Source organism: Prionailurus bengalensis, chromosome C2 (genome assembly GCF_016509475.1).
Source record: "Prionailurus bengalensis isolate Pbe53 chromosome C2, Fcat_Pben_1.1_paternal_pri, whole genome shotgun sequence".
In the NCBI taxonomy this organism is placed as follows: Eukaryota; Metazoa; Chordata; class Mammalia; order Carnivora; family Felidae; genus Prionailurus; species Prionailurus bengalensis.
Window position 1 is genome coordinate 149235024 of NC_057350.1, and position 66996 is coordinate 149302019.

The window sequence follows — 66996 nt, forward strand, 5'->3', positions numbered from 1 at the left end:
CTCATGTTATTTTAACACTTATATTCAACTATTAGGAGCCAAATACTATTTAAAAGTAAAGGTTTTAAACTCCTAATGAAAGGATTATGTTAGATAGTAGGGATATTGTCCTTAAACATTTTTGCTGAAAAAAAATCTTTGGAATATATATTTTAAAGTAATAATGAAGGCCAATATAAGGGCAGTAGCCATTTTTTCCCAGTTATCTGTAATGATTCAGTAAGTTAAATGTACGTATGTTCTTTAGGTGAACTTCAGTAAGAAGTCAAATTGTTCCTATGAAGGTTCTACGACAAGCATTTAAAAACAGTATTGAAAATTCAGGTGGAACTACTAACAACAGGTGTTCTCACCTGTAAGACAGGAGCTATGTGTTAGTGCATTCGCCAAGCTTTTAAACAGCTTCTGCCCAATAAATAATGATAAAAGGCTATATTTTTATCTACCAGAAATGCTGACATAAGATTCTGTAGTTCAAGACATGCTTGTGGGGAAGACGTGTTGATCCAGGTAAACTCCCAACTTAAGGAAACTTAAGGAATCTTACGTATTCACTGGTCTCTTACAAAGATCAGAATGCTTAATAACCCTATAAAGTCAAATACCTTAAAATACTAATGAATCTTATTCATGGTCTGATAAATACAAATTATATATAAGAGAATGCAACAAGTTATTTGAACCTGAATGCAGAGAATAAATACTTTATTAACTGATTACAGTTGAAAGTCACAAACAAAAAAGGGGTATATTAAGGCAGAGCCATATATATATCTATATCTATATATCAATACAGATATAGATAGACAAACCCAAAGACTGTTACCTCTTTACATTTTAATAACCTCTGCATTTTTCTTTTATGCATTTAGGCAGTGTGCTTTCTTTCTTCTCAGTTAAAGAATGAATCTTGGCCAATATTTTAAAATTCCATTTTGATGACAACTTACAGGATCATGGATTGAAACAATGACTAGTGTATAAAATGCTATCTGATAGTTTTCTCAGCATATTCCATGTATGGTGGTATATTTACGTTGGTGTGGAAAATCTGACAATTGATCATTTTCTCTTTTCCAGCAAAACTAACACATAATTTTTCAAATGATTTTAATAGTCTTAACTAAAATAAGTTTGGACTTCCAAGTCAGTCAAATGCCCAAAGCATATTATTTTCTGCCTTTTCCTAAACCCTCCCATGTTTTAAATAGCCTTTAGAGTATGATCACGTGGCTGTATTTCAGATCTATAAATTTTGAGTTTTTCAAAATCCAAAATTATTTCCTTATGCAAAGTGGCAATGCAAACAGCAATCCTACATAATGTAGAATAATTTTTCTTCTGTATAGCTTCCTTTTATAAAAAACGGGCAACCACAAATAAAAAAAAAAAAAAGAAATTTAGTCCATCTGAAAAAGCACTCCAGTTCCCTAATTCCACTTTTGAAGGAGAAGGCAGAGGCAAGTTTACATTATCCCAGAAAACTGAATAAATGGCTTTATTTGGTATCTTCAAGAAGCTTCTCCTTCCGTAGGAGATGTAGGTGTTGTAGGGGAAACTGTAACTGGTTTGCGTGCAATTCTGTCTAGTTCCGCATGAACATCTGATAGGACAGGCTTCTGGCCTACATTGAAGGACAAGAAACAAGATTTAGATAGAAGTCAAAGTACCTTTTACACCAATATTTCTTCATTTAAAAACTGCCAATGGTTTCATTAACTTTACCCAGCATGCTAAGTTATATAAATACCCTTAATTTAAAAATAAATCCCCTCAAAAAAAAAAAATCACCGCATTTTATTTATTAAAAAAATTTTTTTTAAGTTTATTTACTTATTTTGAGAGAGAGAGAGAGAGAGAGAGAAAGAGAGAGAGGCAGAGAGAGGATCCCAAGCAGGTATGTGGGTTTGAGCCTCATGTCAGGCTGTGTGCTGATCTGTAGGGCCTGCTTGAGATTCTCTCTCTCTGTCCCTCCCCTGCTCATGATCTCTCTCTATGTCTGTCTGGCTCTCTCTCAAAATAAACTAAAAAAAAAAAAAAAAAAAAAAAAAAAAGATGCTTAACTGACGGAGTCACCTAGGCACCCCTAAATCCCCTCATTTTAAATTATAGGGTCTGTTACCAAATGCAAATAAAACTAGTACCTATCATTTAATTTCATAAAAACGTCTTTTAAAAAGGCACAGGGCAATAAGAACAGTAAAACAGAAAACAGCAACAAAATTTTGGAATGTAGAAAGAAGATGAATGAGTGGTAACTAAATCAGCAGCCTTGAGAAAGCTTAATCTTTTCACATTGGCAGTGGGAAAAGCCAAGAAGAAATTCAGTTTATACCCAGAAACCTGTAAAAGGTTCCAAAAAATGGTAGCTGTACAATGGTATTTGTGGAAAGGATGGCAAGATGGGATTAAAAAGGAGAATGGGTTAAAAAGTCTGTTTTTTTTAAATTTTTTTTTTTCAACGTTTATTTATTTTTGGGACAGAGAGAGACAGAGCATGAACGGGGGAGGGGCAGAGAGAGAGGGAGACACAGAATCGGAAACAGGCTCCACTCTCTGAGCCATCAGCCCAGAGCCCGACGCGGGGCTCGAACTCACGGACCGCGAGATCGTGACCTGGCTGAAGTCGGACGCTTAACCGACTGCGCCACCCAGGCGCCCCTGTTTTTTTTAAAAAATGTTTCTTTTGAGAGAGAGAGAGAGAAAGAGCACACATGCAGGGGAGAGGCAGAGAGCAAGGGACAGAGAGAATCCCAAGCAGGCCCTGTGCCGTAAGCCAGGAGCTGGATGTGGGGGCTCCATCTCACAAACCACCAGATCATGACCTGAGCTGAAATCAAGAGTTGGTTGCTTAACTGACTAAGCCACCCAGGTGCCCCTAAAAGTGTTTAAAGAGCAGTTACACAAGCAACAAAAGAAAAATAAACTGGACTTCATCAAAATTAAAAACTTTTGTGCTTCAGAGGACACCACACCACTGAGAAGTGAAAGAACAACCAACACGATGGGAGAAAAATTTTGCAAACCCTATACCTGGTAAGGGTCTAGTAAACACAATATAAAAACAGCACTTAAAACTCAAATATAAAAAGACAAATAACCCAAGTTAAAAATGGGCAAAGGATTTGCATAGACATTTCTCCAAAGAAGAACTACAAATGGTCAATAAACACATGAAAGATTCTCAACATCATTCTCCATTAGGATACGCAAATCAAAACTACAATGAGATAGGACTTCATAGCCACTAGGATGGCTCTAATCAAAAAGATGGACAATAACAAATGTTGTAGAGGATGTGGAGAAATTAGGACCCTCATTTCCCACTGCTGGAAATATAAAATGGTGCAGCGTTTTGCAAAAACACTTTGGCAGTTCTTCAAAAACTTAAATGTAGAATTACCATATGACCCAATAATTCTACTTCCGGATATATTCCCAAGAGAGGTGAAAACATATGTCATTTGTCAAACATGTGCCCAAAACCCATGTTCACAGTATTACTAATTATAATGGCCAAAAATTGGGGCGCCTGGATGGCTCAGTCGGTTAAGCGTCCGACTTCAGCTCAGGTCATGATCTCGCGGACCGTGAGTTCGAGCCCCGTGTCAGGCTCGGTGCTGACAGCTTGGAGCCTGGAGCCTGTTTCTGATTCTGTGTCTCCCTCTCTCTCTGCCCCTCCCCCGTTCATGTTCTGTCTCTCTCTCTCTCTCTCAAAAATAAATAAACGTTAGAAAAAAAAATTTATAATGGCCAAAAATGGAAACAATCTAATGTCCATCAACTGACAAATGGACACATAAAATGTGGCATATCCATACAATGGAATTTTGTTCCGTAATAAAAAGAAACGCAATAATGATACCTGCTACAATATGGATGGACTTGGAACACGTTATTGAAAACATAAACAAGGCACGTACTGTATGATTCCATTTATATGAAATCTCCAGATAGGCAAACCCACAAATACAGAAAGCAGATCAGTGGTTGCCTAGGACTGGGGATGTTGAGAGAAAAAAGAAGTTACTGCAAAAAGGCAGGAGGTTTCTTTTTCGGGAGATTAAAATGTTTTAAAATTAGATTATGATGATGGTTTGCACAACTCTGTAAATATAACTATTGAATTGTACACTTCAAAGAAGTTACTCTCATGGTATATAGTTATATCTCAATAAAGCTATTAAAGAAAAATAAAAGGTCTAGGTAAGTATACCTGATTTTTTGGCGGATGGTGGTAAACCACTGCTTCCACCTCCAGCCCCACCTCCAGGGCTACCACTGCCAACACCAGGGCCTCCCGGAGAACCAGTCTTTTTACTCAGCAGACTATTGAAGAAATTTGCCAGGACACCTTCACTTGTAGCTCCAGCTATAAAAAACACAAACCAAAACATTTTCACTCAAAACATTAGATTCTTCTATAAATTTTTATTATAGTAATCACACACAGAAAGCACTGAATACTTAAATGTGTTCCAAATTCAAGTCTAGTTTGTTCTTTTGAGCCTGGATAACTTATCTCTAATCCATTTCCATAAAAACAAAATATGAGTAAATTTTAAGAGTAGAAGATAATGATGAAAAATTAGAACATTATTTAAAAAAGAAAACAACCAAAAACATTTAAAACAGATGTTAGATGCTACTCTACCTCCCTTTTGAAACCGGTTCTTCCAAAGTGTAACTGTTGAGAAATATTTGCCTCAAGTGTTACAAAAAGCTACTTAATCCTGTATGAAAACCAGCAGAAGTTCCAAGAGATAAGTGAGTACAGGATAACAAGAAATAATTCACAGGAGAGAAATACAAATAGAAAAGAAACACTAGGGAAAAAGCTCTTACTAGTATTTAAAGAATGCTGATTAGGTTGTGGCAAAACTGCAACACTCAATGTTGATGATATGTAAATAAGCCATTTGAAAAACATTACCAAAGGCGCAAAAATGTACAGACTCTGACCTGCTAATCCCACTTATGGCAATTATTTCTATTGAAATAACTTTCATGTATATTGTTTTTTCTTTATGTCGATTGCAAATAACCTATTAACTAACATACGGATTTCTTTGATGACCTACCATAGGAGAAGGATTAAATGTAACACAAAACTTTCATAGAGCTTACCTCATAGATTGGATATATTAAGGCTACACTATAAAATAAATGGTTTGCAGTCTGAATGACTATGAGATTATACAACAAAGATTAGAAGCTACTGCACAAAAATGAAAACAGTTATGGAAAAGGTAGGAATCTAGGTAGATTTTTTTTTTTAGTGTAAAATACACTGTGCTATTTTCTCCAAGAAAAGAGAGAAATGTACCTTTCATGTTCGGATCAATTTTTTTTGACCCAGCAGGGATGGGCGACACGCTGGCAACATTGGATGACACAGATCGATTTGGTGTCCGAGGGGAGCCTCCTGGGACTCTTGGTGAGGCATCCTATGTAAAAATTAGGAAAGCTGTAATTCTAAAAACCTGAAACTTCCAACTTCACAAAAGTTATTATTATAAAATGAAATTACTTTTTAACTGTCCCCCATCTGCACTACTGTACTTTTACATGGCAAGCCATTGCCAAAAATGTTTAGTAATTGTGTCCTCAGGATCAGAAAATACCAGAGACCTACCACATTTTAGAATACAAATTCCCCTTCCATGCAAAAAGAATGTATTCAATAATGGGGTGTGGTTATGAGTATAAGCTTGGGAGTCAGATCTGGATTCCAGTCTGGACTTGCATGCTACCAGCTGTAAAATCCCAGGTAAGCTGTAACATCCTCCAAAGCCTCCATTTCCCCACCTGCAAGATGGGGCTGGCAGTACCTGCCTCACAGGGCGGTGGTGACAATTTATAAAATAACACATAGAAATGGTTCCACACTAACTGGTGCATGACAAACACCGCAAAATACTTCTTTATGATTTAAATATTCTAAAAAGGAGTGCAGTTTATCCTTTAGAATTTCACAAATTCTAGGAGAATTCTTAACTCAAGTTTATATCAAAGCACACCCATATGAGACATGTATACGATTAAGAAAAAAAAAAAAAAAGCCAAACCAAGAATGTACTGCACTTTAGTAATTTTGTCCAAATCTGTAATACTGACCACAGGCCTTCCAGCTGCAGTTGGTGGTTGCTTCGCTAAAAGGGACTAAAAAACACAAAAGAGTTCTAGGTTAGGCATTCAGCATGTATTGCTGTATTTAAAAAAAAAAAAAAAATACATACACACACACACACACACACACACACACATATAATGAACAGTTTACCCATTAACCATACTAAATCTGCTTCTGATGTAATTTCATACCTACCTGTAGCTTCATAAGAAATACTTGGTCATCTTCTGCCACAATTTCCTTCTCATGTACAAACTGAAATGAGCAATGCATAAATGAGCAAGTCTAACATATTATGCTAAAATCATTAATCACATACTCTCTAGATTAGACTAATTAAAAAAAAAATTCAGTATAAACGTTACCTACATTTACACGAGTGAGCTGCCCTGCCCCAGCCCCTACAGTGCAGCTGGCCAGTAACTACCTGCAACAGTAAGAATGTTCCTGTCTCTGTGCTGTCCAATGTAGCCACCAGTTACCTGTAGCTACTGAGCACTTCAAGTGTGGCTGTGACGGAGGTACTGAAATTCTAATTTTATTTAGTTTCACCTAATATGTATTTAAAGGCCATACGTGACTAGTAGCTACTGTATCAGGACAGCACAACCTTACAGTCATAGGTATGTTAATCACGCTTATAAAATATGCTAACCAACAGTTTGGTGTTTTAAGAGGGTCACTAATATCCCAGTTGAGTGAAAAGCAACTTGCCCCTGGTTTCTCTGAAACAAAAACATAATGACTTTTCTACCTGCTGAATAATTACGCAAAAAGCAGCAGCAAGTATCTCCTGCCTCCTACTATTTCTATACAATGCATACCATGGTCTATTTTCCACCCAGCAGTCAGAGTGATCCTTTCAAAAGGTTAAGCAGATTACATCACTCCTCTGCTCAACCCCCACCTCCGATCGCATCCCACTCAGAATGAAATCCAAAGTCCTGACTCCAGCCAAATGAGAAGACCCTACAAGATCCTAACACTGCTTCCCACCTCCTACCACTCTGGCCCTCCTCTTCACTCTTTTCCAGCCTCTCTGCCCTCCTCACCTACTCCTGCCTTGAGGCACGTGCACTTTCGGCTTCCTTTGTACACAGCATTCTCCCCTCTTATCAGAGACATTCCCTAAACTTCCCACAACAGCTCGCTTCCCCACCCCACTGTTCTCACTCCCTCTCCCCTTACTTGGCTTTACTGCCACAGGACTTATCAGCACTTGAGAACTGACAGGTGCATGGATTTACTATCGCATGCCATTTGGCACCTCGTACCTCAACAGTGGCTCAGTAAATATTTGTGGGGTGAATAAAAACAACTTACAGCACAGTTCTGTTGGTCAAAGAGAGAATGGGAAAAACCGGTGCTTTTTTCCCCCACCTTGATGTGGGCATTTCTTTTAATAGACATTCAAACCAAATACCATGCCAATTGATTTTTCATTTATCATTACTTTTCTTATTTCTAATTACCCACAAAGAGAAGACAGATACTCAATATCAATACTTGGACTTTTAAGAAAGAATCTCATTATATATTAAATCAAAATTATTTTTCCTGAAGCATGTCCAAGTAAGTCACTGAGAAATACTGTAAGTAAATACTTGTTTTTATACAACTTTCCAGAAACACCTGTAATATCTAAGAATAGAACATCACATATTACTTCACACGAAATCAAAATATGTGAAAGAAAGTACTTTCTAGAAGCAGATTTAATAGTCATACAAATGACATGTAACAGTTAAGACTAAGCCAGAAACTCCTGGACAGTTGTGGGCTAGCGCAGGTAACTAATGGCTACAGAGAAGATCCCATGACTGCCTCAACAACTAGAAGCTAATAAAGTTATCCTACCAATGTCTGCTCGACTCCTGGCTGCGTTCTAGGTTGGAGGCTCACAGCATCAACCTATTCAAACTTTTCAAGATCCACATACTCACTACTCACACCAATCCATGATTTCCATTAGAATGTGGAATCTGCACTAGTATTTTTAATATGCCAAAGGCTCAGTAAGAATTCTGTAACTGAATAGCTGATTTATGTTTTGATAACACAGATCTTTATTTTGAACTGAACATTAGAAACACCCACATTATACTTAGAAACCCTCTTGACAGGAAAGGACCCCCTTACCTTTCTATCTATAATCTTAAAATTACGGACTCCCCCCTTTGGTTTAAAAGGCTAAATATTGAGACTTTATACTAAAACTGTTACCTTTCGGACAGGTGGTTTGGTTATAATGTCTTCAAAATTATCTTCTGCTTTCAATGTTTGAAAATTTTCATGTAATATTCCTATTTTCTTATCGTTATCCCACCCTGCTGGGCTGGAAAGAAATGCACATGACAAATCTCAAGCATGCACATATATATATACATACATAGTCATTCATTAAATCCACGATCATATTAAAGGGAACAAATCTGACCAATTATGAAAAATTAATCAGCTTTTTATTGTCGTGCTCAAGCTATAGTTTACTACTTTTTACCTAAAAAGGTTCTCCATCTTCCTGATTTTAAAAACGCAGTTTTGTTGCTGTTTTTTTTTTGGGGGGGGGGGTCTGCTTAATTATTATTCTCTTTCAATGTATTCACAGAACTTTTTAAAAGCATGTCTAGATTATATACTGGCTCCTTTATTTATCAAAACCAATCAAAGAGTAAGTAAGTATACTGACATACGCACTCAACAGTTTAGCTATATATAATAGCAAGGCCTTCGGAAAAGACTCAGGCCAGCAGTAATTCTCAAAGGCAAAGATAAATAGATCAAGATGGGTTATAAATAAAACAATCTAGGAACAAATTCTCATCTACTCATCATGGAAAGGTCTACTGGTTTCACTCAAAACTGAAAACGAGGATTCACCATCAAATTGCAGCAATAATACATGATAAAATAATATATTTAAAAGTATACTTACATAAATACTGCATCTTTTTCCACAACAACAGCAGGAATCTTATAGGGAAATCCATACAGTTTCTGAACGATATATTTATATACTAAATCTATATTTTTGTTTTCTTTTACTGAAGTGTAAATAAGTGCTGCACCATCTGAATAATTCCATTAAAGAAATTTTTGGACAAACTCCATGAACAGGTGCCATAAAATTCTGTGTTCTCAGCTGAACATTTGCATTTATATGCATATTAGTTTCAAAAATAACTCCCAGGGATACATTATACGGTAGTCAAGAATTTCAAAAGTATAAAAAAAAATTTCTAAAGTGTAAAATACATACAGACTAAAATGCAAATAAAACAATCTTTACACAATCGACTTGATTTAGGGGGGCAAAAATCTCCTTAAGCCAAGAAAGCACAGGTAAATTGATTAATATTGACATTACTACTATCTCTGCATTTAAAGCAAGAGAAGAGGTATTGGTTTTGTTTTTAACCTTCCTAAACTTCATGAAGGATGGATATTACTTATCAACGACTGTTTGGCTTGCATTTTTCGAAAAGATGGTTTGTGCTAGTGTGTCTTATGGTTTTCACTAGTCCCGGGAATTAGGACTTTAGGGACAAAGTTCAGGAGACCTACTAAGGAGAAAAGACGAACCAATAGGTACCACCAAGAAACTTTCAGGAATGACTCAAGGAAAACAGATTTCATAACCAAAATTTGAGGTAATACAACCTCACGAGGATGTATTAATCAAAGCAGACCCTAACTTCAACCTTTTATCCAAATGATACAGTAGATCCAAAGATCAAGAAAGGCCTGTGGAAAAGGGGGTAATGTGACTACTGACAGATGATATGGTTAGAGTGGCTATCAGAAATTCTATGGCCACAGCTAAGGACCATGCTCTAACACCGGCCACTGTGTCCCAAGAGAGATGATAACTTAGACCAAGAGGAGATGCTGGGAATAGTTGAACTTCTACTTCTGAACTGGAAGACTCGTATTTTCTAGTGCATGAACTGAAGGTTATGAATCTAATACTGCTAAAAATGACTTGTTACAAAACTTGGTAGAAACAAACATCCTAACCTTAAGTAAAAGCTTAACTGTGTGAACTTTTCATTAATGATCTCTCATGAGAACCGATTTATGAATGCAAAAATTTGCATTGCAATTAACATTTAAAAAAATTAAGATGATTTTGAACTGTTGCCTTCACGCGTGCATACACATGCACCTCACTATCTTGAAGTGATTTCTCACAGTTTGAATTTTTAAATTTTTATTATTTGTTTTTTTAATGTTTGTTTTTGAGAGACAGAGCATGAGCAGGGGAGGGGCAGAGAGAGAGAGAGAGAGAGAGAGAGAGAGAGAGAGAGAGACACACAGACAGACAGACAGACAGACACGGCATCCGAAGCAGGCTCCAGGCTCTAAGCTGTCAGCACAGAGCCCAATGCAGGGCTTGAACCCAGAAACTATGAGATCATGACCTGAGCCAAAGTCCGATGCTCAACTGACTGAGCCACCCAGTGCCTCTTTTTTTTTTTTTTTTTTTAAATCAATGGGCTCTACTAAAGGTCTGTGATTATTTTAGTGGACAGTCTCCTTCCTGATTACATACCTGCATGTATATTTTCAAGAACAGCATTAAATAAATGTTTAAAGAGACTACGACTTCTTAAATTTGCTAATCTTCAATAACAAAGTTTTTAAAACACTCTTTATGTAAACAAATGCCCTTTAATTCAACCCAAGTCAACCATTATGTGACAGGAGAAAAGAAAGGGCCGCGGAGAGACAAAGGACTGAGGGGAAAGTGCCAGTGTCAAGTGACCTCACAGCTCTCCTCAGTGCACGCAAGCCGTGACCACGGTTTCAACAGCAAATTCTCCTAAAAGCATTCATGTACAACCCTCATTTTATCCTTCTTTTGCTGGTGTCTGTTATTCAGTGGCTCCTCTAATCCTTGCAACCTAGACAAGATTCCTCACAGGTTTCCTAACACTGTGATTATCAAAATCTCCCAGAAAGCTTTTTAAAAGTACAGATTGTTCAGCCTCACCCTGAAATGTCCCAATTAGGCAAGCCTTAGCTGGCACAGCTAGATTTAGAAACCACTGCTTTAGACTATGTGTGGAGATGGTAACACATTGAACATATTAAAAATGAGAACACAAACCTGAATATTGATCTTGCCCCACCGCCACTCCCGATAAATGAACCCTGCTTTGTAATCAGAACGTTTTCAATGCCAGTTCATTAGAATTTTCCACAAAAGACTAATAGTTATTTTTCTTAAGCACAGTACTTTAAAACACAGCAAACCAAAGTTAATAGATTTCAACACTTGCTTTTATAGCTCAAAATACCCAGCTATAAATGATTTGGGAGCTAAAATGAAATTCCTAACCAGAGCAGGAGGAAAAAAGCTTATGGAATTTCTGAAGTCCATCAATTTAATTCCCTTAACTGAAATAAGCAAACAAACAGGAAAGGCACACTGCACCAATCAATGTAGTAAAAGGATACACTGTAAACAAAACTTCCGGATATGTGACTGAATAAAATCAAAATGTTCATCTCTGTAGTCATGTTCTTTCTCCAATACACTAATGGCATCACACTGTGGAGAAAATAATTAAAAGAAAAAAACCCCAATAATAACAGCATTAACTTTAAATAATCAAAGTTAAATATAATGATTTAGATAGTTCAGTTTTGGGTGGGGGAATATCACAAAACTATCACACTGATATGGTGACCATCAAAATATCAGAACATCAATTACTCCTGTCTAAGATTCTTTCAGGTGGAGATAAGACTAAGGAATCATTTTATTTCTTTAAAAAGTATTAATGTCCATGTTATATTGAATGTGGCAAAAATACCAAAGAGAAAGTTTTAGTACATAGAGAATGAAGACTCACAGGACAAACAAATGGATGCTCACACTTGCTGACTCAACTACTTATGACCTAAACCAAGTTTTTAAGATCGAAAATCTATTCTAGCTCTATAAAACACTCTTTATATCCAGGGAGTCTGTACATTTCCCTATTCCCCTCTTTGATTTATTCTGAAGTGTATAAAGTGACAGAACTAGTTAACAGAATTTTGATAATAGCAATCCTATCACAACCTCTTTAGTAAATAAAAAACTCTTGATAACTGCATATCAACTTTACATAATGAGTGGTGGCAGACATTGAAGTTGATTTTAAGTACATAATCTTCTGATATTAGGATATCAGTGTATCACAATGTAATGTGGAAAAATATTTTATAAAAATTAATAGTGAAGTTATCATCTTACCTGTATTATTTCTACTCAACTTACTGTACAACGAAGTCTAATTGAAATTAAGAATATGAAATTCAATCACAAGCAGAGTATGTGAAGTAACATTTTCTTTCAAAGGCACTATGATTAAGATCACAAAATCAACATGTGATTATCATTCCATATTTTAAACTATTATTTCTATTTGTTAAGAAAAATTATCTAGGAAAGCTAATGTGCCAACTCCAAAAGAAGGCTGGAAAACAAAATGATTGTTCATCCACGGTTAATACCAGTAGTAGAATCTCTAGGAAGGAAGCTAACCTTTGTGCAAACTACTAGTACTGGGATGCCCAAGTTATGTGTAAGTGTGTCCGCACCCAGAGGTAAAACCACACTGTCGTCTTTATCTTCCTGTGACCCGGTATTTCTTCTCTGAGGAGAGGCTGGAAAATCTTCTCCCGGCTCTACATATTCTTGGAAGTCTCTAATCACTGAAAATCAAAGTAAATAATTTAATACATGGTTTAGAAATTGCTTTATTTCAGCAGGTAGCTTTTTCTGCCATAATCTAAATACGTATTTTATGAGAGTTTGTATTTAGTGTTATGTAAGTGAAGAAACAAGAAGGGTTTGAGAAATCTGTTTCAAAGACAGAACAGAAACACCAGACTCATTAATTATGAGGAGGCAGAGTACAACAACTGAGTAGGCTCCAAAGAGTAGGGTTCAATGTAAGCTGGTTCTGTCTGGGCAAATTACTTTGGGCAAGTCACACTCTAGCTTTGCCTCTCTATATTCTCTAATTCACAGAGGTCACTGAAAGGATAAAAAAATGGGTGTGCATGTGTGTGTGGGGTGCTCCACAATTTAAAAGACCTAGATGACTTTATTTTATTTTTTTATTAAAAAAATTTTTTTTAATGTTTATTTATTACTGAGAGACAAAGACAGAGCGCAAGCAGGGGAGGGGCAGAGAGGGAGACAGAATCCAAAGCAGGGTCCAGGCTCTGAGCTGTCAGCACAGAGCCCGACGCGGGGCTTGAACCCACGGACCATGTGATCATGACCTGAGCCGAAGTCAGATGCTTAACTGACTGAGCCACCCAGGCGCCCCTAGATGACTTTCTAATATTACTTTCCTTTCTCTAAAGCTCTTTACTCAGGTCTTCTCCTTTTCACCTAGGTACAATCTTGGGCCATATTCATTCTGTAACCCTGGTAAAAATTAATGATATTACCAGCGCTGATAAATTTTTAGAACTCATTTGCAAGACTGTCACAACCTTCACTTAACAAAAATTCAATGTAAATGTATTAAGAACCTTAACAATGTATACTTTGACTCAGTGATTACTCTTTAAGGAATTCTCAAGGAAATAATCATTGATACAGGATTTCTATATAAGGCTGCTTTCCATGTTTAAAAGCAAAATAACAAATCTGGAAACGAATGATTCACAGCATAGGATTAAAACTATATGAGGGAATTCTTTTTAAATTTTTCTTAATTTTTATTTTTGAGAGAGAGAGAGAGAGAGAGAGAGAGAGAGAGAGAGACCGCACGAGCAGGGGAGAGGGGCAGAGGGAGAGAGAGAAAATCTCAAGCAGGCTCCATGCTTGTGCAAGCCCAACGCGAGGCTCGATCCCATGACCGTGGGATCATGATCTGAGCCCAAATCAAGAGTCTGATGCTCAACCGACTGAGCCCCCAAGCACCCCATGTATATGAGGGAATTCTATACAGAATCATAAAGAAGAAAATGGTCTTAAACTTACATGGGGTCAAGGAAGAGGGAACCTTGAATAGTTGAGTACAGTTCCTTCAAGAACACAGGGGCATGCATACAACCTTAGCAGACCTGGTAGCTATTACCCGTCAAATCAAAGGGTGAAATCTAACAGTGTTAGATTTTTTTAGCATATACCAGAGTAACTGATTCAGTAGTCCGGGGTGGGGCCCAAGAATGTGTATTTCTGACAAACTCCCAGCTGTACTGATACTGATGCTGCTGGTCCTGGGACCACAAACTGAGAATCACTACCATAGTATAAACTTAGCAGGGAAAAAAAAGACCTATAGGCAATGGCCAAACAGGGAAAGAGAGGTACAGATTAAAAGCAGTTAGACATCTTTTTCAGGAATTTAGGACACAGATTCTCCTAAGTCTCTACTATTTCCTTGCATATAAATTCCAGTAAGCTGTTAATCTTCTTCTAAAAATTATTATCAGTCAACAATAACAAAGAAAAGCAGATTCCATCTGCATATTTTCTTAAGCAAAGGCATTGGCAAATGAAGAACTCTCAATGAAATTAAGAACTGTGACAACTAACTTACAATTTGTGAGAGATAACCCTTGTTATCATAATTTATCTGAAAACTTCCAATTTACATGGGTATGTACAAAATATATACTTTGTAAATCATAAGACCAGTTTAACATTTTTATATTTACGTTGTTAACATTTTTGGGGCACATTTCATGTTGACAATGTTGATAAGAGTGCTTTATTTACCAAGAAATGAAACTGCTGAAAATAAACAGCTGATGAAAGATTCAAATCTTTTTAATCCTGAAAATCTACTTCCCAAACGAACATTTATGGCCCTTTGGCAAAGGAGAAAAGGCACCTCTACTAAGGAGTCTGCCATTATATATAGTACAGGTTTCCAATTTATTTTTTTTTTTAATTTTTTTTTCAACGTTTATTTATTTTTGGGACAGAGAGAGACAGAGCATGAACGGGGGAGGGGCAGAGAGAGAGGGAGACACAGAATCGGAAACAGGCTCCAGGCTCCGAGCCATCAGCCCAGAGCCCGATGGGGGCTCGAACTCACGGACCGCGAGATCGTGACCTGGCTGAAGTCGGACGCTTAACTGACTGCGCCACCCAGGCGCCCCACAGGTTTCCAATTTAAAACTACATTAAAACCTAGCACATCAAATTAAATTTCAAAAACAGTAGTCACATTATGTTTCCTTCATTGAATCTTACTCAAAGTCAAAAATTGCTAACAATTACAATAGCTAGGATATCAGGTGTTTGAAATCTATATTCGTTATTTCTAGACTACTCACACTTTTGTTCCATTTCTTTCATTTCTTCAGGAGGAATTTTCAACTTGTCAATATGTTCTCTAATAACACTTGCCCATTTCTGTAAAGAATCCAAAGCAGTCCAAGGCTTTGACATATCAACAACCAGCATAACTAGAGTGTCCTTCAGAGAAATGGCATCCAGTGAAAATTTCAGGAGGCCCTTGTGATACAGGTCTCCATCTAAGATCCATACATTACATCTTGTTTGATCTATAAGAGACAAAAAAAGTTACCAAGGCAACTGGATTAAGTTATGTCATTATCCAACTAACAATACTACTTGGTATTCTAGGGCATCTCCACAAAGGATGGCTCCTTTGACAAGGTTCAACTCCTTAGATCACATCTATCAATTTAATAAAGGCCTAACAAATTTTCAGGAAAATAATCTAACTGCCAACACAAAACACCAGCAGCCTCTACTTCTTGTTTCTCAGTCCCAAATCACAGGCTGAATAACATGTTTCTATTCTTACCATCAGCATAGAGAGCCATGCATGTACAAGATGTCATACACAAAAATGAGAAGGCATGTGATGTATACAAGAAAAGAACAGCTGATCAGATTGAAAAAAGCTGGGAGGCAGATGACATTTTTTGTGTCAAAAATGAGAAGGTGAAAAGGGATTGGCAAAACAACCATAGGATACTATTATTTCACTATTTGAGGGAAAATGAACTGAAAAATTGAGATTCTTGAAGGATGGCAAGGAAGCTACAGTCTGAACAACAAGAATATCTTAAGATGTTAAAAAAATACCACTAAAAGAATTCCAATCCCAAGCCAATAAAAGTTATGTCCACACATAAGTGTCATGACACAGCAGGACTCCTAGTAAAAGAGGACACACTAAGAAAAGTCAAAGACTAAAATGAGCAGGCAGTGCAACCTCAGAAAGGCCTCAGGAAACTTGGTTTACATACAAATGACACTCACCATCTCGGTCTTCATCGTGAACATTGAAGTACAAATATTCCAATCCTCTTCCTTTCTTATACTCTTCTATTCCCTGAATTTTTCTTATTAAGCTTGTTTTTCCAGCTCCATCTTCACCTGTAAAAAAGGACAATCCTTTTTAATTATAATACGGATTATTTAAGGATGCTTTTTAGTGTCAAGTGAAAAACCCAACTGGCACTAGCTTCAACCAAAAGGGTAATTTGATGAAAGATATCTAGGTAACTATAAAGTTGAAGATGCTGACTTCCCCTCCTGGATTCTTTGTCCTGGTGTCTCTGCCCTTCCTTTTAAGTCTAGTTCTATCCTATTATAAATGGTTTCCTCTGTGGGTATTTTTCACGAAGTTCAACTTTTATGTCATCCCAGTTTAATCTAAAAGGAACAAAAGACTCTCTCTATTGGCTTTCAGTCTGAAGAATCTCAGGTAAAGACTCTTAACTGGCCCAGTTTGGGTCATGTGCCCACCCATGGCCCACTCATGGAGGATGGAAGATGCATCAAAATTGACCAGGCGGGGAATTGTGGCTATAGCCTCACCAAAACCATGAAGTCGTAAGAAATATTAATAAGGGAGGGGTAGAGGTAGTAAACTGAATAAGAATAAGGGTACAGGGAACGTAGAACAGACAAAAATAAAATGAAGACTGAAAAAATATTAATAGCAAAAACACAAGAAACAGCAAGTATTGGTAAGGATGTAGAAAAAAAGTAACCCTCATGCACTGTGGGTGGGAATGCAAACTGGTACAGCCATTGTAGAAAACAGTATGGAGGTTCCTCAAAAGCTTAAGATGGAACTACCCTACCGTCCAGTAATCACACTATGGGGTATTTACCCCAAAATACAAAAACACTAATTCAAAGGGATACATGCACCCTTAGGTTTATTGCAGCATTATTTACAATAGCCAAATTATGGAGGTGGCTCAAGTGACCATCGATAGATGAATGGATAAAGATGTGATGTGTATGTATATAATTCAGCCATAAAAAGGAATGAAATCTTGCCATTTGCAACAACATGGATGGAGGCTGGAGTATAATGCTAAGTGAAAAAAGTCATAGACAAATACTGTATGATTTCATTCACACGTGGAATTTAAGAAAGAAAACAAACGAGCAAAGAGAAAAAACAGAGAGACAAACCAAGAAACAGACTCTTAACCACAGAGAACAAATGGTTCTGATGGTTACCAGAAGGGAGGAGGTGGGGGATGGGTGAAATAGGTGATGGAAATAAGAGTACATGCATCATAACAAGCACTGAGTAATGTATAAAACTGCTGAATCAGTATATGGTACACCCGAAACTAATATAACATTGTTATGTTAATGATAGTGGAATTAAAACAAACAACCTAAAGGGTGCCTGGGTGGCTCAGCGGATTAAGCATCTGACTCGATTTCGGCTCAGGTACATGATGATCTCATGGTTCGTGGGATTGAGTCCCATGTTGGGTTCTGCACTGACAGCACAGAGCCTGCTTGGGATTCTCTCTTTGCCCCTCCCCCGCTTGCACGCCCTCTCTCACTCTCTCTCAAAATAAATTAACATTTAAAAAAATAAAAAAATAATGGACTTAATAGAAATATTAGTAGCAAGAAATTATGTGACTTAAACTTGACAAAAGTTTAAAGACTTTAAAACTAGGCTGGCTACGATTTGATGTTTTGGTGAAGATTTTTTAATATCATAAATCTATTTAAATACTACATATTACCATCTCATGGACTTATTTTTTTTTAATTTTTTTTAACGCTTATTTACTTTTGAGAGATGGAGAGAGAAACAGAGTGTGAGCTGGAGAGGGGCAGGGAGAGAGAAGGAGACACAGACTCCAAAGCAGGCTCCAGGCTCAGCTGTCAGCACAGAGCACGACGCGGGGCTCAAACTCATGGACCGCAAAATCATGACCTGAGCCAAAGTCGGACGCTTAACTGACAGAGCCACCCAGGTGCCCCATGAACTTGTCTCGTTATTAGCAGTATCATGTTAATAGTACTCATAAATGTGAGTTTCTTACATCTAAGGACTTATTCCTGGAGAACATTCATGAGTTCTTTGAAAATTTAAAAATTGTTTTCATGTTAAACTTAAAAAAACTATATAAGTCTTGGACCTTCTGAATGACCATCTTTATATCTAAGTGTTGCCACAGACTGCAGTAGTCACTTCTGCATAGGTGTTTATAATCCTACTGGTGACAAGCTGAGGCCAAGTAATGCAGACAGAACAGAGACAAGACACACAGACCTGTCAAACTTAAAGTATCCTAGAGTAGATAATACTATATTCAACTGAACTGGCAAGACTGGTTCTTTTTATGAACTATTTTCCAACACTTCATAGCAAAAACTGTCACCTTAAAAAGGCAATGAAGAACTTGTCATTAAATGGGTACTTCTTTTTCAGCACTATTTTTGCAGTACTATTAAAATGGTCCGTCAAAATAACAGACTGGATTGAAAATAGTAATATCTATAATGCCAATGATTATACCCATGATGATCCATCATGCTTAAATGGAAATAATAAAGTTAACCAGTAAAAAAGAGAATATATAAATACTTCTACTATTAAACCCAACACTGGCACTTTAATTTCTGCAGAAAATTTGTTATATTGATTGCTAATTTGAATTTTATCAATTCATTTCACTGGACTAATCGTTCTCAAAAATGTACCAGACTCACCGGGGGCTTATTAAACACACATTGCTGGGCTTCCCCTCCTGGGTTTCTGATTCAGTAAGTTTGGGGTGGGGTCCAACAATCTGCATTTCTAACGAGCAACCAGTGCTGCTGATGCTGCTAGTGTGGGGACCACACTCTGAGGAACCACTCCATTAGACATTTACTACATTAAGCACCAGGAGTACAAAGATCCTTATGTCAAAGTCACTGTCCTCTAGGAGGCTGACAAACTGGAGAGGGAAAACAAATAGATGATTTCAAGATACTGTCATTAGGTCTATACTGGAGATACGCAACAACCAGGAGGCCAGCCCTAAGGGAATATCCTCGTCTTGCCTGGAAGTCAGAAAGGACTTTGTAGAGGTGGCAGGTAACACTATAGCCAAGTCTTGTAGTATTAATGAGCCATGGACAGCTAATCATCCCAGGAAGTAAGGAAAGCATATACAGAGGCCTGGAGGCAAAGAAGTGTTTGTCCTTCTACAAAGCACAGATAATTTGAAGAATGTTAGGATGTGAGGGGAACAGAAGCCAGAAAGTGAGAACAAGTACAGAATGCCAGATCATGAAGGGCATCTTATGCCAGGCTGAGAAGGTCACACTTTATCCTGAAGATAACAGGGAGCCACTGGCAGTAGTTAAGTATTTTAGAAAGACCTCTATGGCGACAGTATGGAAGACTGGTAAGTTTAGGAGTTTAGGAGACTAGGTAACTCGGTATTACTGGAGTCCTAGCAAGAAATGAGGTAGGCCTGAACTAAGGGTAATAGCGGTGGGGACAGCTGTATTCAAGGCAGACTTGGTTGGGAGCTGGCAGAGAGAGGAGGAGGAAGACACAGAAGTCAGAGAAGGCTCTCTCTCGTCACTGCTTCAGGAACATCGCCCTCTCCTACTCTACCACTCAACCTCTGAGGTGGCTGGTCCTGGGTCTTCCTTGCAGGCTGCTCTTCCATCCCTACCCAACGTTTGTACAATCCAGGGTTCCTTCCTCAGCCTTCTACTCCTCTCCCTCTGAATGTAATTCCAGGAGAAGCTCTGAAGACAACTTCAATACTCCCTATAATCTGGTGACCCATGGATTTCTTTCCAGCCTTAGCCTCTCCTGAACTGCTAACTGGTCATCAATACTTGGATGTCCCCTAATACCAGATATTTCATTTGTAAAGATCTTCTCCCATTTGATAGACTGCCTTTTAGTTTTGATGATTTCCTTCACTGTGTAGAAGCTTTTTATTTTGACATTTATTTTTGCTTTTACTTTCCTTGTCTCAGGAGACATATCTAGAAAAATGCTGCTACAGACGCTGTTAAAGAAATTACTGCCTGTGCTCTCTTCTAGGAATTTTATGGTTTCAGGTCTCACATTTAGGGCTCTAATCCACTTTGCATATGGTGTAAGAAGGTGGTCCAGTTTGCAGATAGCTGTCCAGTTTTCCCAATACCAGTTGTTGAAGAGACTGTCATTTTCCCCTTGTATATTTTTTCCTCCTTTCTTGAAGATTGACCAGATAATTGTGGGCTTATCTCTGGGTTTTCTATTCTATTCCCTTGATCTATGTGTCTATTTTGGTGCCAGTATCATATTGTTTTGATTACTACAGCCTTGTAATATAAGTTGAAGTCTGGAACTGTGGCACCTCCAGTTTTGGCTTTCTTTTTCATGACCACTTTGGCTATTTGAGGTCTTTTGTGGTTCCATATAAATTTTAGGACCGATGTTCTAGTTCTGTGAAAATGCTGTTGATATTACAAAGATGTAGTTTTGTGCTGTTATACACATCTTCTAATCACATTATTTGTTAGCGTTTTTTTCTTTTTCTCCCTTTTTAGATCTTTAAGCATTTAACCCCTGGCCTCTGCCTGGTTGTCTTCTCACTATATAAACATGCTACTCAAAAGTGAACATTCACTAAATTCTTAGCACACTCCAATCCATTCCCCATCCTGCGGCTTGAGTGATCTTCCTGAAACAATTTCCTCATGCCACTTCTGCCTCTTAGGACCCTTCAGGGTATTCTAGTTAATAACATACGAAAGCTCAAATATTTAGAGTGAAGTAAACTAATATCAGGAACTTACTTTGTAATGCATAAAAAAGGGTGGAGCAATGAAACATTTATGTGATAAAGCAAATACAGTTAAATGTTAACAGTAGAATCTAGGTTTGGGTATATGACTATTCACTTCAAAATTCCTCCAACACGCTTGGAATTTCCATAGGATGTCAGAAAAAACCCTCAGGGTCCTCCTGCTGCCCTTAAAAAAAATTTTTTTTTAACGTTTATTTATTTATTTTTTGGGACAGAGAGAGACAGAGCATGAACAGGGGAGGGGCAGAGAGAGAGGGAGACACAGAATCGGAAACAGGCTCCAGGCTCTGAGCCATGAGCCCAGAGCCTGACACGGGGCTCGAACTCACGGACCGCGAGATCGTGACCTGGCTGAAGTCGGACGCTTAACCAACTGCGCCACCCAGGCGCCCCCCCAAAAAATTTTTTTAATGTTTATTTTTAAGAGAGAGAGAGAGCACGCGACAGTGGGGGGAGGTGCAGAGAGAGGGGGAGAATCCAAAGCAGACTGCAGGCTCTGAGCTGTCAGCACAGAGCCCGATGCTGGGCTCGAACTCACAGACTGCGAAATCGTGACCTGAGCCGGTCAGACACTTAACCAACTGAGCCACCCTGGCGCCCCTTCCCGCTGCCCTTGCAATAAAGCCCAATATTCCTTACAAAAGCCACTTAATTCTTCTGCTCCTCGCTATATCCCATATCCCACAACCCATATCTCCATTTCCCACAACCCACATGCTAGGCTCCAGGTCTTGCAGAGCCAGACAGGGTGCAGTCTCCCAACTCTGAGTCTTCACGCGTGCTGTCATTTCTTTCTGGAATATTCTTCCCTTTCCCTCACATCTGGGAGAACCCCAGCTTATCCTTCTGGTCTCCATTTAGTTTCCTCTAGGAAGCTTTCTTTGCCTCCACGAGTCTGGTTAAGCACTCTTCCTCATAGTCGCAAAAACACACTGCACACTTAAAGACACTTCAATGTAATGTGTCAGCTCATTTATGGGTTTCCTTCAGGGGAATGTCAGTCTGCCAAGTCTGTCCCCTTCATTCAACAAATATTCTTTGAGCAAGTTTTCTTAACAGTAAGCAGGATATAAAGCCCTTGCATTTAAGATTTAATTATCCTATTCTTTTTTTTTTAAGTTTTTAAAAATAAATTTTGAGAGACAGAGAGCGAGGGCATGAGGAGGGTAGGGACAGAGAGAGAAAGAGAGAATCCCAAGCAGGCTCTGCGCTGACACAGGGCTTGATCTCATGAACTGAGCTGAAATCAAGAGTCCAACGCTTGCTTAACTGACTGAGCTACCCATGCACCCTGAAATTATCCCATTCTTAACAGGCACTGTCCCTGCTTGTTCAACAAAAACAGAAACCATGTTGTCTTAGTCTCTTTGGGCTGTTATAACAAAAATGCCATAGGCTAGGTACCTTTTAAACAACACAATTTATTTCTTACGGTTCTGGAGGGTAGGAAGTTCAAGATCAAGGCACTGGCAGATCTAGTGTCTAGTGAGGGCTTGTTTCCCGGTTCGTAAACAGCTGTCTTCTGTGTCCTCCCATGTCAGAAGAGGTAAGAGAGCATTATGGTGTCTCTTTTATGAGGGCTCCATTCATGAGGCCTCTGCCCTCATAACCTAATCATCTATAAAAGACCATACCTCCTAATGCCATCGCCCTGTGGGGTACAATTTCAACTTATTCATTTGAGAGGTACACATTCACTGTGTAGCACCCACCATATAGTCAGAAGATCCTTTACCAATATTCATTATCTCTTAATCATGGCTATAGTCTCTATTTTCATAACTATACCCCATCTATAATAGCTTGTCCTGGGCCTTTACCCACAATCTATTACAATAATTTATTCACTCGTATCTATAAAACTCAAGTGGTTACCTCTCAACAATAACACATCAATTAATTGTGTAAGCTCATAATACATATCTCCTTCACTAAACTTAGAAAAGCTTTCTAGTCATTGGAGCTGGCAGTATTCAGCTGCCTTGCTCCAGCCAAGATGAACGATGTTTGACACTACTAAAAAGTCCATCATGAACCCTTTCTCTTTATTCTATCATGCAATTAGAAGGATTAAAAAATATTAAAATTCAGGATACCTCTATTTGGCATTGACAGACACCTAAAAACCATCTTTACTGGCCAAACCATTCAAGAAACAAAAGTCACTGAATTCCAAGTTATTTTTGGAAAACAAAACAGTAACCTAATAGTTTGAAGAGTGAAATAAAAGAAAAATAACTATTTACATACTCAACTCCAAGCAATTAATATACCTTTAAAGTGGCAATTAGGGCAATGGGGACTATGTGGCTTTAAACCTAAAGCAATCTACAGATTCAATGCAATCCCTATCAAAATTCCAGTGGCATTTTTCACAAAAATAGAACAAACAATCCTAAAATTTGTCTGGAACCACAAAAGACCCTGGATAAGCCAGAGGAAATCTTGAGAAAGAAGAACAAAGCTGCAGGCATCATGCTCCCTGACTTTGAACTCTATTACAAGCTACAGTCATTAAAACAGTTAAGGTACTGGCGTAAAAACAGATATATCAATGGAACAGAATAGAGAAACCAGAAATAAACCCAAGTGTATATAGTCAATTAATACATGACAAAGGAGCCAAGAATATACAATAGGTAAAAGGTAGTCTCCTCAATAAATGATGTTGGGAAAAACTGGACAGCCGTATGCAGAAGAATGAAACTGGACCACTATCTTATACCAAATACAGACATTAACTCAAAATGGGTTAGACCTGAACATAAGACCTGAAACCATAAAGCTCCTAGAAGTTAACACAGGCAGTAAGCTCCTTGATATTGGTCTTGGCAATTATTTTTTTTTTAATTTTTTTCTCATGTTTTATATATGAGAGAGAGGCAGAGAGTGAGTAGGGGAGGGGTAGAGAGACAGAGACAGAATTAGAAGCAGGCTCCAGGCTCTAAGCTGTCAGCACAGAGCCCGACGTGGGGCTCGAACTCACAAACCGTGAGATTGTGACCTAAGCTGAAGTCAGACACTTAACCGACACTTAACAAGCCACCCAGGTGCTGCAGCAATTATTATTTTTTTTAATCTGACTCTAAAAGCAAAAGCAACAAAAGCAAAAATAAACAAGTGGGACTACATCAAACTAAAAGGTTTTTACACAACAAAGGAAACCATCAACAAAATAAAAAGGCAACTAAATGAATGGGAGAAAATACTTCCAACGCCTATATCTCATAAGGGGTTAACATGCAAAATGTATAAAGAATTCATACAATTCAATTAGCAAAAAACCAAACAATATAGTTAACAAAATGGGCAGAAAACATGAACAGACATTTCTCCAAAGAAGACCCAAAAGGCACATGTAAAGATGCTCAACATCACTAGTCATCAAAAAAAATGCAAACCAAAACCACAATGGGATATCACTTCACACCTGTTAGAATAGCTAGTATCAAAAAGATAAGAAAAAACAAATGTTGGCAAGGATGTGGAGAAAAGGGAACCCCTGTGCCCTGTTGGTGGGAGTATAAATTGGTACAGTCATTGTGGAAAATAGTATGAGGTTCCTCAAAAAATTAAAAATTTTGGTATTTTGACCATATGATCCAGCAACTCCACTCTCGGAAATTTATCCAAAGAAAATGAAAACACTAACTTGAAAAGATACATGTACCCTTATGTTCACTGCAGCATTATTTATAACAGCCAAGATAAGAGAACCTAAGTATCCATTGATGGATGAATGGATAAAAGAAGATCTGAGATACACACACACAATATTATTCAGCCACAAGAAAGAATGAAATTCTGCCATTTGTGACAACATAGATGGACCTTGAGGGCATTATGCTAAGTGAAATAATTCAGATAAAGAAAGACAAATCTCTCTTATACGTGGAATAAAAAAAAAAAAAAAAAAAACCCAAACTCCTCAAGCTCATAGATACAGAGAACAGACTGGTGGTTGTGGGACGGGGCGGGGTTGGGGGTGGGGCTATGGATGGAGGGCATCAAAAAGTGAATTTAAAAAAAAACAAGTATTCAGGGGTGCCTGGGTGGCTCAGTTGATTAAGCATCCAACTCTTGGTTTCAGCTCAGGTCATGATCTCATAGTTCCTGAGTTTGAGCCTCAGGTTCTGAGCTGACAGTGCAGAACCTGCTTGAGATCTCTCCCTCTCTGCTCCTGCCCCACTCTGTCTCTGTCTCTCTCAAAATAAATAAACTTAAAAAAAAAAAAAAGTATTCAATGCTAAATACATAAATAAAAAGAGCAAAGACAAAAAAAAAAAACTCCCCAGAAATATAGGAATTTTCGGGTGACTTTTTTGACACTAAAAGGGCATTACAGTACATAAATCAATGACACAAACTACTCAAATCACATAAACACTTCTGAGAATCACTCAGACTGAAAGCTTAAAATTCTAAGCCATGGAGAGCATGGAGAAAACTAAACAAATAAAATAAAAATTCTCTCTAATGACCAAACCATTGAGGAAACAAAAGTCACTAAATTCCAAGTTATTTTTGAAAAAACACAGAGTCTAATGGTTTGAGCAGTAAAATAAAAGAAAAATAACTACATATGTCCTTCATTCTATGCAATTAATATATCTTTAAGGTGGCAAGTAGGGCAATGGGGCCTGTGTAACTTCAAAAAATGTTGGAAGAATTCATCTACCTGTCATGAATAAACTGTTAAGAAAGCTTTATCTTCAGTTCCTCGGCCTTCAGCTGGCAGTGAAACAGACATACTAGCTTTAAGTGTGCCAGCCAAATAGTTAATGATCTGTAAACATACACTTACACAAGTACTGAGAGTTCCTGTTTAAATAGACTAAGATGAAAGTCCTTCTATAAAGAGCCCTTTAGTGATGATGTTAAAGTTATTCTCTAAATATTTAATTTAAGTTTGCAGTTTATATTAGATTTTCTTAAAGAGGACATATTTGAAAGATGTTTTTTATTTTTTTTTTATTTAAAAAAAAAAAATTTTTTTTTCAACATTTATTTATTTTTGGGACAGAGAGAGACAGAGCAAGAACGGGGGAGGGGCAGAGAGAGAGGGAGACACAGAATCAGAAACAGGCTCCAGGCTCTGAGCCATCAGCCCAGAGCCTGACGCGGGGCTCGAACTCCCGGACCGCAAGATCGTGACCTGGCTGAAGTCAGACGCTTAACCGACTGCGCCACCCAGGCGCCCCTGAAAGATGTTTTTTAAAGCAAACAACTATTTAATTAGATCTAATTATATTCTAATAGAGCTATTTTCATGTCCTCATTCAGGTGCTGGGAAACTTTTTATGTAAAGAACTAGATAGCAAATATTTTAATTTTTTTTTTAAGGTTTATTCATTTTTCAGAGAGAGCGTGAGCAGGGAAGGGGCAGAGAGAGAGGGAGACACAGAATCCGAAGCAGACTCCAGGCTCTGAGCGGTCAGCACAGAGCCTGACGCGGGGCTCAAACTCGATCATGACCTGAGCCGAAATCGGACAAACTGACTGAGCCACCCAGGCGACCCTAGATAGCAAATATTTTAGGCTTTGCAGTTCACATAAGGTCTCTATCACATATACATCTTTGTTTTTTCCCCCCTCCATCTCTTTAAAAATATAAACTATTCTTGGTTTGTGGCTATACAGAAATAGCCTATGGGCCAAACCCTGTCCTAGTGGATGAACCAAAAGAAGAAAGATCTGTTGATTTGATTACAGTGAAATTCCCCACAGCAAATAAGCCTGTATTGCACATTATCTGTCTGAGAACTGTTCAAAAAAGTCACTCTGTGAGCATTTGGATTTGTAAGATCCAAGCACTAAAAGAACCCAGTTTTACTTTTTAATTTTTTTAAGATTTTATTTTTAAGTTTATTTACTTTGAGAAAGAGTGCATGCAAGTGGGCGTGGAGCAGAGAGAGGGAGAAAATCCCAAACAGGCTCCTTGCCTGTGCAGAGCCTGACGCCCCATGCGGGGCTTGATCTCACAAACTGTGAGATCATGACCTGAGCCAAAAATCAAGAGTCAGATGCTTAAAAGACTGAGCCACCCAGGCACCCCTTAAAATTTTATTTTTAAGTAATCTCTACACACAACGTGGGGCTCAAACCTACAATCCCAAGATCAAGAGTAGCATGCTCTTTCAATTGAGCCAGCCAGGTGCCCCAAAAGAACTTCAGTTTTAGCATAAAGCAATAATGGCCATCAATTCTTACTTCTTTTCAGCTCAAATTAGAAAACCAAGTTGATTATAAAAGAAAATCTCCATAAACTCCACCAAAACATATAGGGGTAAAGGTGTGCTTGTAATACTGTTTTATCTCCCCAACAGATCTCTAATTCAACACCAGATGTACCATCCATAAATTTTATAATGACAATTTAATTAACAGAGTTAGAAATGGGATGAGTCAGAAGATGTGATTTCTAACTGTAACAATACCATAACTAGTTGTGTAAACCTGGACAAGTCAAGTATTTCCATTTGCTCCCATCTTCTAAATAGACGAGGGTAAAACCAGACAAAATTTATGGTGATGGATTTAAAGTTCTGTAACTATTATCCTTCATTACTTCTTGGTCAGTGATACACCAGAAATAAAGTTCTTTTATAAGACATCAACAGTGTATTAAAAGATACTATAAAAACATGAATCACACGAAAATGAGCTATCAAAGCTAAACACTTACGTACTCACAACACATTAATAATAGCCATCTTGAACACTTCCAGTGTATGCCACTGTTTGAAGTGTTTTTACAAACATCGTCTCATATAATCCACATGGTAATCCTAAAAGGTAAATAGTGTAATTTGAAAGATCAAGCAGTGTGTTAAAGAAGGGGCAGAATTAGAATCCAGCAATGCTCCTAAACACTACAGACATTGCTATTGTTCCTGGAGCGGCGTCTAGTCTTCTCCACTCAAGATAAGCAGGAATGCCCAAAGGCAAAATAAGCGCTACTCTGCCTCCCTTTCCTCCCAGGCTCCTCTCCTGCTGGCACGGAAGGCTGACACACTGTGCCTGCTCTTCTTGCTTTGAGCAAGTTTATGTGCCTGATGCCTGCTTTCTACATAGAGCTTTGCTGCACATCTCCACACCTATATTGGATCCACCATGATCTATAGCATCACGACAATCAGAACAGAAGGAAATCTAGCCTGCCGTGTTCCTTCTTTGTCCAGGTGAGGTATCAACATTGTGAAGTTCACCTTTTTTTTTTATTTGGCCTTGCATGATGTAAAATAAATCATCTTATTTTGTCTGAAAGCTCTGGTGGCAAGAGCCATAAGGGGTCTTCACCGAACTAGTCTTGGACTCATACCTTCTGCATGGCCTTCAGAGGTTACCTGGATGACCCTTGCCAGCTGAGGCAAGGGAGGAGATGCTGTTAATCAGCTGTAGCATCTGAACCAGTGGTTGTAAGTAAACATTTATGCATGGCTGTTCAAGACTACATCCCTCTAACATAATATCAAGGAGTACAAGCCCAAAGTCGAATCCTAGCTCAGCTATGTAACCTGGGGCTTAAAACCCTCTTCTGTAAAAAAGTAAGCATGATACATAATAAAGCAAAACACCCAAGTAACAGGCATAACACACGATGTTCCCATCCCATCTGTTGGCCAAAGTCCTACTTTTGAATATCAGCATTCAGTAATTCACATTAAAAAATAGAATTTGGGGTGCCTGGGTAGCTCAGTCGGTTAAGCATCCGACTCTTGATTTCAGCTCAGGTTCTCATGATCTCACAGTTTGTGAGTTTGAGCCCCACATTGGGCTTTGTGCTGACAGTGTAAAGCCTGGAGCCTACTTGGAGTTCTGTCTCCCTCTCTGTCTGCTCCTCCCCTGCCCCTGCTTGCTCGTGCGTGCTCTCTCTCTCTCTCACAAATAAACATTAAAAAAACTTTTGTAGATAGACTTTATCCTTTATTATTTCTCTCACTTTCACACTGACTAGACATGAACTGAAAACCACTGAGCTTAATTCAATAAACATTTACAACAGCCAATAAATGCTAATACCAATGGTTATTAACAGTTCCTATGCTCCAGGTCAAAGTCACACTGAAGTAATAGTTTTTAATCAACAAATATGCTATACATTCTATAGTTAAACTGCTGTTAAATTAAGATGCCAATTTTTAACCTATCTACCAAATAAGATTAAAATGAATAATCCTTAGTGTTAGCAATGGTGCTAGACAAATAAGAACTCTCTTATACTGATGGTAAGAATGTCAAATGGTACAACTTTCCTAAAAGAGGCGTTAAAAAAAAAAATAGAAAAAGACTGTTTGGCAATATAAAGAAAGACTCAAAAGAAATACTTTTGACCTAGCCCTTCCACTTACAGGAATTTATCCCAAAGATAATATTGGGCAAGCAGAAAATTAGATGTAACAATAATAATCTCTCATAAATTATAATTATGGCATAGCTAAATATATTATTCAGTCACTAAAAGGGAGAAACCAAGTCTATTGTCATAAAATACATAAATTAAAAAATCTGATTTTTCAAAACAGTATGTAGGATATGAGCCTATTTGTTTAAAAAACAAATATAAAGGGGCGCCTGGGTGGCTCAGTTGGTTAAGTGTCTGACTCTTGGTCTTAGGTCAGGTCCTGATCTCAGGGTTGTGAGTTCAAGCCCTGCGATGGGTTCTATGCTGGGCGGGGAGCGTACTTAAAAAAACAAAAAACCCCACAAATACACACACATATAGAAAAAATGAACACGGTATCTTCAGGTGGTAGGATCATGTGTTATTTTCTTACCTTCATAATTTTTTTCTCTCACTGGGACAAGAAACATGTATTATTTTATAATTTAAAGTAGTGACTTCCAGGGGTGCCTGGGTGGCTTGGTCAGTTGAGCATCCAACTCTTGATTTCGGTGCAGGTCATGATCCCAGGGTCATGAGATTGAGACCCAAGATTCTCTGTCTCTGTCTCTCTTTCTCCCCCTCTCTCAGTTCCTCTCCCTGCTAGTGCTCTCTCAAATAAATAAAATAGTGACTTCCAATTTTGAGAAGAAAATGCTTTAAGACATAATTTCTTTTAGTTCTTTTTATTTATTTTTAAATGTTTATTTATTTGGGAGAGAGTGAGTGCACAGGAGGGACAAAAAGAGAGAATCTCAAGCAGGCTCCACACTCAGCAAAGAGCCCAATGTGGGGCTTGATCCCATAAACCTGAGATCACCTGAGCGGAAATCAAGAATCAGACACAGGCTCCTGGGTGGCTCAGTTGGTTAAGCGTCTGACTCTTGATATTGGCTCAGGTCATGATCTCACGGTTCCTGAGTTCGAGCTCCACACTGGGTTCCTCATTGACAGTGCAGAGCCTGCTTAGGATTCTCTCTCTCCCTCTCTCGCCCCCCTCTCCTGGTGCGCTCTCTCTCAAAAATGAATAAACATTAAAAAAAAAAAAAAAAAGCCAGACACTTAACTGAGTGGGCCACCCAGGCACCCCTCTTTTAGTTCTTTTAATCCAAGTATAAAAAAAACCCTCAGTTAACAGATCAGAAGGTTGTAATTTATCCACAATCCCACAGCTTCAAATGGTAGAAGGGGCTGCTCTACCTGGTGCCTCTAGGTGAGGTTCCATCAACTTGAGCTGTCTTGGCCTATTCCACTAGGTTTTGGCTACTGTAACATCCTTCCTTAGTCTGTAGCCCCCAGTGTTCTTCTCCCCCCCCCCCCCCCCGTTTCTTAGCAAAATTTTATTCAGATATCAGCTTTCCTGCAAAATCTTAAGCAACCTATTCAGTAATTATTTCATACTGACATATTTTATTTCACTTTGAGTCTTTACCCGCAGAAGTTTATAAGCTCCTGGAGGGCAGGGATGGAGTCCTGTTTATGTATTTTCCACAAATGATTCAGCAAAGCATTTTATACGTAGCACATCCTAATAATGTTTGACAAACAAATGAAAGAAGACATAATCTGTTTTTACCCCTGATTTTTTAAGTAAAATAAAACCTCAAAAGATCAGACCATGGTCACTCACTTACTGGTCCTTTCTTTTTCCTAACTCAAGCTGTACCCCTTATTCACCTGTGCTCAAGCTCTCTCTCAGCGCTGGCAGAGATATATGAACTCCTCTTAACACCTCTTACACCTATGTTCAGACTATGCATCTAGCTGGAATAACAATGATACTTAAATAAAAGCTGTTCATCATTCATTCAACATTTATTTACTGAGCCCCTATCATGCACCAAACATCATGTTCCATCAGCCAGAAACCTCTATTAACTGGCATCTGTGCTTACTGACAAAACTGATGCCCATAATACCCTAAAGCAGGAGTCTACAAACCTCAGCACACAGGCAAAATCTGGTCTGCTGCCTGTTTTTGAAAATAAAGTTTTGTTAACCACTGCCACACCCATTTATCTATTTATGAATTACTTATGGCTGTTTTGGGGCTATAAGGGCAGAATTGAATAGTTACAACAGAGACCATATAGCTCACAAAGCCTAAATTATTTAGTATCTGGCCCTTTACATAATAGGTTGCTGACTCTGACTACTGTAAAATATCAATATGCCACTGGAGTCTCAAAACACTCTATATCTGGCATATTTTTAATAGCGGTAACACATAACATGCAATAAATAATTTTGTTAATTCTTGAAAAATTACTAATCTGGGGCACCTGGGTGGCTCAGTCGGTTGAGCGCCCGGCTTCGGCTCAGGTCTCACAGTCTGTGAGTTCGAGCCCCGTGCCAGGCTCTGTGCTGACAGCTCAGAGCCTGGAGCCTGCTTTCGATTCTGTGTCCCCTTCTCTCTCTGCCCCTCCCCGACTCATGCTCTGTCTCTCTCTGTCTCAGAAATAAATAAACATTAAAAGAAAATTAAAAAAGAAAAAGAAAAATTACTAATCCAATATCATCCATATCAGTATCCAATACGTGGTAACATTCCACTCTTTGCATCCCATTCCCATAACCAATCATTCCTAAAAAGAGCATTAACATACTTCCAACTGATAAAAATCTGTGTTTTCTAGAAGTCCTGGAACTTTGATGATCTTTGATCCCAGCTCCTCACAAGTTAAGAGTTTCAGACTGAATAGTCTCATTATTTTCAAATTTAGTCCTCACACAGAAGTTACTTCTCTGAACAGATCTCTGGTTCCACCATGTATCTTGAGGCTTCCTACCAATAATTCAAGCATAATAGAAGCTATTTTATTCCTGAAAAGAATGACTGTTTCAAACATACTTCCTGAAGATGCTCAGCATTTCGTGGGGCTTTGTTGGCTGCACACAATCCTAGAATGGCGCCTTCAGGGAAAAATAGACTCTAGGCTTCTTCCCTGGGTGGAATCAAACAGCCACATTTACAAGGAAAAATAATTTTTTTTTTTTTAAGATTTTAAGCAATGTCCACACCCAACGTGGGACTCAAACTTACAACCTGGAGATCAAGAGTCACATGCTCTACAGACTGAGTCAGCCAAGTGCCCTAATATTTTAAGCTCAACTGCAGTAGTCCTTAAAATATTTCTTTAAAAATATTTAATAACCTGGGGCACCTGGGTGGCATACTCATTAAGCACCTGGCTCTTGATCTTGGCTCAGGTCGTCATTTCACTGTTTGTGAGTTTGAGCCCTGAATCGGGCTTTACACTGATGGGGCAGAGCCTGCTTGGGATTCCGTATCTCCTTCTCTCTGCTCCTCCCCCATTTGTGCTCACTTTCTCTCTTTCTCTTTCAAGATACATAAATAAAAATAAACTTAAAAATATTTAATAACCCACAGCTTTGGAATTAAAAAAAATTATAGAATGTGGTATCAGACAAGATTTCAGAGGTCACTAAATCCAAATATATTAATTTATAGATGAAACAGATGAGGCTTACCTGATTTACCCAAGGGCCAACTAGTTTTCATTAATTTATGTTGGCCTCAAATCATAAAGTTACACTGATGTTCTATTTATAAGCCAGGCACTGGGCCGGGGGGCCAAGATTACAAATATTATCTTAGTAAAATGATGAATTCATTTAATCTAAATCAATGAGATTTTTTTGCAGTGAAACACATGCATCAGAGAATCACATAAAATTCCTTTATATAAACTGTTTAACATCCTACTTTTCCTACAAAGAAAGCTCTCCTTTCTTTTAGGGAGACAGTCCAATGTATAGGCTAAGAATACTGGCTCTGAAGGAGCCTGGGTGGCTCAGTCGGTTAAGCATCCGACTTTGGCTCAGGTCATGATCTCACAGCTTGTGAGTTCAAGCCCTGCATTGTGCGCACTGACAGCTCAGAGCCTGGAGCCTGCTTCAGATTCTGCGGCTCAGTCTCTCTTTGCCCCTCCCCCGCTCATACTGTTTTTCTCTCTCTCAAAAATAAATAAAAACATTAAAAAAAAAAAAGGGAGGGGGAGGTACCTGAGCGGCTCAGTCAGTTGAGTGTCCGACTTCAGCTCAGGTCATGATCTCATGGCTTGTGAGTTCGAACCCCATGTCAGGTTCTGTGCTGATAGCTCAGAGCCTGGAGCCTGCTTCAGATTTTGTATCTCCCTCTCTCTCTGCCCCACCCCTCAAAAATAAATAAACATTAAAAAAAGAATAAGAAAGAAAAAGAATACTGGCTCTGGAGGTAGGCTACACAATTTAGATTCTTGATGTTGGCTCTGGCTGTGTAACCTTAGGGCAATTTACTTAACAGCTCTGTTTTGCTTCTTGATCTTTAAGGGGATAATCAAATTCTGGAAACAATCTTTACATAGCTGGTACATAGAAGTGCTCTATAATGTTAGGTACTATTATTTTCCTTAGGGAGTTTTCTTAACAAAACATAGGAAAGTAACCAAGATATGGAGTAAGTGCCCTTTAAAAAGCAGCTATTAAAATATAATTGCAATCACTGTAGTAAAAGTTGATTAAATATAAAGGGTAAAGAGGAAAAAAATAGTTTTTCAAAGGACAATTTATAAGTTAAATCCTACTTAAAGTACATGCACTAGAAGTTCTGCCTTTACTATTAAAAACTTCACTGAAGCTCATTCTCAAAATCTTTCAAGAAAGAAAATGGTTAAACACTAATGTCACAGTGTTTCTGGGTTTCACTAAGGGTCTGGCCTCAGTAGATTAAATGACGCCTTAAACACAAGTGTCATGGCCCAGTGGTGTCCCTCAAGAAGCTTCAGCCTAGAATCCAACAAATATATGGATTTTACTTTATAACAATTACTAGTGCTTTTACTCAAAGATAGCCTTTTTAAAAAGTTATGCAATAGGAAGAATATGTGGCACTCTCTCCCTTGCAAGGACTTCTATCAACTTGGGAAGCCATGCCAGAGTCACAGAACACAGGGTCTTAAAAGCTGTGTGACCTTGGAAAACTCACTTAACAGGTCTTTAAAATTCATTATCTCATCTACAAATTGGTGCTAACATCTACGTCTCAGATTTGGAGGTGATGAAAGAAGGGGGCAACTGAGGAGATAAACTAAGATTTATTTATATGAAAATGCTTTGAGAATGGCTCATAGACATGTATACACTTCTGGTCCCAATCCTTTTCTCCCATAGGCAGGGGGAGGGGAAAGCATGTAGCAAGCTAAGGTAAACTGCAATTTGCATTGCGATAAATAAACCTTGATCATTGTTCCCATTTCAGGTTGTTTCTGGAATAGCAAAACCTTGCTACAGTCTCAGTTTTTGTTTTTTTTTTTAAATACAGGATTCCAGAGATCGCCATAATTCATGAAAAACACTTGAGGGCCAAGCATCCTCCTGCCTAGCACCCTCAAATTCATAACAAAGAAAACCACAATCCCTATTTATACATTTCTTCCCTCCACCAGCACAGACTGAATGCTGCCAAACATGTGATGGTAAAATATCTTTAAGAAATCTTTAGAGGTATTTTAAAAAGTTAATCCTATTTATGTAATCAGTATAAAAATCTGCTCTTCCAGAGCTGAAAAGGACTTTGATGAAAATTCCAATAGTACTCAAAGAAAAAATTTAAATTTCAAGCTTTTGTAACCTGATACTAGACAGAGCCTCACAAACTATTAAGCTCATAAGGAAGGAAATTTAATCTATTCTAAGTATGGAAGGATAGAAGTGTCTGGGGCCTCTAAGTACACTCAGTCGCATACACTGATCCAGTGTCAAAGGCAGGTTAAAAAGGGGGTTAAAAGAAAAGCATGGTGCAACCTCAGCACAAATTAGGAACATCAAAAATGAACAAAGCTGTCAATTTTGTTTCACCACAAACAGAACCATCTAATAGTATCTAACACATACGAATAATTAGGGGGAACTTGCAAAATGAAAACAAAATGCAGGAATCTTATCCTCACAATGACAGTATTTGAAAAGAAGTCTTATTTAACTTAGAGTAATTAAAAATAATCCACTTCAATGAGGTCACAGTAAATCCATTTCAGTTTAGTAACTAAGAGTAATTTGTTTAAATTAGTAAACTTAAAACACTTTCTGGGTTTTGTTTTGTTTTTTTTGCTTTTGGAACCTAATCTATCTCTGCCCTATTAAATATCACTTACGTGGACACTAATATTTAAAAAGAGAATTCTGATAAAATATCTTCTAATTCAGTTGACAGAAATCCGTCACAACAGTCACTGTGTTGCTACCACTTTACAAGTATTATCTCATTCAGTCTTCCCCATAACCCTAAGAGGGAGGCATTATTATTTCTATAATATCCATTTTAAAGAAGAAGAAACTGGTTTGTAGACATCAAGTAACTTGTTTAAGATTATAAGGCTGTGACTGAATCCAGGTTAATCTGCAGTAGGTACTTTCAATCACATTAAAAACAAAGTAGAAACTAATTTTTCAACTAGCTCCATGCAACTTTAAAGAACATCAAGAATCATATTCAAGATTGGCAGTATTCATGAAAAATAATTTGTTTCTACCTACACATTTCTATTAAAAGCAGAACCTATCAGGTAGCAATTGACTTCTTTGTTTCCTTTCCTGTTTTAGATGTACATAAAACTAGTCTTGAGACACCAACACCAAAGTTTTAAAATTTAACCATCATTTTATAAGCCAAGACTCAATATCTCACATTTAAAGAATATGAAAGAAAGGTTTTCTGTAAATGACTCAGAAACTAAGCCTGCAAAAATGTGAATCGGTGATTTATTCTCCCTCAATATCCTCTATGCCCACCCTCAGAATCAGTAAAGAAACAAAATACATAACTTCCAGAGAGCAGAGGAAATACAGGAGAATTGAGACATTAGACCATTTCTCCGTATTACGATCATTTGGCTCGAAGGAACTGGAATAGTAAGGTGTTCGATTGCCTTTTACAAATATCAGAATTATAAGTGACAATTAAAAAGGCATCTGCAATAAGAGTCCATTGTACCCGAAAAGCTGAATCAAATAAGAACATTTATCACGATTCCCAGGTCTCAATTTCTAGCTTCCCTGTCAATTATACAAAGAGTCAGCTATTAATTATTAATGGCATGCCATTTGCACTGGAGCTCTTGAAAAGAGCCTCCTGCTACTAATTTTTGTTATGAAAGAAAAACCGTCCTTCTTTTCTAGGGAAACCACAAGCCTCTACAATCCCTCAGATGGGATATCGCATTCTGTCCTTCCCACAGGAGACTGTCAGGGCCACCTCCACTTTGAAGGGGAGGAGGAAGGGCTCAGGGGAGGGCGGTCCCCAAAGGTACCGGGGCCGGGGTCCCCGTTCCCCTGCTCCCCCAGCTGTCAGCGACCGGTCCGGCGGCTGGGCGGGGCCAGGCCCGGGAGTTCGCACAAAGCGAGCAAACGGGCGGGCGGACCCTGACCCGGGCCGGGGTGGGGACCAGGCTGGGCGGAGCGAGGCGGGGGACACTTACCCAGCAGCAATACGTTCTTCCCTGCGGGGAGCTTGGAGCGCGAGCGGGTGGAGACCTCGCTGAGGATGCAGGACCTAGCGGGGAGCAAGGAGCACGCTGAGGCCGGGGACTGGAACCCCACGGCGGGAGGGACGACCCGGCCTCGGCGCGCTTGAGTGGGGGCTGCCCGAGAACGCAGTGGCCTGGGCCCGGCGCCGAGCTTCGGCGGGCACGGGATCCCGAGGTATCCGCAGGGCCGGGAGTGCCAGCGGGGACCCGGGGAAGGGTGGGGTCGTTACCAAAGGTTCTGCCCGTCCTCGTCGTCGCCTGCTGCGGCGCCGCCGTTGCCCGATGTTAGCTCGTTAGCCAAGGGGCCGCCTGCGTAAGTGGAGGCTAATCCCGGCGGAGAGGAACCGAAGGAGCCGACTCGCCCCACAGCCGCCATCTTGGTCGGGAATCACACCACTCCCGGCAAAGCTGAATGAGCTAGGCGGCGGCGGCGGCGGCGGCGGCGGTGGCGGCGGCGGGAACCCGGATATGGAGCGTTCGGCACACGGGAGCGGGGCGGGGTCTGCGGGGGTGGAGCCGCGGGCCCTGCAGGGACTGACGGAGCGAGGGAGGACGCACTGCGCATGCGCTGCTGTCTGGCGGGCGCGCGTAAGGAATGCGCGTGCGCGGGCGACCTGGCTGGCGGTTGCGCTGCAGCCCCAGTTCTGAACTCAGCGTAGTGAGGCGTCTCCCGCCCCCCACCCGCAGCTGTGGGCTGCAGCACAGCCGGTTGGGGTGTGTCAGGTGAGCAGTGCTCCCTCCCACTCTTCAGTCGGGTCTACAAACCCCGCAGCCGGCGTGGAATTCCTGCACTGTCATTGCTGTCCCCCCCCCCCGCCCCCAACCCCCGATTCAGACTGAACGGCGGTCACCCGCCTACACCGACACTTCCCCCGTGCCAAGATGGGAACGGGCCTCCCCGCCGCAAAAGAGGCTTTGTGCAGCCCGTGTCCGGAGAGTTAGTGCGGTCCGAGATTTCTGGGCTCTCTACTTTGCAATCTCACGTGGCGCCGTGTTCCTCCGTCTTGACCCCACATCTGGAGCAGATTCTCCCAGCCCCTGAGCAGCTGCGTGACAGAAAAAGTATTGACAGGGCTTGCTTTAATAATAGTCTCGAAGTTTTTTGTAGGAGATGCTCCGTGTGAGATTTGACAAGACCCGGTAGGTGAGTCATCCATATATCCAGTCAACAGACGTTTATTCAGCACTTACTATGGCAGGCATAGTTGGCACTGGGCATACGCAGATGGAAAAGAACCTAAAGTAGCCCTAAAATAACTCCCTCTCTATCATAACTTTACTGGCTAAATTTATTTGAATGTCTGAGCCCCGCCTCCAGAAAGAGTTGGTGGTTTTAAGGCTCTGTCCTGGTACACCTTGTCAGAGCCTTTGCTTAAAATAGTCCAGCTCTTTGTACATTTTTGCTGTCATATTTGAAGATCACTTGCTGATACGTAATCTGATCGTTGCTCTTAGGCTAGTGAAAAAATCCACAGCTAAAGACTGTATTTGTTCTACATTAACAGTACAGTTAGAAGCCTAGAAGGCTTTGGAGACAGGTTATCAGTAACCATAGGCCGTTTCCTTAACCTCTCTGAGTCTCAGTTTCCTTATCTGTAAGATGGGGATAAAAGGACCTAGAAAATTTATGAAGATCAAACGGGATGATTCATGTAAAATGGCCTAGAACAGTGACTGACAAATCTTGAGTGCTTGATACATGTTTATTATTAATGACTAATGTTTTCCTTTACTGTTCAAACCATTCATATCTGACCAATCCCTAGAATTGATGGGCCTAGTGAACTCCGGTAGCGAAAACTCTTCATTTTTTGTTAGTTTGTATGGTTAGGAAAGGAACTAGAACCCAGTCTTGGGATCCTAGGCTTTCTATGGTAAGGGACAGGGGGAAGGACAGGGACTTCTAGGGGAAACTGGTTGTTAAAGTCACTGCTGTAAAGAAGAGCTGTATACTTCTCTTAGCCCTCTGAGAATTGATTCATTCTCTGTACTTTACTTCCTCAGTCATCTTTTCTTGTCAGAGCATTTTCCCCCTCAATTTTGTTCATATACAGAGTTGTCAGTTCCATATCATATTTACTTAACCTGGGAAGTATCAAGTGTATGATAGTGTTAGGCTTCTAATGCCCCATGACTTCTAGATGCCCAGTTACCTACTTATATTGAGGTCAAAGTTGTATTTCTTGTGGTTTTATAATATCCCTATCCAGCATTTTCCCATTAAGATGGTTGACAAGGGTGGTCATTTATGAGTGCCTACTATGTACCAGGCACACTATGTGTTATGGTTTGCAATCCTCATGAATTGTAAAGAATCCGTGAAATTAAGTAATTTACCCCACAGGTTGGCGGTAGATAAACTGAGATTTTGACTTCCCACTGTCCCAAGAGGTTAGGTCAAATTACATTAGGATAAATGTCCTGGCAACTTTAGACGCTGTCATGGTAAATAGCCTGTATAGAAATCTCTATATAACAAACATGGAGAACCTTTGTAATGTAAGGAAGACTATAAAAGGAAAGAAGTCCCTTGGAATTTTTGTTACATGAATGGTATTTACAACTGAGCTACTTCCTGTACTATGATTACTTTTCTTTCTTGCCCAACTTTTTGTTACATGTAATATTTGGATTTTCATTTGCTTAAATTTCTATGCCCTTAACTATAATTCAGTTTCAAATTCTTGTCCCAGTTGTGTAAAACTTCTCATTAGGTATTCAAACAATTTCATCTTAAAGACATCTTTAAGAATTTTCTGGACTGCTTCAATTTGAATTGGTTATTCTATGTGCCTAATACACAGCAGTCATCTGGAGATCTTCTCCTGCCATTATTCTGGGGATTCCCTTTGCTGCATTCCTGTGTTCTCTTCTAATTTTATTAGAGAACTTCACTAGTTTTGTAAGAAAAGGTGTATGGGTACATTTTTGGAGACCTGTGTATACAGCTAAGGTCTAGCCAGGGAAAAAATGGCATTACTAAGGCAGTGCTGAATGAAAGCTTAAAGAAGAACTATTTACAAAGGTGTGAACAGTATCGAAATGGGGCTAGCAAGAGCAGGAAGATTTAAGCCTAAAGGGGAAAGAGGAAGGAATGTTGACTAGAATCCAGAAAGAGCTGCAGCTATAGAAAAGGATTGCTTAATAAGATCTATGACTTCAGTAAAGGAACACAGTGCTGAATTCTCTCTTTCTGCCCCCTGGTATCTTGCCAATGTCTCATGTTGGGCAAATCTAACCAGAAGCTATAGGACAAGAGAATTCAAGTGTAGCAGTCCATGCAAGTCTACCTCCCAGAGCACAAAGAAGGGTAGAGAAGGGTGGACAGTGGATCTGGAGGGACAAATGGAAGATATCCAGCGCACCTTTTATGTTTGAAAATGCATTTAGTCTATACTCACTTTGTGATAGTTTGGCTGGGTATAAAATTCTTATGTTGCTAATTATCTTCCCTTAGGTTTTTAAAGGCCTTGACCCCGTGTCAGCTAGATTATATATTTTTTTAATGTTTATTTATTTTTGAGAGAGAGAGACAGAGAGAGTCAGGGAGGGGCAGAGAGAGAGGGAGATACAGAATCCAAAGCAAGCTCCAGGCTCTGAGCTGTCAACACAGAGCCCAACTCGGGGCTGGAACTCATAAGCCATGAGAACATGACCTGACCCAAAGTTGGACCCTTAACCAATTGAGCCACCCAGTCGGCTAGATTCTAATGTTGCCACTGGGCAATTCAAAGCTATTCTTATTCCTTATCTTTTGTTATGTGTTCTTTGTCCCCCCCCCCCCCTTTTGTTATGTGTTCTTTGGAGGCCTCTAGATTTCCACTAACACATTTGCACCTCCATCCACTATCTGCACTTTCATATCAATTTTCCTGCCAATTATCATAGGAAGAAAATTCATATTCTTACACTAAAACACTTACATACTAGATTCCATCTCTTCTCAACTCTAGGACATTGATCCAACAATTGTCCCCTCTTTCTCTATATAATCATTTTTGATCTCCACTGGATCATTTCATTAACATTCTTCCATTCTGAAAGAAAGAGAAAGAAAGAAAGAAAGAAAGAAAGAAAGAAAGAAAGAAAGAAAGAAAGAAAGAAAAAGAGGTACACCTGGGTGGCTCAGTCAGTTAAGCGTCCAACTCTTTTTTTTTTTTTTAATTTTTTTTTTCAACGTTTATTTATTTTTGGGACAGAGAGAGACAGAGCATGAACGGGGGAGGGGCAGAGAGAGAGGGAGACACAGAATCGGAAACAGGCTCCAGGCTCTGAGCCATCAGCCCAGAGCCCGACGCGGGGCTCGACCTCGCGGACCGCAAGATCGTGACCTGGCTGAAGTCGGACGCTTAACCGACTGCGCCACCCAGGCACCCCACGTCCAACTCTTGATATGGGCCCACGTCATGATCTCATGGTTTGTGAGTTAGAGACTGAGTCAGGCTCCATGCTAACAGTGCAGATTCTCTCTGTCCCTCTCTCTCTGCCCCTTCCCCACTCTCTCACCCTCTCCCTCTCCCTCTCTTTCTCTCCCTCTCTTTCTCAAAGAAATCTCTTTTAACCCTACTTCTTCACCAGCTACTGCTGTATTTATTTCTTCTCTTTAACAGAAAAATTCTTTCAAATAGTTGTCTCTATTTGGTGTTTTCAATTCCTCCTCCCCTTTGCCCTTATAACCCACCTTAATTAGACTTTTGCCCCTCTGACTCCACAAAAACTGTTCTTATATCTCCTTTTTGCTAAATCCAGATCTCTGTCCTTGTTTTTCTTAACCCATCAGCAGCACATGATACAGTTGGTCACTCTGTGTGGATATCTGTCTTCACATGGCTTCCAGGTCACCATGTTCTTGTTCTTTCCCTGCCTCACTAGCTGCTCCTTCTCAGTCTTCACCATTTCCTCATTTCCACCACTTAATGTTGAAGGACTGCAGGGCTCAGTCTTTGTTCCTCTTCTCTAATTTTGGTGACCTCATCCAGTCTCAAATGTATGATAATTCTCAAATGTATGATACTTTGCTTTACTTTAATTCTTTATGTACTTTAATACTCAAATGTATGATAAAAACTCCCAAATTTGTCTCTCTAGCCCAGAGCCTCCATGTGGAACTCCAGACTAATACATCCAACTGCTTATTCCACATCTTCACTTGGATATCTAATAGCATATTTCAAACTCAACATGTTCCAAGCTGAGCAATTTTTTTTAAGATTTTTTAAAAAAATTTTTAAAGTTTATTTTTGAGAGAGAGAGACAGAGACAGAGCATGATTTGGGGAGGGACAGAGAAAGATGGAGACACAGATTTCGAAACAAGCTCTAGGCTCTGATCTCAGGGCTTGAATCCATGAGCTGTGAGATCATGACCTGAGCTGAAGTCGGGAGCTTAACCGACTGAGCCACCAAGGCACCTCTTTAAAGTTTATTTTGAGAGAGAGAGAGGGAAAGCAAGAGCGGGGGAGGGGCAAAGAAAAAGGGGGAGAGAGAGACAGACAGAGAGAGAGAATCCTAAGCGGGCTCTGCCCAGAGCCTGACTTGGGGCTCTATCTCACAAACTATGAGATCATGCCCTAAGCTGAAATCAAGACTTGGACACTTAACTGACTGAGCCATCCAGGTGCCCCCCAAGCTGAATTTCTGACCTACCCTGGAAAAAGTTCCTCAACCCAAGGACTTCCCACTGGGTAGCAATTCCTTTTTGCCCAATCTTTCTTGACTTCTCTATTTCTCACACACCCCACATTGAATTCATTAGGAATCCTGTAGTCTCTACCTTCCAAATATACCCACAATCAAACTTCTTATCACTCATCTACTGATACCACCTTGGGCTGAGCTATCATCTTTTGCCTAAATTACTATAAAAAGCTCTTCAACGTGGCAGCTAGAGGGATCCTTTAAAAATTTAAGCTAGATCAGGGCCACCTGTGTGGCGAGTCAGTTAAGCATCTGACTTCAGCTCAGGTCATGATCTCACAGTGTGTGGGTTCAAGCTCCACATCGGGCTCTGTGCTGACAGCTCCAAGCCTGGAGCCTGCTTTGGATTCTGTGTTTCCCTCTCTCTCTGCCCCTCCCCTGCTCACACTCTGTCTCTCTTTCTCTCAAAAATAAACATTAAAAAAAAAAAGTTTAAAAAATATAAGCCAGATCATGTCACTTCTCTACTCAAAACCCCATTAGTAGCTCCTCATAAAAGCCAACATCCTTACAATGACCCATGTGGTTGTACAGGACCTGGCCCCTACTGCCTCTCTCAACTTTTCTGCTCCACTCCCTCTCTTGATTTCTCTCATCTAGCCACATCGGTCCCCCTGCTGTCCTTAAACATATTGTTTATCATTTTGCTTTAGCTGTTTCCTCTGCCTTGAAGGAGGTGAGGTGCAACCAAGTCAGTATCTTCCCCCAGACAGCCACTTGGCTAACTCCCACTCCTGCAAGTCTCTGCTCAGGTCTCAGCTTCTTGATGAGGTCTACCCTGATCTCCCTGTTTAACACTGCAACTTGAACCCTGCCATTTTTGAGTCTTCTGACCTTACTTCCCTTTCTGTTTACCATAACACTTATTACCTTCTTAGAGGGTATAATGTTTTCTTGTTATTTGTTGAAAGTATGAATAAATGAGAAGATTTACTCCTTGTCACCAGGGTTCTAAAATTTCAGGAGGAGGAGGAGGATGTAGTGTTTGTGTGTGTGAAGAGGGTACAAAAAATTCTGCACTGCAATACTTAAAAGTAGGACCTCCCTTTTACAATATCTTAATCATTTTTTGATATAAAGCTTTCTCAAATGTATTATGTATTCTCTTGCTTTAACAGATTATGTGAATACAGATCTACCTTTTCTTGGAGGTTCTGGACTTAAGTTCATTACTAACAGTACCCTGCTATTATATGAGGAAGTGCTTAGTCCTACTGGGATGCCCCAAGGTGTACCACAAATGTCTTCTTTAGTCTGGTTTCTAATTCAGCTGAGCCTTGGGGTCTGGAAGTGGGAAATGGAACACTACCCAGAAGAGAGACAGCTCTTCCTTTCTCCAACTTTCTGTCTCCTGGGAGCTACATGTCTCTCTTCTTTCTCTGTTGACCATCATCTCCCACTCACCCATCAGCTTCTTAAAGGCTACAGTTGGGTATTTCTTTATCTCAAGAAAAAGGGTCATTTGGCAGGTGCTAGAGCTCTGCAGAAAAGCAGTTTGGGAGAGGAGCCTTCTGTGGGGCTGAGGTGAGGTGATACAGGCCACTTCCTCTTTTTGTTAGGGATGCCTTCCTCTGTGTTTGAGAACTGGGACAAGGCAGTCACCCCTTGAGTTGCTTCCTACTGTACCAGCTCCCACAGACTGCCTTCAACAGATTTTCAAATAAGACTGGCTTCACCCTCTGTGCCAAATCTTGGTAATCACAGTTGATAGAAATGCCAGCTAAAAAGCGAAAAGAAAGAAAGAAGCAAGATGAGTGGACTCTTGAAGTTTGACTCTGTCAGCAACTCAAATCATAAAATAGTGTTGGAAAGAGCTTCCGGGATTAAATAGTCCCCATCCATCTCTCTCTCTCTCTCTCTCTCTCTCTCTCTCTCTCTCTCTCTCTCTCTCCCCATTTATTTATTTATTTATTTATTAGTTAACAAAATGGTAATATTAGAACTGGCAGAGCCCTTGCTTACACTCTCTCCCAGTAGGGGATCCAGGGATCCAATTAGAGGGAAAACAGATGCCTAGTGTTGCTTATTTTTGCTTTTCTTTGAGTCATGTTTATCTCATTCTACATACCTGCATAGAATGAATGAAATGATGGGTATCTAATTCATTTTTTGGTCACCAGTCCCTTGAATTACAGACCTAACCTCCCTCCTACCTACGATTTTATCAGGTCAGCCCTCACAGAACTTCATAAAGAAATGGTTGGGGAAACAAATACCTGACAGGAGAAATAGACTCTTGGCATTTTTGTTTTTCCTTCATAGAAAACACTAGAAAGGGAATCTCCTCTATTTCTAGGTCTCAAGTGAAACCCACATCCCTTTAAACAATAAATACCGTGTGTGCAAATGTATGTGTTTGTGTACAAGCATACTTTAGGATTAAATTTTATAGAGAAAAAATTTTTCATTTGCTTAGAAATTTATCATTGAAAAAGAATACCTCCTGAATATGTTTTAAATTCCAGGGTGAGGTGATAGTTAAAATTGGCTTTTCATTTCAAACTCAGCCCCTTGCTATGATATCCCTATCCATTTCTGGAAAATGGTGATGAATGAAAGGGAACAATGTGTAAATCAATTCACATTCATGGATAGTCAGTGCAATGCACAGGGAAAGCAAAGAGACTTATCTTCTAGGCTAAAAGAATGTTTACTCTTCATCTAAATGTTGTAATTCACTGCTTATACATTTTAAAATACATAATAGATAGGATTTTTAGAATGCTTAGTTGCCATTGTGGTTTTAATCTGTTCTTTACCACTGAGAAGAAGAGAGGTTCACTGATTATAGTTAGTTGGATATTTATTACATGTATTTTTGGGAGATTGCATTTCCTTGTGATTAAATACTCTAATACTCTGAAGTTCAATTCCATTGCCTTTTTTTAAAAAAATAGTGATTTTAATGTCACTTCTTAGGTTTCCAGTGTTACACTCTGCCACCCTCCTTACTTTCTACAGGAGAAGATATCTAGTAACTGATTTCATAGATTGAGATCTGCAAACATGAGACAATAAAGATCATTAAGTTTTTCTGCTTTGGTGCTCTACATGAGACAAAATGGAAAAAATATGAAACTCCCTGGTATTTTTAGAAATATGCCGCCTTGGGGCGCCTGGGTGGCTCGGTCAGTTAAGCATCCGACTTCGGCTCAGGTCATGATCTCACGGTCCGTGAGTTCGAGCCCCGCGTCGGGCTCTGTGCTGACAGCTCGGAGCCTGGAGCCTGTTTCGGATTCTGTGTCTCCCTCTCTCTCTGCCCCTCCCCTGTTCATGCTCTGTCTCTCTCTGTCTCAAAAATAAATAAACGTTAAAATTAAAAAAAAAAAAAAAAGAAATATGCTGCCTTTTGTAACTGCAGGTGTTATCATATTCATAACAATTTAGTCTGCTTTAGTCTAGAACTAATTATACTTTCTTGGTGCTTTTACTAAAAGTAAGCCCAGAAGTATACCCTATTATAGTCTGTACCAACAAAAGCATTATATATGTTTCTTTTTTCCGCAGATGGCAGAAGATCAAAGAATTGCCCAGTGGGAAGTTTCTTTTAAGCAAAATGAATCAGTTACTTGACACTCTATAAGATCAAAGAGTTGTTTAAGGAGAGTCTAGTGATCCTAAACTTTTTACTACTGGAAAACATAGAGTTGCCTAGTAATGTAAAAGTGAAATCAAGAAGCAGAATGTCCTTTCTGATCTTTCCTCAGTAAATTTAGGTGAACCTCATCTTATATTTCAGTTCATCCATTGGTAAATGAGGAATAGCCAGATAACCCACTGGAATTTGCACCTTGATATATGTAAATAGATACATATCTATATATGTGTGTGTTTATGTATCTTTGTTTATACGCATATTTTTATAGTGTTAATGTGTGTTTATATATAAACACATATTATTTTTCATATACTAGCTCTAGACTAGGAAATGTATTAACCATATGATCTCATGGTTTAAAATTTTAATTTTTTGAGGGGTGCCTGGGTAGCTCAGTCAGTTAAACGTCCGACTTTGGCTCAGGTCATAACCTCACAGCTTGTGAATTTGAGCCCCGTGTGGTGCTCTGTACTGACAGCTCAGAGCCACGATGGAGCCTGCTTTAGATTCTGTGTCTCCCTCTCTCTCTGCCCCTCCCCCGCTCATGCTCTCTCAAAAATAAACATTAAAAAAATAAAATTAAAAAAATAAAATTCTAATTTTTAAAAAATGTTTATTTTTCTGAGAGAGAGAGTGAGAGAGTGCGAACGAGGGAGGGACAGAGAGAGGATCCAAAGAAGGCTCTGTGCTGAGAGCCCCTGATGTGGGGCTTTAACTCATGTAGCCGTGAGATCATGACCTGAGCCAAAGTTGGAGAGTTAACCGAGTCACCCAGGTGCCCATGGTTTAAAATTTTAAATAGCAGCAATATCATACTGAGTCTGACATTTTAGACTCTGTCCATATCATCGAACCTAAGTAGTAGATTAAACAATGTTAATGATAAACTGAGTGATACAGACACCTAATTCGCATCATTTAGATGAAATAAAATATTTGGATTCTGTGTTTAGAGTGAGGCAAATGTGAAATGGGTTATAGTCCAGGCACCAGAAACAGACCAATTTCAGTTCTGATCTCAACTCTACCACTTACTGTGTGTCCTTGAAGTTGTTTAAACGTTGAAGCCTTAGTTTGCTCAAGTCTAATAGAATTGTCAAAAAAGTAAATAAGATCTGACATATAGTGAGGACTCTATATGTGTTAGCAGGAATATTTACTCTTATTTGAGGCATATTTATAAGGTGTTCTGTAGAACAGAGTTCCTCAGTGTTCAAATGGTTTAAGTGTTCCCCACTTCCCCAGTAGCCTTGTTAAAATGCAGATTCTGGTTTAGTAAGCCTGGGGTGGCGCCTGTGAGTCTGCATCTCTAACAAGCTTCCAGGTTGGTATCTGTACTGCTGGACTGCAAACCAAGGGTATGCAGTGGAAAGAACATGGGCTTTGGATTTATCCAGCTATGGACTGGAATCCTGGCTGCATACATGTTACAGTATGACCTTGGCAAGGTCAAGCTTCCTTGTCTCTGACATGGAAATAATAATATGCATTTCTAATTAAATAAATTTTCATTAAGGACAAAATATTGCAGGTACTTCACAAATCTAAATTCAGTTCATAAAAAATGAAAAATGCTTTCTTGGTCCCTCCAGTATGGGCGACTGACCGTTTCCCTTCCCAAAAGAGCTGAAAATTCCAATTTTCTTTAAAAACTTATTAGAATTCTGTTATTATGAAAGCAACTTCAACATTGTTTTAAAAGTTTGTCATTGTATGCCAAGCAAGTCAATTCATACCAGATGTTGTGGGAACCGATTGGGAAAATGCCCCAGGCAAGTAGTGGGCCTGACCTCACAGGAGGTGGGGAAGCCTAGCTGGTTCAGCATGCAACTCTTCTTGGAGTTGTGAGTTTGAGCCCCATGTTGGGTGTAGAGATTGCTCAAAAATAAAATCTTTAAAAATAAAAAAATAAAGTCACAGTGAGTAGAATTTCTGCAAGTGTAGGTAACTCAGAAAAGAAGCTAGCTCATGAAGCATTGGATCTTACTAGTGCGACTTTTACTTTTTTTAGTATGGAAAATTAAAAACATGTATCACAATAGAGATGTTTAATGGACCCCACATACCCATCTCTAAGCTTCAGTAGTTATCAGCACATGGCCAGTCTTAGTTTGACTCTCACCCTCTTCCTCTGTCTCTGAATTATTTTAAAGGAATCCAAGACATGGCATTATTTCATCCACAAATATTTCAATATATATCTTTAAAAAATAATGGTTCTTTTTCTTAAAAAAAAAACCAACAACCATAGTTTCACTATAATAATCATTTCAAACAAAAATGCAGCTATTAAATTTATATTTAAATTGCCATACAATTTTTACAACAAGCAGTAAGATATACATAGCCCCACACTTAAGAACAAAGTAAATACACTTGTTCCCTAACCATTGCTATTGTCAAAGGGGGCAGAACAATCATTGTCTTACCTGCTGGACTGACCTTCACAGTCAGTAGCCCTCCTCTCAGGTCTCCCACTGGGTCCTAATTGGTTTGCCAAGTGTAGGTATTGATTTCTGCTCCACATTGTCCTCTGTATTCTGAGGCTTCCCTGCTTAATTCTTTCTAGCTGACAGAGAGAGAAAGAGAGAGAGAGAGATGCTGCTTTTCACTGTAGCCAGGAGCAGGGCACTCCTGATAAGCTGGTCTGAGGTCAAGGCTCTCACAAAGATCTCAAAAACTTTAAAACTGGAAGGGACTTCACAGTTCAGCCACTAGATATGAAAACTCAGGGGCTGGGGTGTTAGGAACTTGCCCTGTCTCATGATTACCTAAAAACCTCTCAAAATACAGGCAAGTTATTGCAGATCTAATCTGCTATGGTGATAAAATTTCAGTCAAGGAATTTAATCTCTTATTTTACAACATTTGGTTAGTCTCTCTAACTTCTGCTAAGGGCCAAACCTTCTTTCTTTTTTGGTTTGGACATTTAAAAATACGCATGATAAGAGTAAAAGTAAAGTTATTAAAGAAGATGAACATCTTTTCAATGTTATCTCATTGAAATCTTTCTTGAACCCATATGAAATTTCCATTTTAATTTCCAATTATAAAATATTTCAAGTATATAAATATCAAAAAATAAAATATATCTAGTAACATATCAGTATGTATTAGTAATACAATATATACATGATATAAAAGTAATGTAATAGCACCACAGAAAGTTTTCACCTCTTAGAATTCTTTCATTGAATATATTTGACATATGGTATAAATATAAGGTATACAATCCTCTTAGAATTTTTTTTTTTAATTTTTTTTTTAAACGTTTATTTATTTTTGGGACAGAGAGAGACAGAGCATGAACGGGGGAGGGGCAGAGAGAGAGGGAGACACAGAATCGGAAACAGGCTCCAGGCTCTGAGCCATCAGCCCAGAGCCCGATGCGGGGCTCGAACTCACGGACCGCGAGATCATGACCTGGCTGAAGTCGGACGCTTAACCGACTGCGCCACCCAGGCGCCCCATCCTCTTAGAATTTTTTTTTTTAATTTTTTTTTTTAACGTTTATTTATTTTTGAGACAGAGACAGAGCCAGAGCATGAACGGGGGAGGGGCAGAGAGAGAGGGAGACACAGAATCAGAAGCAGGCTCCAGGCTCTGAGCCATCAGCCCAGAGCCCGACGGGGGGCTCGAACTCACGGACCGTGAGATCGTGACCTGAGCTGAAGTTGGACGCTTAACTGACGGAGCCACCCAGGCGCCCCTCCTCTTAGAATTTTTTAAAGAAAGCCCACGCTACTCCCATACTTTTCCGATCCTTTCTTCGTCGGTTTTTGTCTTAAAAATAGGTGAACTTAGTTCTCATACAGGTATCTATTCATACAGTCAATTGTTCTGTGTGTTTTAAATTTTTACATGAATTATACAATGTGTAAATTTTGCAAATCGCTTTTTTCACTGTTATATTTTCAAGATGGAGCCATGTAGACATATAGGTGGGTTTTGAATCATTCACTTTATTTATTTTTTAATTTTTTAATGTTTGTTTATTTTTGAAAGAGAGACAGAGTGCGAGTGTGGAGGAACAAAGAAAAAGGGAGACACAGAACCCAAAGCAGGCTCCAGGCTCTGAGCTGTCAGTACAGAGCCCGACATGGGGCTCAAACTCACAAACTGCGAGATCATGACCTGAGCTGAAGTCTGATGCTTAACCGACTGAGCCACCCAGGTGCGCCATTGGATCATTCATTTTAATTGCGATATAGAATTCTGTCTGAATAAACCACACTTTATTAATTAACACACCATCCCTCAGAGGAATAGTTAGGTTGTTCTATTAAACATCTTCTGTTACAATTATCACTAGATGCCCTATAGTTTTTGCAAATAGGCTAAATGGCATCTTTGTAAATATATGTTGATTCATTTATTTATGATTATTAGTGTAATAATAAGGTTATGTATATATGCGGGGGCATGCTATTGGTCTTTAAGTATTGAGCCTATATCTACCAATTTTGCTGTACTCTTTTATTCATTCCAATACCTTATAGATTTTCTTGTGGGAGATCAGGTTATTTTAGCTCACTGTTTTTCTTAATATTTTCTACTGTAACAAGATAGAGATTTTTGGATTTATCAGAATTCTAGGGAAAACACTTGCTGAAAACTAGAGGAACAGATGGGTTGGTGGCTTTTTCATTTGAGAGAAGCCGCCAGACCTGGGGGACTGCCCACCAAAAGCCCCCATAGAGGGTGTAAGTATTTTTGAAAAAAGTGTGACCTGCGGAACTGGTTGGGGCCTCATGAGATGACAGATGGCTGTGTAGTCTGTGATATGATCCCTTCCTCTGTGTCTTTTTTTTTTAAATTTTTAATGTTTATTTTTGAGAGAGAGAGACACACACACACATACACACACACACACACACACACACACACACACACACACAGCATGAGTGGGGGGAAGGGCAGAAAGAGAGGGAGAAACAGAATCTGAAGCTCCAGGCTCTGAGCTGTCAGCACAGAACACGATGTGGAGCTTGAACTCACGAACTGCGAGATCATGACCTGAGCCAAAGTCGGAAGCTCAATCAACTGAGCCACCCAGGCGCCCCTCTTTTTTTTTTTAAGTTTATTTAAGTAATCTCTACACCCAGTGTGGGGCTTGAACTCACAATCCCAAGATCAAGAGTCACCTGCTCTTCCGACTGAGCCAACCAGGCACCCCCCACTTTCTCTGTGTCTTAACATGCTTTTAGTAAAAATGAAACAATCACGTGCTTGGTATCATTGATATTTTTGTGGGAACTTCTAAAGAAGTGGTGTTTTATATGTAGACATGATGCAGGGATGATAGGGCTGAAGCTGCCTTACAACCACTGAGCCAAGATCCAAACAAGCATGAGGAGGTGGAACCTGAAATCCTGGAGAAGGACTGCCCAGCCTCCACAAGGAGAATTTAATCCAATTTACCTCACCCTTTTAGAATGGGAAAGCTCCTAATCGGCATTTGGGTTTTCATTGACCCAACTCGTGTTCCTCACACGCCATCAAAAGACACTCCTCCCCCCGACCCCCCAACAAAATTACTTCTTTCAAGTTTTCAGTTTGCTAATTCTTTGGCTTTCATTTAGAGTGTTTGTGATCATGAGAAAAAATATCACCCTCAAATCATCTCCTTAATGGCTTGTCATAAGGGCAACATTCCATTATTAGACTCATTTCCTCAGGGCTCTCTACACATATAATGAATTATGGTCTTATATTAGCTGAGGAAATAACAAACTAGCATTGGATAACAAATTAATGTACATTAGTTTATCCATATAACTTATCACTATGGGAGAAGGAGAAAACAAGGGGGAACAGTTTGGATTCTAAGGGCAAACTACCTGAGTTGAACCCTTACTCTTCCACTTACTAACTCTGTGTTATTTGGGACCATTACTCAACTGCTGTATGGCTCAGTTTATACATCTATGAAATGTAGATATTGGTAGTACTTAACCACATAGGATGGCTGTGAAAATTGAATGAGTTAAATTTTGCCAAGCACTTAGAACAATGCCTGCCACATAGAAAGTGCTATTTATTATTAGCCTTCATTATTTAAAAAAAATTTTTTTTAATGTTTATTTATTTTTTGAGAGACAGAGTATGAGTGACGGAGGGGCAGAGAGCGAGGGAGACACAGAATCCAAAGCATGCTCCAGGCTCTGAGCTGTTAGCACAGAGCCCGATGTGGGGCTCAAACTCACAGGGTGGGAGATCATGACCTGAGCTGAAGTTGGACGTTTAACCGATTGAGCCACCCAGGAGCCCTTATTAGCCTTCATTATTTTTATTAGAGAGAAAGCAAAACTGAAGGCATGGCCCAAAGGACAGATCATTTTGAGGGAATAATTAGATGGGGAAAATCTACCTACAGTGTATGGCTAAAACTAAACAGTTCGGGGCAATGGAGAGAAGGGGCATCTAAGTTAAGAGTGGGAGCTTTGAAGAAGAGGTACCAAATAAAAATGATTTCTCTTTTAAAGTTTCAGATAGAACAATTTCTAGATGCCTAGTCCTGGCATTTGGGGGATTAGGAAAGTCCTTCATCATATACACCTTCCATAGTGGTGAACTTCTGCTGAAGTTAAGGCAGAGTAAAAGGGTACTCCCAAATTCAGTGGCATACAACACTAAGCACATATTGATGGCTGTGGGTCTGCAGGTCAGTGTAAATTGGTTCCAGATTGTGTATCTGCTCCATGGGGCTTATTCTGTGGTCCCGGCTGAAGGCTAGACCATGCTCTTCTCCTGGTGGAGGTCAGAAGCTTCCAGAGGCCACATTCCATTGGCCAAAACAAGCCATATGGCCAAGTCTGACATCCATGGGATTGGGAAGTACTATTTTCCCATGGAGGTGGGGAGGGAAAGAGATGGGGGAAATATATACTGAACAACAGCCTTACCTTCTACACCTTGCATCTAAGACTTCATAGTTTTGATCATGTCTCTTGTCAAACCTTTGTTTCTTCAGACCGAGGAATTAAAATCTCTTCTCTCTTGATAAAGAAGTCACTCCCTTCCTGCTTTGCTCTCCCCTCTGATTCTCCTCACCTTGTTGGAAGCGGCCCAGTTTGTTGGTCTTCTTGATTGTATGTACATATTAAACTTTTGGACTTTAGAGTAAAGTTGGAAATAGATTCCAGTATTCTTTTCTGCGATCAAGATAAATAAACTAAGTGAAAGGAAACTAACATTTTTGGAGTCAGCTACATGCCAGGCACCAAGCTGTATATTCTGCATACCATGTTAGGTATTCTGCATTTGTTCTCTCCCCTTCAATTCTCAGAATCAAATGCCTCTAGGGACTAGGCAGGCAAATTAATGAAGCAAGTAGGGTATAATTTTCTCATTTCATATGTAACTATATTCACAGAAGTACAGTTTATTTTATTCTCAAAAAGAACCTCTGTTGAAATTTAAGCCCTATTTTTTAGTTAATTTTTAGCAGGCATTTTTGCCCGACACCCAGCTCTTCCTATAGGCCACTTCAGAATAGCACATTAAATTGCCTTCTTTCGACATGGCCACACTTTGAACATTAAACATTTAGAAATGTTCTCTCCTCTTCCACAAAGAACACTGCTCGCTTGTAATTTCACATAACCCTCATGATCTGTATTTAATTTCCCCACTTTTGTTATTTTTGTTAGGAATATGCATACACAGATATTTCACTTTCCTCTTGATTATAAGAAAATGACCACAACAATGATGTCAAGTGGCAACTTACATTCAGCTGTATTGTTGGGGCTTATTAAAGGAAATGTCTTCTAGAGGAAATGGTGAGGACATTGGGGACAATGAGTGCAAGATGGGGAGGCATCACCCAGCTCTAGACAATTATTGCTATTTAGGAATTCAAGCCCAGCATTGCCAGATCGTCTTTTTATTTTTTTTAACATTCATTTTTGAGAGAGAGAGAGCATGAAAAGGGGAGGGGCAGAAAGAGAGAGGGAGACACAGAATCCAAAGTAGGCTCCAGGCTCCAGCTGTCAGCACAGAGCCCGATGCAGGGCTCCAACCCACGAACCATGAGATCATGACCTGGGCTGAAGTCAGATGCTTAATCAACTGGGCCACCCAGTTGACCCTCTTCTCATTCTTAAGACGAGTCAGGAATACAGATTTTGTGTATGTGTAAAATTTCCCAAATTTAAAAATAATGTGACCAATTCCCCATACAAAAAGCACACCATACAGAATCACATGCAGGTGGCCAGAATTTTCCTCCATCTGGTGACTCAAGGAACCAGGATCCCTTTATCTTATGATGCTGCCAACTCAGTATATGGTTTCCAAGGCCCCACTGCAGGGGAAGGAAGAGATAAAGGTGCACACCAGCTCTTAGGTGCCTTGGCCAGGAAGTAACATACAGCATTTCATTTCACAGGCCATTGATGAGGTGGGGTTGCTTGATTCCAAAGAAGGCAGGGGAATGAAAAGGAGAAGTCGGATATTTGATGACTACTAACTGCTCCTATCGTAGCAATTAGTTTAAAACAAACAAGCAGACAAACCAGCCAGATTTCTGGGCAGATCAAACAAAATATAAGCAGGGTCAAGATTCAATCTAGGAGCCGACATACTAGAGTCATTTTACACCTAGAAACAACTAGGGCTCAAAGAGGTAGAGGGTCTTGTCCAAGCTGTATGGCTAATGAATAGCAGAACTCATATTATTTTCCACACCATTCTACTACTGGGTATTTTTTTTTATTGATTTTCTAGTATAGATGGGTATCCATGCTTCCTAAATATCCCTTAAAATTAGCCTATGTCTGATATTAAGTAAAATTTCACAATTAACGAGAACTTTATGAACTCTAATTAATATTTGATTTATAGACTTTGGTGTAGTCCAGTGTCTCAAACCTGAGTGAGCATGAGAATCAGTTCAGACGCAGATCACAGAGCCCTTCCTCAGAGTTTCTGATTCAGTGGGTAGGAGTGAGGGATAGATAAGAATTTACATTTCTAACTAGTTTTCATGTGATGTAGTCCTGCCCGTTTGGGGGAAGCACTTTAAGAACCACTGGACTAGAATTGGGTTCTAAGTTCTAGAATCAGCCCAGACAGCAAATTAATCATCTTGAGAGGATCACTTGGCTACTGAGTTTCCACTGTGTCATCAGTACTATAAGCATTTTGGATCAGTTCTGCCATTTTATGAGTCCATGGTTAGGAAATATCTTAAAAACAAACAAACCAACAAACAGTGAAATGTCTGGGGTTGGTTGAGGGAGTGCATATTGATTAGGAAGGAGCAAGAGGAAGATCCTGGGAATGTTCTAGTTCTTGATCTAGATGGTAGTTATGTGTGTGTACCTAGGTAAAAATTCATTAAGCTGTAAATTTAAGTTTAATGTACATTATACATACATATGCATGTTAACCTCATCAAAAAGATCAAGAATATTCTTGCCAAAAATAAAAAATTTAAAATATTTTTATACTGATTCTGATTTCTTTTATGAATTATTATTATTTTTTAATTAACTTATTTAAATTCAAGTTAACATACAGTGTAGTATTGGTTTCAGGAGTAGAACCCAGTGATTCATCACTTACATACAACACCCAGTGCTCATCCCAACAGTGCCCTCCTTATTGCCCATCTCCCACCTAGCCCATCCCCCACCCCCCCCACCCCCGCCTCCAGCAACCCTCAGTTTGTTCTCTGTATATAAGAGTCTCTTATGGTTTGCCTCCCTCTCTGTTTTTATCTCATTTTTCCTTCCCTTCCCCTGTGTTCATCCGTTTTGTTTCTTAAATTCCACATATGAGTGAAATCATATGATATTTGTCTTTCTCTAACTAACTTATTTCGCTTAGCATAATACATTCTAGTTCCATCCACGTTGTTGTAAATAGCAAGCTTTCATTCTTTTTGATTGATGAGTAATATTCCAGTGTGTGTATGCGTGTGTGTATGCGTGTGTGTGTGTGTGTGTGTGTGTGTGTGTGTGTGTGTATACACCACATTTTCTTTATCCATTCATCAGTTGATGGACATTTGGGCTCTTTCCATAATTTGGCTATTGTTGACAGCAGTGCTATAAACATTGGGGATGCAATTGCTATCAAAATAACCTCAGTATTTTTCACAGGGCTAGAACAAATAATTCTAAAATTTGTACGGAGCCAGAAAAGACCCAGATAGCCAAAGCAATCTTGAAAAAGAAAACCAAAGCAGGAGGCATCACAATCCCAGAATTCAAGCTCTACTACAAAGCTGTAATCATCAAGACAGTATGGTACTGGCACAAAAACAGACATTCACATCAATGGAACAGAATAGAGAACCCAGAATTGGACTCACAAATGTATGGCCAACTAATCTTTGACAAAGCAGGAAAGAATATTCAATGAAAAAAGACTGTCTTTTCAGCACATAGTGCTGGGAAAACTGGACAGCGACATGCAAAAGAATAAAACTGGACCACTTTCTTACACCATACAGAAAAATAAACTCAAATAGATAAAAGACTTAAATTTAAGACAGGAAACCATCAAAGTCATATAGGAGAAAACAGGCATCAACCTCTTTGACATTGGCTGCAACAGCTTCTTACTAGACATGTCTCTGGAGGCAAGGGAAACAGAGGCAAAAATGAACTATTGGGACCTCATCAAGATAAAAAGCTTCTGCCCAGCAAAGGAAACAACAAAACTAAAAGGCAACTGACAAAATGGGAGAAGGTATTTGCAAATGACATATTGGATAAAGGGTTAGTATCCAAAATCTATAATTCTGTTTTTTCTTTTTAGTGTGATACAGCTAATATTTCTTTATATATTGCCTTGCATAAATAATATCCACCAACATAGTAAAAATGATGGAAAATAAAATTTTAACATCCACACATTTTGCAGGTTGGGGATATTAAAATTGCTGCCAGCGTGAACCTGACTCCTCATTCTGTTTACCTTCAGGGACAAAGGTAATAAGGAATCTGGGAGTATGGCAGAGGCTGAGGTCGAGATGGGCAAGCATGTTCTTCTATGTTTCTTAAGTTCAGCCTGGCCATCAGGGAACCTTTGGTCCCCAAGTGACCTGGGTGAATCCAAGTGGTCAACTTTGAGCATGAAAGTGTAAAGGATTTTGCCTGTTCCCAACTGAGGGAGAGAAAGATCAGAAGTACATTTCACTTGCATCTACTTGAATAAATGAATTTGACCAAAAAACAAAGCACAAAAAAGAACAAAAATATTAAATAATGTAGCCAACTGTGCCCGATGATCTAGACAGGGAGCAGATGCCCTGGAATGAGAGAGAAGTGACTGATCTCCCAGTCAGTCTTGGTCCTTGTCTCTGAGTGCTGGAGCAAATGTGTGCACCTCTTCCCAACTCTGTGTTCAGTGACAATCATGTTGGTGGCCTGAAATTGGCTGTGCATCTGCACCATGGATATAAGCAAGTGCTACAAATGGGGATGCTCTGTTTCAGACAGTTGGTTGACCAGTTCGTCACTGCCCAACCTGCCTCCTGTAGTGGGGACACCTGGACACACTGAAGGTGCTTCTGGCATCTAAAGGTATGGATTTTTTTTTTTTTTTTTTTTATCTAATGTGAAGTCTTATGATAAGTCTGCTTCCTCCTCTGGTGCTCAGTTGAAGAAACAGCTGGATGTTTCTATACTGCAAGAGAAGTTGGCAGTTTCAGGATTACATAGGAAACTGTTTATTTATTTTTATTTTTTTTAATGTTTATTTTTGAGAGAGTGAGAGACTGAGACCTAGCGCGAGCAGGGGAGGGGCAGAGAAAGAGAGAGAATCCGAACAGGCTCCAGGCTCCGAGCTGTCAGCACAAATGCTGGGCTCGAACTCGTGAACTGTGAGATCATGACTTGAGCCAACGTTGGACACTTAACCAACTGAGCCACCCAGGCACCCCTAGGAAACTGGTTTTGTGTCTACAGCTCTGTAGAGTAATATTTATGTCTAAAGCTATGTGGTGATTGATTTTAGACATTTTTCAAATATAAATTCAAGGTAGTTCAAATGTGCTGACTTAAGACCATAGCTGCTGTGGCTTCTAAGTGGACTAATTCCCTTACTAATACATGTGTCCCAGAACAGCCAGTGATTCATTTTGGTGTTAAACGGTACAAGTCTGGGCCAGATTTAGCTAGCAACCAGAGTTGCATCTTGATATACTAAACCAAGGATACTTCTTTATTTCGGTCAGAACATTGCTGTGGTAACATGATCTCCTCAGAATTTACTGAGAATCATGGGGATATTTCTGGAGGAGAATTCACTTTCCTGGAGGTAAGGAGTTTGGGGATATAGTCTAAGACCTGTATCTAACCCTAAGATCTTAGATAAATTATTTCATTTCTCTGGATCTTCATCTGAGGGACGAGTTGTATAATAGCAGGTAATCTCATGCTCCTTCCAGCTCCTTTCTTCCGGAAGGAAAAACTAAGCCAGCTTGCAGCCAGTGTATATAGGATACAGTGTATATAAATATGCAAAGTCTATATGGCGTGATTAAAGAGGACACTATCTGCCACTTGCCCAGTATATCCCCTCTACATATCCTCTGGCCCCATTAAGTGAATCCCTGCATAGGATTAGGGGAGTGTGGCACTGTGGCAAGGAGCCTGATGAAATAACTGCTACTTCCTAGCTGTGTGTCTTGGGCACATTACTTAACCTCTCTGAATCTTAGTTTCCTTTTATATAAATGGGTGGATCAAATACCTTCTTACAAAGCTATTGAAGATTAAATAAGACTGAGTATGTGAAAAGGCTTTGTAAGGTATAAAGCATAAAACAAATATCACTGTAGTTTGGAATTTAAGATATCAAAATTGGGTGGCTTAGTCAGTTGAGCGTCTGACTCTCCATTTCGGCTCAGGTCATGATCCCAGGGTCATGGGATCAAGCCACATGCCATGCTCCACAGTGAGCGCGGAGACTGCTTAATATTCTCTCTCTTTCCTCTTTCTCCCTCTGCCCCTCTCCCCCACTCACTCTCTCTCTCTCTTTTAAAAAAAGATTAGAACAATAGTTCTGTGTAGAACATTGACATATACACAAAAACCAGTTAACTCTTCATAACCTAGAAAACAGTTTATATATACATTGATTCTTAGAGGTTATTGAATAGTGGATTTTTTCCGTCTGGAATTATTTAGGCCTGTTCTTTCTCTTTTTTCTCACCAAAAGTACATAGTAATGTTAGAAGAAAATGAAAGGCAAGAGAGAGGGATGCTGTCTGGAGAGGGATCTGCTGGCCACCCAGTGGTCCTCCTCAACCGTCACCCTTACTCCCCTGTGCCAACACACAGTCACCAGATCGTTTCTCAGGGACAAAGTCACATTATCAGAGTTCAGAGAGACTGGTGTAGAAAGCGGAATCTCCTTTTATTAATTTACAAGAAGAGATTTAACCGTTGAGGGGCTGAATGTTTGCTTTTTTTTTTTTTCCGGTTTTTGGTCAGTAAGTTCTAGACACTTAAACGAGAACAGCAACCTATAACACAAAATCCCAAAGTACAGTGGCTTAACCCAGACAGAGTTTCTCTTTTCCGTAGAAGTCTGTACATATTCAACTCCAGGCTGATATAGTAATTTCAGTGTATCATCTGGATATAAGCTTTTACCTTTTTATTCTGCCATCCTCAGCCTGTGACTTCCATGCTCCAGGCCACTTCATGTTCCAAGATGACCGATGAAGGCCAGTCATGATGTTCATGTGTCAGCAGCAGTTAGGAGGAAAGAAGAAAGAATGATACGCCACCTGTTTTGGGGGCTTTTCATTAGGCCCATCAGCATTTCCACTTACATGTCATTGAAAATCTGGTCTCATAGCCTCCTCCAGCTGCAAGGGCAGTTGGAAACTGTGGTCTTTTGGGAAGGCACACTGCTTCCCCAAATAAAATTGGGGTTCTGTTATTTTTTTTTTTTTTTTTTTTTTTTTTTTTTTTTTTTTTTTTTAAATTTTTTTTTAACGTTTATTTATTTTTGGGACAGAGAGAGACAGAGCACGAACGGGGGAGGGGCAGAGAGAGAGGGAGACACAGAATCGGAAACAGGCTCCAGGCTCTGAGCCACCAGCCCAGAGCCTGACGTGGGGCTCGAACTCCCGGACCGCGAGATCGTGACCTGGCTGAAGTCGGACGCTTAACCGACTGCGCCACCCAGGCGCCCCGGGGTTCTGTTATTAAAGATGCAAGGAAAAGGATGTTGGGATAGGCATTTCCATTGCAGTAGCCAAATTATAATCATAAGGTGGCTGAATGAGCAGAGAGAGCTAGATTTATGATTTGTCGTTTAAGGTGCTAACACTTAAAAAAATTTTTTTTAAATGTTTGTTTATTTTGAGGGAGAGAGAGAGCGAGCAAGCCGGGAGGGGCAGAGAGAGAGACACACACAGAATCCGAACCAGGCTTCAGGCTGTGTGCTGACAGCTCAGAGTCTGATGCGGGGCTCAAACTCGAGAACTGCAAGACCATGACCTGAGTTGAAGTTGGGCACAACCAACTGAGCCACCCAGATGCCTCAATGTGCTAACATTTAAGGCTGGGCTTCTCAGATTTCACTGTGAACTTGGATCACCAGAGATCCTGCTAAAATGCGGTTTCTTATTGAAAATATCAGAGGTCAGGGTGGAAATTCTGCACTTCTAATAAGCTCCCAGATGATGCTGGTCTATAGACCACACTTGGAGTAGAAAAGCCCTAAAGCATCGCTCCTAAAATTATTGGCATTTTTCTCTAACAATTGGAGGACAACAGCTGATGCAACCAGCTTATCACACAGGGATCTGTGGGCTGGGGATGACTTTGGTGTCTGGATTTGGAGTGAGTAGGAACCGGCTAAAGCTGAATGTACAGTTTGCTTTAACTAAACCTACTACAGCCACTTTCCATTTAGAGCATCTGCCCTGCAAGCAGACAGACTGAAATTCCCTGTAGGAAAGAGCTGAGGAAGATGGAGGGGTGAGAGCTGTCGGGGGAAGGTGTCATAGTCTTGACTCACAACTCAGCTTATCATTTATTGCTTGCCTGAGAGGACAGACCATGGCTAGACCGAAGCAGGAATTTAATTTTGCACTGCCATGGGAAGTGTTTATGGAAGTTCCTTGGATAGGGTCAAGGCCATCAAAATGGATATCCACCTTTCACCACCCATTGGAGAGACCAAACCTACAACATCAAACATCTCTTGCTCTTCCTTTCTCCTACTTAGCCCAACAGGCTTCTCCGGATCACATAGGGTACTTCTTTCTGTTGTATGTGGGACCCCATATTTCCATCAACTGCCCATTATTACTAGTTAAGCCAATGTAACAGAAATTACTAGTTAAGCCAATGCTCCCAGAAAATGGGAGACACTAGGGATAGTCCTATATTTTAAACTCCTGGCAACATTTTGTGTGTGTGAAGAAAAGTCAGAATTATAAGAAAATTTACTCTTTATCTTAAATGTTTATTTTTAGTTATTTTTATTTTTAAAATTTACATCCAAATTAGTTAGCATATAGTGAAACAATGATTTCAGGAGTAGATTCCTTAGTGCCCCTTACCCATTTAGCCCATCCCCCCCCCCCACAATCCCTCCCGTAACCCTCTGTTCTCCATGTTTAAGAGTCTCTTATGTTTTGTCCCCCTCCCTAGTTTTATATTATTTTTGTTTCCCTTCCCTTATGTTCATCTGTTTTGTCTCTTAAAGTCCTCATATGAGTGAAGTCATATGATTTTTGTCTTTCTCTAACAAATTTTACTTAGCATGATAACCCTCTAGTTCCATCCATGTAGTTGCAAATGGCAAGATTTCATTCTTTTTGATTGTCGAGTCATACTCCATTGTATATATACACCACATCTTCTTTATCCATTCATCCGTCGATGGACATTTGGGCTGTTTCCATACTTTGGCTATTGTTTTTTTTTTTTCTTAATTTTTTTTTTCAACATTTATTTATTTTTGGGACAGAGAGAGACAGAGCATGAACGGGGGAGGGGCAGAGAGAGAGGGAGACACAGAATCGGAAACAGGCTCCAGGCTCTGAGCCATCAGCCCAGAGCCTGACGCGGGGCTCAAACTCACGGGCCGCGAGATCGTGACCTGGCTGAAGTCGGACGCTTAACCGACTGCGCCACCCAGGCGCCCCTCCATACTTTGGCTATTGTTGACAGTGCTGCTATAAACATTGGGGTGCATGTGTCCCTTCAAAACAGCACACCTGTATCCCTTGGATAAATACCTAGTAGTGCAATTGCAGGATCGTAGGGTAGTTCTCTTTTTAACTTTTTGAGGAACCTCCATACTGTTTTCCAGAGTGGCTGCACCAGTTTGCATTCCCACCAGCAATGCAAAAGAGATCCTCCTTCTCTGCATCCTCGCCAACATCTGTTGTTGCCTGAGTTGTTAATGTTAGCCATTCTGACAGGTGTGGTGGTATCTCATTGTGGTTTTGATTTGTATTTCCCTGATGATGAGTGATGTTGAGCATTTTTTCATGTGTCGGTTGGCCATCTGGATGTCTTTGAAGAAGTGTCCATTCATGTCTTTTGCCCATTTCTTCACTGGATTATTTGTTTTTTGTGTGTTGAGTTTTTGATAGGTTCTTTATAGATTTTGGATACTAGCCCTTTATCTGATATGTCATTTGCAAATATCTTCTCCTATTCTGTCGGTTGCCTTTTAGTTTTGCTGATTGTTTCCTTTGCTGTGCAGAAGCTTTTTATTTTGATGAGGTCCCAGTAGTTCATTTTTGCTTTTGTTTCCCTTGCCTCCAGAGACGTGTTGAGTAAGAAGTTGCCGAGGCCAAGATCAAAGAGGTTTTTGCCTGCTTTCTCCTCGAGGATTTTGATGGCTTCCTGTCTTACATTTAGGCCTTTCGTCCATCTTGAGTTTATTTTTGTATATGGTGTTAAGAAAGTGGTCCAGGTTCATTCTTCTATATGTCGCTGTCCAGTTTTCCGAGCACCACTTGCTGAAGAGACTGTCTTTATTCCATTGGCTATTCTTTCTTGCTTTGTCAAAGATCAGTTGGCCATACATTTGTGGGTCCATTTCTGGGTTCTCTATTTTGTTCCATTGATGTGAGTGTCTGTTTTTGTGCCAGTACCATACTGTCTTGATGATTACAGCTTTGTAGTACAGCTTGAAGTCCATAATTATTATTTTAATGATAGAAAGGGGGAGACTCATTTGGCATGTGGATTTTGCCCTTCTTGAACACTGATGTGCTGCCTGGAGATGCAATAGCCATTTTGCCGTCAAGAGTATGGAAGTCAAATGCCAAGGATGGAAGGGCAGAGAGATGCAAGAGATATGGGCTCTTAATGACATTGTGGATTTGTCATATTAGGCTTGAACTACCTGCCTTTGGACTTCCTGATATATGAGGAAGAAAGTTCCTTATTTGGGACTTCTCTTTGAGGTCCACTTTTGCTTTGCCATTTTTTTTACTCTTTCCCCCTCCACCTTCCAAATACTGTTATACTTCAAGATATGTCCTGATGCAAATGTATGATGAAGGCAGACATGACTGAGGAACGAGTAACCAATAGGCCAGAGAGGAAGAGCCATGGATTCTAACAGTGGTGATAAGTCTTAGGCTGACGTCACTTATAAGAGTGGCTCGATTAGTAAACTCCAGATGCTTTGGGCAAGCAACCTTTTCAAACTTTAATATACAAACCAATCACCAAGGGATCTGGTTAAAATGCAGTGTTTGATTCAGTAGGTTGTTGGGAGAAGTAAAATGCCAGGGGCCCCGAGTGACCCTGCATGTTCTTGCTGGCTATGCTAAGAATGCAAGGCCCTTGACTCCTTGTTACCTGGGCCATTTCTTAGGGTTGTTTTTGCTGTGAGTAACTTTGAGGGATGAGGTAAAATCCCTCTGCACCATCCCCACCCCCCCACCCCCCACCCAAAAGTAAAAAGCATGCTTGCTTACTGCTCACTCTGAAAGCAGTGAGCTCCCTAAGCTAAGTGTTCCTCAGCTGTGATGCAATTAGTGTCACAGTCAGTGTCCTGGGCCTCTTCCCTGTGGAACTTGAAGGGGCAGGTGGACCCAGTGCAAACCAGCAGCATTGGTTGCTCATGCTGCTTGCTCTACTATGAGTAATAAAATCCTTTGTCTCTAGCTTAGGAGTCTTGCGTCCTCTGTCAGTATCCATGAGAGTAACAGACTCATTTACTAGCTAGACAGTGGGGTAAAAGCTCCAGTCCTTCACAGAAGTTGATATGAGCTTCGGGTGGGACCTGAGATTCTGCGTGTCTATAAGCTATCATGTACTTCTGTTGCCACTAGTGTGCTGACCACACTTTGAATAGTAATAATCTTGAGATTTCAAGTCAGCAAGCTACTTTATAGTTCTGACTGAGCTTCCTCACCTACAAGGTAAGAGGAGCGTGAAGGTCTCTTCCCATTTTAACACAGTGACTCCAGGCCGCAATTACCAGCAGCAAGTAGGGCCTCCTCCCATCCATTCATTCCTTCAACCAATGTCTTTATTTACCCATCATTTGTAAAGTACCAGGGATAAGAAGGATGAGCAATTTCTGGATGTGCTCACAGATTTGGGCAATGAGCAGAAGTTACTCCAGAAATACATATATGGATGGTACCAAATAAGTCAGTTGCCTCTTTGAGCTGTCATTCTTAGGTTGAGTGTCCATATAATTTATTCCAGACCCGGGTACTTTTCAGAGTGAAAGGGGATGCTGTTAATAGTTACAATGGGGTGACAGACGTAAATCTGCTCAGTCCTGGGTCAACATATGCTCAGTGCCTTAGGAAGCTGTAGTTGTATCCAGACTTTCTTTTTCAATTCAAATGAACATTTATCAAGCCTATATTAAATAGGGCATGGTTAAGAAGTGTCCCTTCCCCATCTGTGTACAATCCCCTGCACCCTGCTATTTCTCCTTAGTTGAGTACATCCTATGTCCACTAGTTTTCTACACCTATGCAACCTATAATTACGCAGTCCTATAGTGTAATGGCAGACTTGTTCAGAAGTTCAGAATCTTTTTAGAAAGTGATGGATAGCAGAATGATGGTCACAGCTAACGGTGATGTGTTTCATTTTAAACAAGTTCTGAAAAGGACTTCCCGTGCAGGTGGTGCTCTGGTCTGGTGCTCCACAGTCATGATAAATAGCAGTGACATCTGGGGCATAATTGTCACTCAAAAAACTCATAGTATGAATTGAATTGGAATCAACTGTGGCTTCTGGCTTCTTCCACAAAGCTGATAGTGTTTGACTCCTTATCAGTAGACAACTCAAAAGCCTGTGTGTCCTCCAAATACCGTCAGTGGTTGACTCCAGGTCAGTGGTCAAGACTAGGGCAGCGGTCAATTCCAGATGTAGTGTGGGGAAACTCCCAGCTAGGAAGAACCAGGCAGAGAGGATCAGGGCCTTGTGGAGCATGGTGACAGCGGAGAGTGCAAGAGGCTCACCAAAGCGAGCAGGGAGGTATGCAGGCCCTTACTGTGATCCAGAATTTCTAATCCTCTCATCCCTCTTCACCCCTTCCCTTCCCTCCTTGCATAGATCCTCAAACATCCTGTTGCATTACCTTGAAAGTCCATCACAGAAGAGTGATTTGTTTTGCCCAGTTGGAGATAGCACCATGTCATTGCATAATCCGTCCCAACACTCAGAGCTCCTGAGCAGCTGCTCTGGAGGTGGATGGAAGTAACCTGCCATTTCAGTTTTTATAACCCATGCAGGAGTGAGAATGTTATTTTTAGGGTGCAGTAATTTAAAAGCTCTTGCTGGCCTCGGGAGAAATGTCTTCAGTGCTGTAGGGAAACGAAGTGGGTTCTGTCTTTTCTTTTGCAGTCAGTGTCCAGAATGAGTTCTTCTGCCTTTGTAGTAACAGGAAACAGTTCACTGCTTACTGGCACCTAGGGTTTTAACTGGTGCTAAACATAGCCAACTTAGAGACTTTCAAACTGTAGGAATTTAGGGCACCTTCCTGCTTTGTGGCCTATGCAGTAGATGGATATAATATCCTTAATTCCACCAAAAAAGAGGATGTCCTTTTTTTTCCAAATGGCCTGGAGCATTGTCAGGTACACAAAATGTGAGTTTTCCTTAGTTTGGATTCTCCCAAAAGCAGACCCCAAGGCAAGGATTTTGATGCAAGTAGTTTATTCAGGATCATAGTGAGGAAATGGATAAGGGAAGAGGGAAGGGTGGAGAGCCAATAAGGCAGATATTAAACAGCAGATTTCTGTTGTCAGCAATTAGGGCTTAATCCACCCAGGCCTCTCTGAGAGTGTGCTGGGTGGGATGTGCCTCCAAACTGTCCCACTGAGGGGGAGTTGGAATATTTATACACCAATTCTTATCCCTCAGTGTCTCAGGGTTGTTCCAGGGAATTAGCACTCTTACACTTCTGGCCTGTCCAAGAGTGGACCAATAACACCCACTTCCAAGGTCAGAGGATATCCTCCAACAGGGAGACATGGGCAGTCCTCCAGGGAGGCAAAGAACATAGGGGTGGGGTACTGACAGCCACTGCTACAAAAGTCAAAGTCAGATCCATAAATGAGCTGTGTGTTTCATATTTAAAATATGCAGCGTGGTCTTTTGAAAGACACATTTTTGCCTTGCAGAATCTGT

General features: G+C 39.9%; 1 protein-coding gene across 1 annotated transcript; it reads right to left on the minus strand.

Moving 5' to 3' along the window:
• Window positions 1–688: 688 nt before the first annotated feature.
• DYNC1LI1 (dynein cytoplasmic 1 light intermediate chain 1) lies at window positions 689–37633 on the minus strand. The gene is made up of 13 exons (XM_043595612.1): window positions 37333–37633; window positions 37055–37128; window positions 16386–16502; window positions 15428–15658; window positions 12669–12838; window positions 11594–11687; window positions 9069–9204; window positions 8357–8468; window positions 6329–6388; window positions 6118–6162; window positions 5327–5447; window positions 4217–4372; window positions 689–1624 (listed from the first exon to the last, which is right to left on the minus strand). The coding sequence occupies exons 1-13, from the start codon at window positions 37476–37478 to the stop codon at window positions 1512–1514; spliced, it is 1575 nt and encodes a 524-aa protein (XP_043451547.1). The 5' UTR covers window positions 37479–37633; the 3' UTR covers window positions 689–1511.
• Window positions 37634–66996: the final 29363 nt, after the last annotated feature.

What these genes read in the sequence shown, in the direction of transcription:
- DYNC1LI1 (XM_043595612.1), bottom strand. Translation starts at nt 37,478, where the DNA reads ATGGCGGCTGTGGGGCGAGTCGGCTCCTTCGGTTCCTCTCCGCCGGGA. An exon ending in TCACGATGAAGACCGAGATG is followed by an intron (nt 15,659 to 16,385) that starts GTGAGTGTCATT and finishes TGTCTCTTATAG; the next exon opens with ATCAAACAAGATGTAATGTA. An exon ending in CCAAACCACCTGTCCGAAAG is followed by an intron (nt 6,389 to 8,356) that starts GTAACAGTTTTA and finishes TGCTCATTTCAG; the next exon opens with TTTGTACATGAGAAGGAAAT.